Raw genomic sequence first — 69,371 nt, 5'->3', positions numbered from 1 at the left:
CAATCTCAAGTCAACCGTGCAAGAACATCGTTTTTAAGTATTTATTTACAAAATAAAAGAAAACTTTTTTACAAAATTTCTCTTGAAAATAAACAAAATAGCGTAGAGATAAAATAAGAGGTTAAAATGTTTTGCAAGGTAAGTGTGTGAATGATAGTGAAAAACACACCCTTTAAAAGGCTTGCTAGCTGTTGATTAAAAAAAATGCATATATGATGATAAAAATCATTAAAATATACATTAAATATTTAAACGAATATGTGTTAAGAATCACAAGGTCAATCAATTAAAGAAATATGCATATTAAATAACAACTAATAAAATGGAAAGCACTGATAAGTAAATATTTGAAATAAACAATATGATTAGAATCAAGTAAAAATGAAATACATAATTAATAATAAATAGAAATTGTTAGATACCAATCCATTTTATTATGCACCGTATAAGTCAACTAAATTAATTGCATTGTTAATTTAGTTAGTGAAAAATATAATTAATAAACAATATGATTAGAATCAAGTAAAGGCAAGAAAAGAGAGCGATTAAGAGCGAACTGTTCTTCAATGTTAAGCTTTCTGAGAGCGATTCAAAAGGAATCACTTTCTTATCTAGGACTTCTTAGAGCAGTTCTAAGATAACATCACTCCAAAGTCCACTTCCGAGAGTGGTCATTCATGAACCACTCTCTAAAGTATAGTTCTTATAGCGATTTTTGGAGAACCACTTTCTAAAGTCTAATTGTGAGAGCAATTTTTGTTGAACCGTTCTCTTAAATTTTAAAAAAATTTGTTTGGGCTTTAACAAAATTGACATTATCCCAATTTTTTGCATACCTAATAAACCATATTATTCAGAAACAGTGCAAACAGATTACAACATCTGGATATATCACAATGATAAACCACATCCACATACATTTTATCAATCAGAAATCAAATAAATTTTGGAACATACAAATATCTATCATTTCAAAGTATCATAACATTAATACATAAAAAATGATGAATCTGTATAAATACAATTACAGAGGCTCAACAATTTATACACTTTTGCCTAATGAATTTATAAATATGACTAGGTCTTGTAAAAAAAAAGCATTAAGAATCAATTATGCTTAATGTGTCCTTTAAATATCTATGGTATAGATATGCACATTACTCTTTTTGCGCTTGATGAATTCTGTTGTCAGGAAATGTTGGTAATTGGAACTCTGAAAAATATTGAAAAAAAAACAAGTTACAAATCTTAGTTATATTTAATATAATCCAAATGGCTAGACACTATCCTAGACTAAATTGAAATGATATATCAAGATTTTGGATATGCAGTCCTCTTACATTAACTGGGATTGTAGTTTGTCCATGGTGCAAAAAATCTCCAATGAAGAGACACATAATATGCACAATCATCATTATTTGATTACTTAGGACACTATGTAAGTGGAGGAAAACAACATAAAAGGCATGATTAATAATTGAACAATATTGAGTGTAAACTATGCAATGTTATAAGTTATAAGTAAAAAGAGTTTTTGTATCATATATACCTGTACAGTGACCCATCTTGTTTGATGCATCTTTGTCTTAGAGGGCTGCGCTTTTCTCTCTATTCGATATGTGACAAGAGCACTAAAAATGTTGGATGAAAGAACAAATTTACAATTAAATCACATTCATATATGATGGACTAGTTAGCAGGGAAAATCACATATATTTATTTATTAAATACATTTTGCATATGTGGTCTGGTCTTTAGCTGTTTGCGGAGGGGATCCATATAATTCATTGTCTCATCAGAGATGATGGCCACTAGGATCCAATGTTCCCTACCAAATAGTGAAAATAAATGTTTAAGATTACAATAATTAAATATGATAATAAAAGTTATAAAACAAATATGCATGGTCATAAGATTGACTTACCCAACATTGTAAGGTGCAAAAACTAAGTGATTTTCACCCATATGACGCTTTAATGGGTCAACTATATGTTGATGTGGGGTTTGATTGAGGTTTCCATCCATTTAATAGGGAGATATAAATGAAAACCTACTTACCTTATTTGTCCCTTCCAAGTAAGCTTCAAAAAAATATCTTGTAGTTCAAAAGAAGAATCAAACCACATTAAATAAGGAAATTAACATCAAGTTTCCTATGGCTTGCTATAATTATACAATTGGTATAAATTAAAGAATTACCTAATGTAAAGGTTGATGTTGGAGGCACTCAACCAATGGCAACATATGACCTCTTGTATGTTTTCTTTCCCACTATGTCATAAAACTCTTTTCCCCAACTCAGAAAGCTCAGATGAAATAGAAACAACACCTTTATTGCTTGGACCAATAATGGATTCCTTTGTGTGACCTGTCCCTTTCTCTAACCCTCTACTAGATGATAGGGCAACCTGAAATATTTCAAAGTTTGATTATGGAATGAAAAATTAAATGCATACATGAAAATCCTGCAAAGAAAATTATGGTTACCTACCTTGGGTCGTAAAGTGATTAAGAACAATGACCAAGCAACATAAGTTCCAATTGCATCTCGCAGGCAATTAAGGTTTGCTTTTTCATTAGGAACAGGCAATGTAGTCTCTTTCTCATGTCTTTGCACTATTTCTATTGAGACCTTACTATGGTTCGGAGGAAGAGCAATATTGTGTAAGGAGTCCCCAGCTACTATATGTAAAACTCTCTCTCTTGCATCCACGCGATATGGGGTGCTCAAATACAGCATGCAGTCATGATCACCCTACAAATACATGCATACTCATGTAATAACATTAAAATTTAATCATGTCATTAACAATGAATTAAAAGGTCAATTAATTTTGTAATCAAAAGTACCTCTAGAATGTCTACAGATGCAACTAGTGTACAACTGCCTCTTTGGTTATTACATGGCAGTTCTGGTTGCGGATGATGGCCTACCTCCATCATTTAATGCATTTGAATAGGAATACCCAATGGTGGTGACATAGAACTAGGCATGAATGGTGTTAGGGTGACAGTAGGGTTGAATGACATTTGACCAAACATGAAAGGGGGCAGTCCTTGACCCCTTATCAACTGTGCCATAACACTTGTCAAATGCACTACCCAATGCTTCATGTTTTGCCACTCAGTAAATGATGGTTGTGGATGTGATGCTGTTGGTCCAAATGCAGCCTTTTAGGTTACTCTAAAATCTGCAGCTCTTATACAACCAGGATGCTCTCTTACACTAAGAGCTTGACCCAATATGTCATTTCTGGCAGTTGATTTAGACTCAGCCTTTGCACCAACCTGTAAAAGGGTTTCCTATAACAAACAAAACATCAATAATGAGTATAATTTTGCAATGTTCAAATAGAAAGACAAGTACCCAAAGTACTATATGTTGTTATTTCTACTTACAAATTCAGCAACCATTTTTTGAACTCCTTCATCATCAATACCACCTTGTTTATTAAGCCTAACAGCCTTCCATAGCACATGTCGAGGTACGGAGGTTACATTAGACCCAAAGGAAACAAGCTACACAAAGACATATAATAATTACAACTCATGAACATGTGATTAAAGAAAACAAAAACCTTTGAATACTTCATGTCCTAAAATAGATTTGTATCAAATCTTGCTCCAACTGAGCATATCCCTTAGCTGATCGCCTATATCTATACGACATTCTTTTTGCCCTAGTAGCATTGGCCTCAATTTCTTTCTAAATTTTGTATTTAAAAAAAAAAAAACCAAATCAGGAGAGATTACTAAGTGGAACACAGATAATAATTAAACTTAATAAAAGTGTATTTATATTACTTTAAACTCTTCTGTGCAGCTTTGCTTTACAAACTCTACCCAATGATTAGTGACAGTAATGAATCTTTGATACTTCTCTAGAGGATGGGAGAGACAATTACTATCTTTATCAAAGATATGTTTCCTCATTCGTGTACAAAATGCAAGAAAATCCAGTCCTTCTAATGCAAGTACAAAGTCTTTGTGCATTTCTTGCACTTCAAAGGTTTGCTACAATGAAAAACAAATTCGCATATCATATAAATCCAACATATATTATATACAAAACTACACTTAGAGAAAGAATTGTAGTTTACCTCTACTTGCTCCCAAATATGATCCTTCAGATTAGTAGGCACATTTGTCCAATCATAAAAACTAATTGGCACTGTACTTTTAGTAAAAAGTCCAATAAAATGGGAGAATTTTGATCTGTTAGAGTCAATGAGTTGCCCTTTAGAATCCCATCCAACCTACAAAATGTAATTAAAGTGATGACACATTGAAATTAATAATATAAACTTAAAAGACACATAAAAGCATTGGTGAATTTCATTAAATACCTGTAACTTTTATCCTAACTTCTTTGATTTGCGTCCCCAAAGAGGTTTATGTTAGTATAAATAATGCATCAATAGTAAACTTATAAAATAAAAAGATATAAAATTAAGTTTAAATAGATTAACCTTTTTCTTTTCTCAGGAACCTTAATAAGTTTCCTATGACCTTTAATGGAATGAAATGATGGATTTAACCAAATACCCTCTTCATGATCATGTCTTGCATAAAAGTCTCCATCATTTATTATTATATCTCTCATTAACATTTGTTGTACACTTCTTAATGGTTCGTCCTCCACATTAACTTCTTCTTCCATTAATTTGCCATCGGTCAAAGCATTAAACTTATTAGACAACAATACAATATTCCATGACTTGTCAATAGGATCAGGGACATGGAACACTTGTTGTGCCTATGATGCAAGGATAAACGAGTCATTTTGATAACCCACTCTTTTAAAATTGACTCGTATAAAGCCTAAGTCTTCAATGCGAACTCCACTATTGTTGTCAACCTACCTGCATCCAAACAATGCTACTCGAAACTTTGTATAATCCAATTCCCATATGTATTCAATTACCCCAAAGTATGACATGTTGATATATATGGGATTTCTATCCTTTGCACTCGATATATGAAGCGATTCAGCAGCAAGAGTGACCTCATTATTTTGCATAATACTCTGTTCGTTATGCTCTTTTGTATAAAAGGTAAACTCGTTCACCAAGTAAGAAGTGTATGAAAAAGCATTAACACAAGGATCTTTTGATAACCATCAAATCTTCTCTGTAGTAGAATTGTTATTCTTAATCAATTGCTCATAAACATGCTCTTGTAGCTATAGAATGAATCTCTGGTTATGTTCTTTTGTAATCCAATTCTCACCTCCATTTGGATTTGCACGCTTCAATATTTCTTTGTACATTATTATAAAAAGTTCATTTTTAGGAGTGTTTTGTAAAACATATAAGTGTGCTTGATCCTGTTTTACTCTTGGAACCTCTATTTGTTAACAACTAGTGCTACCTTCTCCATCCATCCTTCTTGTGTAACGCAATTTTGGAAGACTAATTGATTCTATATTTGACAAGTATTCATTGCAAAATTCAACAATTTCTTCAACTAAATATCATTCAGTAATGCACCATTCTAGTCATTTTTATTCTTTATATATCCTTTTAAAATCTTCATATATCGTTCAACAAGATACATCCATCTCATATATGTTAAACTACACAATTTTGTCTTTTCAACCAGCTGAATGGTCAGATGAACCATGATATCAAAGAACGAAGATAGAAAATATATTTCAAGCTCAAATTAAGTTTCATGGATGTGGTTTTGCAACGTTAGTAATCTCGTAGGATCAATCACTTTAGTACATATTGCGTTGAAGAAAAAGCACAACTTGGTGATTGTAACGCAAACCTTTTTTGGTAGAATAGACTATATAGCAAGAGAAATCAAATTCTCCATTAAGATGTGATAATCATGAGACTTCAACATTTTTAACTTGAGGTCCTTCAATGAAACAAGAATTTTGATGTTTAATGAATACCCCTCAGGAACCTTAACTGATAAAGAGCCTCACAAAATGCACGTTTTTCATTTCTAGAAAGGATGCATGCTGTTGGTGGTAAAAATGTGCATTTTCCCTTTTTCACTGGTGTCAAATTGGATTGTATTCTCATCTTTATCAAGTCTAGCCTTGTATTGATACCATCCTTTTTTCTTCTTCGATGTTCAATAACATACCAACAACACTTTTACATACATTTTTTTTCAACATGTATAACATCAGCAAAGTATCTTACGTGTAATGATTTCCAATAAGATAACTCAAAGAAAATTGACCTCTTCTTCCAACCTCTACTTGAAATTTCTTTGGCAAATGATTTCTCAAAAATTGTTGTGATGACTTTAACCTTTTCAAAGATCTGTTCTCCATATTTTGAATATGGACATTGTCGTTCTTCATAACTTCCATTAAAGTCTATTTTCATTTTTCTAAAAGGATGACTTCTTGGAAACCACCTACAATGCCCCATGAAAACATTCTTGTGACAATGTTCAAGTCTGATATAATTTGTAATCTGTATTTTCAAAACATATTGGACATGCACATTGACCCTTTATGCTATAATCAGAAAGATTTCCATAAGTAGAAAAATCATTAATTGTACAATACATTGCCTTAAGCATGAAAGATTCATCTCTAAACCCATCATATACTTCAATGCTGATTTCTCACAACCGCTTCAAATCTTCAATTAGAGGAGACAAGTAGACATCAATGTCATTTCCAGGTTGTTTAGGATGGAAAATTAACAAAGAAAGCATCATATATTTCTGCTTCATGCAATGCCATAGAGGTAAGTTATATATTAATAAAATCACAGGCCATGTATTATGGGTGTTACTTTGCATGCCATGAGAGTTCATTCTATCAGTTGCTAAAGCAAAACGTATATTTCTTGTTTCTGTTGCAAACTCTTCATATTTATCATCAATTTTTTTCCACTGACGAGAATATGCTAGATGCCTAAGCTTTCCATCTCTACTTCTGCCTTCAGCACGCTAAGTCATCTGCTTTGCTTTTTTTGCAGTGCGAAATAAGCACCTTAATTTAGGAATTATTGGGAAATATCACATGACTTTTGCAGGTGTAGATTCTTTTCTTTAAGTAACGTGACTCATTACACTTTAGACATTGACTTAGTGATGCATACTCTTTTCAAAACAAAATGTAATCATTAGGACAGACATGTATCTTTTCATGGGAATCCAATGGAAGCAATTACTTGTTTAGCATCATATGTTCTCGTATGTAGTACATTATCCTCTGGTCGCGACCAGAAGGGTATTTGAGGGGTTTAGGGTTTAGGAAGTTCATTTCTCATTCCTCTCTTTGAAATCTCTTAAATTCTCTCAACACTTAACCTTTCTTTACCGATTAAATTGCCTCCAAAGCCGTTTGTGAGCAAGATTGAAGGTTGATATTATGTTTGGAGCATTTGTAAGTAAGTTTTGATGGCTAGGGTTTTGGTTTTCGTCCCTCTTCTCTGTTTTCTTTGGTTTCTCATGGAATTCTTCCATGTATTTAGAATGAAATACCGCGTGGGAGACATTTTCTGCTATTATTTCATATTAAGTCTTCATTTTGAGGTAAGGGGGGACTCTACCCAATCTCTTTGGGTTAAATGTTGAAATATGGTTGTGATAGTAGTAGGAGAATGTGTGTTTTAATACAAATTTTGTATGAAGTATGGGTAGTTATTAGGTGAGGTGTGTGATGGAATGGTTTGATTATGTTTGGATCATAATGGGAACTTTGTGTGGAATGCAATGTGATTGATATTGATTATGATATGTGATGAAATGTTTGGTTGCAATGTGGTTGATATGTGTGAACATACCATTGATTGATGTTGAATAATATGAAATGGTTGGACGTGTGTGGAATCACATTTTGAATGCGAAAGTGGATGCGTTTGAATATGTTGAAAAACTATGAATGATTCAGCGATACACTTGGAGTGTGAAAGATGAGGGCGGTAGAAATACCTTGGGGAAGAGAGGGTGGTGATAACACCAACAGTGAGTGTGGGTGCACCCTAGGCTACACACTCTCCTTTTGATTCGGCCTCTGACTAACACCTTTACTTGGGGGCCTATGACTGCACACGTCGTATCCGTGGAGCGGGGGCTATCCGGTGACCATCCATGGTGTGAAACTGAGTAAGTCCTTGAGGTTGAAGGAGTCAGAAATTTGTGATCACAGTGCCACAGTGAGCGTGACCAATGTACAATAAACGCACGTGGATGTTTTATGTGAACTATTTGATGGTGCAATAAACGTACCTGTGTGTGAATGAGTTTGGAATGATGAGATTATTATCTTGTACTTGTTGATGCATGATTTAATTTATGTTAGAAAATATGTGGAATGAGCAAGGTGAGACTCTATGCTTGTTTATGTGTGTGTGACAGTGTAGAGTACTCACCCTTACATTTATTTTTTAGGTAACTAAAATGATCAACACCGGGTTCAGTGATGGGATGGATGAAACTGTTATAGAGCTTAGAAAGTTTTTTTTTCTTTGAAAAATTTGATGTAATTAAACTATTCCTATAGCAATGATTTGATATAAATTGTAATTCATCTTTATTTTGAATTACTTCATTGAACTATGTATTGGGAATCGTTTGAATGAAAATTTTATTATTCTCAATTTTATGAAATTTATTTATTTCAAAATTTGAATTAAGGTGTTACAGGCTGCATTACAAAAAATCAGTGTCATATCATGTTCAAAAATTCCTAAACCCTAAACTAAACCAACAATATCACAGGTTAACTAACCTAAAGTTCCACATGGCTTGAATTAGACTTTTACTAACTTAAAAACAAATTTCAAGCTATCTGTAAGGCAACAGTAGTATTCAAAAAACACAAATAAAAGATACAATCTCACTAACCTCAAAATAATGTTGTGGCACAAATTTGGTAACAGTTCACCTGAAACCAAGGATGGAGGAGGGGACGTTTTTGTAACTACTAACCTAAAAAAAAAAATGCGTGCCAGTCAACATAGAGAGAAAATTGCAGTGTAAAAGTACATACATTGCCTCATAAAACACAAAAACAATGAAGAAAATACCTTATGAGTGCCAATGTAATATCAACGGTGATTTTTCTATGATGCAAATACTTCAGCAAACATTGGGAACACAGTGAAATTTAGAAGTACAGAATGGGCGCGAGGACAGTGATGACGAGATTTAGGGGTTTAGGGTTACTTTTAAAAATCAACTTTCGAGAGCGGTTAAGATTTAACCGCTCTCTAATCTACACTTCTTATAGCAGTTTCATGTGTCAACCGCTTTATAATCTTTAAGAGAGCAGTTCCACATGTCAACCGCTCTCTGAAATATAAATCTTCTGAGAGCAGTTGTTTAACAACCACTCTCCATGCTAACTTAAGAGAGCGGTTACAAATGAACCGCTCTTATAAGTATATATAAGAGAGCGGTTCATTTAAAATCGCTCTCTAAAATTTAGATGTTCTGAGAGCAGTTACTTCTTAACCGCTCTCCAATTTAAGGTAAGAGAGCAGTTCCAACTGAATCGCTCTGATAAGTGTATATTAGAGAGCGGTTCTTTTGTATTTGCAACCGCTCTCAAAAGTGTACATTAGAGAGCAATTTATCTGGAACTGCTCTAAAAAAGTTAAATTGGGGAGTGGTTGAGCACTAACTGCTCTCTTAATCTCTTATACAAAGTAGTTTTTACTAATTGTTATTTAAGATTGTGCTACAAAAGCTTATTTTTTGGATATACTGTAGAGATTAAATTACTCCTTTTAAAAGTGATGAAGTAACATAAAAAGATTCGGTTAAAGCAAAATTAAAATTTTCCCTTAGTTTTATATAAAATGATCAATTAAATAGTAATTGAATTATAGAAAATTCCTACTATAAGTAACACATGATATTTATTGAATTTAAGTTAGTCAATAAAATATTTTTAAATCCTAATTCAATTATCACTAACAAACTCTATTCAAATTCATACAAGAAGTTATAACAACCTAAATATGATTCTTAATCCTAATTTTAATTTACGGAATTAAACATTATTGTGATTAGAAGTTCTTATTAATTATGTATTAAAGAATGAAATTTTAAGACTATAAAGTATACACATTAAAGAAATTATACAAAACCTATTAAAAGAAATTCAAATTCAATTAATAACAAAATCTCAAATTTCAATTATCAAAATTGAATTAGGGAATCGATATTCAAAGTGCTTTAGCTTTCCATATTCAGTTCCTTGAACACCGAAAAACAAAACATACAAGGAGAATATAAACAAAAAGAACACAAATGGAAACTAATTTTTAAATTCAAATTCCAATTCTAGAAATATAAGTCCTAAAGGAAATAAAAACTATACTATTTATAATAATCTTAATTACTTCTCTTTTAATTAATACAAATTTAAAATACAATGGACTTTTAATAAATTTAATTAGACCAAATAAAATTATAACCTGATGATTTTTGCGAGTAGCTATAATGGTTTAACTTGCATAGGTAATATCTCTCATCTCATAATCTGATTTCTACAAAATTATCATTAAATTGAAGAATTAAAAAAGAATTTCTAATGATACAAGAATCACCTTGAAAATTGACTTGTACCTCAAGAAATATATTGTCAAAAACAGTCAGCATAGGTCAAATTTGTTAAAAATACAAAATTAGAATATTTTGCATCATTTAAATTTAATTTAAATCTTCTTAATAAATGCAATCAATTTAAAGCAATTAAAATTAGTATAATGTAATTAGGTCACATTACAACTTAATAAATATGATTAAAATACAATTCATCAAATTTCACACTTAAGCTCATGACTTCCAAGAAAAAGATAAATATGGAAAGGAAACCTATATGCATGCAAAAGAAAATGCAGAAAAATTATATTTACAAACTTTCTAATAGATCCTAAAAATATACAAATATGAGCAAAAGAAGAAAATTATACATTCAAAGTGTTAAGAAATCAAGACAATCAAAAATTTATTCTAAAACACGTAAGTAAATAATAATCATAATTAAACAAAATTATGAAGAAAATGTGGTAGAAATTTCTCATAATATACATTATGATTCTCGAGTATTTAAGCTTGTGTTTACACTCAAAAACACGTTATGAAAATAGGAACTTACCATAAACTTGATAAGTCTTTAAATTTCTCCCCTTAGAACATGTAGATGTAAAGATTAAAAAGACTTTTATGTAATAGGGACTTAGGTAATGGATAAAGAAAAATAATTTTAGCTAAGAACTAAAGAGATTAAAGAAATAATGAGAAATAAGTGTAAACAAGTATGAAAATATATCCCATAGAAAAATATATACAACCAAAAAAATAGTAAAGTATAAAAAAAAATAGAAAAATAAGAATATATATATATATATATATATATATATATATATATATATAAAGTGACTTGAAAAAGGTTTAAGTCAAATTCTAAGTGTATATCGATCATGAGTGGACCACGTAAAAAAAGAAAAATGATAAAATGTAAAATCCATTCATATTTAGGCTCACTATAAAAAATGATCCATGACTTAGTTCTCATACAAAACATAATTCAAAAGGCATTATAAAAGAGAGAAACTAAGTTAATTATAATAATTTTAATTATATCTCTTCTAATTAATACAAATTTAAAATGTAATTGATTCTTAATGAATTTTATTAGATTTAATAAAATTGTAATCTAATAATTTTCTTGCTTAACTGAAGTGGTATAACTTGGGCAAAAAATATCTCTAAAACTATAGAATCCATTTTTTTATAAAATTACTCATCAAATTAAAGCTCTTGAAAAAAGCTTTCTAATGAAATAAAAATTATACAAAAGTAATTTATAACTCAAGATATCATTAAAACAGTACAAATAAGTAAAACATATTAAAAATTCAAAATTAAAATATTTAGATCATTCAAATTCAATTAAGATTTTTTTTCAATAGATACAACTAATTTAAAATAAATAAGTACTAGTATTATATAATTAGACCATGTTACAACTTAATAAATGAGATTAAAATATTCATAATCATGTTAAATTAAAAAATTATTATTAAGAATTATCTCCTTAAAAATACTAACTTAAAATATTTTTAAAGATAAAAGACATACATGAAAGGAAAAAATATATAAAAGATTAAAATTAAATTAAATTAAAAGTTAAATAACTAATAAATAAATTAACCTAATTTATAATTAAATAATAGTATAAAAATTTCTCAATATTACTCAAATTCTATTCTTTTTTATAAAATATTACGCAAATAGAATTCTGATTTCATTTTGGCATGATGGGTGAGTAGCGAATTAGTAACTCACTGTTACTTGAGACTCAGGTGGGTGAACAGAAGAAAAATGGTAGTTGGGAACTTTGGGAGTGGAAATTGAAACAGAGAAGGAAATTTTGGGAGTGACAACTTGTGGTGGAAAAAACAAGAATGGGGTCAGCCTACCAACCAACTCTTGCTAAATGAATTGACAGAGTTTTCTTCAACAAGTTTTTGGCCATGCAAATTTCTTTGGCTTCCAAGGTGGTTGCTTGCATGGAAGGCTCTATTGGACAACATAGCGACAAGATATAACCTTTGGTCAATAGTAGTTTCTCATATTGTGTGGATTGGATAGCATCCAAAGTGGTGTGTCCATGGATACATAGAATAGTTTAGTTTAGATGATTTTGGTAACGTTAATGAATAAGTTAACTGAAACTTGAAAAGTTAGAAGCTAAAAATTAATAAATTAACTGATTGAACTAATAATGTTTAGTAGAATTAATTATTAAATTAATTGATAAATAAATGATATAAAAAATGTAAAAGAAGGAATTATGATTAGATAACAAAGATTAAATGGAAAAAAAAAAAGAAACGCTTATAACCTCAAATCTTTCGGGAAGCAGCGTTCAAAAAATATTACCAAAACACTGTAAGTTACTAAAATAAGTTTCTAGTAAATGGGGTCTAATCTGGTCACACAAATTTGTGAGCTAGAAACTAGCTTAAAAGTCTTAACAAACAGTCTTTATCAACCCGTTATTTCATAAACTTAATAAAGAAAGAAACTACTTGATTAATTTAGATCAATTGATTATTTTATTACTATAACCTGTAAACATATGTGATGTCACGTTTGTAACAGCAACTACTGAAATCATGCATGACTGGTGCTGTACATTCCAGAAACTGCAGTATATAGCCACAAATTACATCGTTCTAACGAAACAAGAGATGCTATATGAGAATCAAGAAAAACAAAAATACACATACAAATAAGTTTTATCAGACCAAGCTATTTTCCATGGCTTCTGCATCAATTTTAAGATTATAAATGCAAGTTGTTACTATATTCTGCTTCTCTGGTGAAGGAAACAACCCAGAGGAATTCACATTCCAGTACTCTCCCTTTCTTGGCTTCTGCTCAAGCATGCCATCATCTTCACTTGAAACAGCTACCTTTATCCAGTTGCACCAGATTCTCAACATTATATAGAACATTACTAAGCATATCAGAGTAGAAGTAAGAACAATAGCAGCTATGATTGCTGCCACTTGTGTATTTGAAAGCTGCATTTTCTCTTTCCTCATAGCTTCTGAGCAAAATGCTAGTGGCAGGCCACATAAATGGTCATTATTAAGGAATGAGCTTAGTGGGAACCCTGAAAAGGTTGAAGGAATGAAGCCATGAAGATGGTTATTTGAGAGATTTAGCACATGCAGGCTTGTCAGTTGACCAAGTGAAGGAGGAACTTCTCCTTGAAGTTGATTAAAAGAAAGATCAAGTCTTTCTAGCTTCATGAGATTTCCAAGAGATGATGGAATCTCACCAGATAAGAGGTTTCTACTCAAGTCCAATATCACTTGCAACTCAGTGACCACCCCTAGCTCAATTGGTATAGTTCCTGTGAGGAAGTTCTCTGAGAGCCTTAACTCATAAAGCTTAGTGCATTGCTGAATTGTTGATGGAATGAGGCCAGATAGACTATTCCTTTGCAAGTTGAAGACATTGAGAGATGTGAGATTTCCTATCTCTTGTGGGATTTCACCTGAGAGATTGTTGTGATGGAGAGAAAGCTTAAGCAATTTTGAGCAGCCACCAAGCTCAGAAGGAACCTTTCCATGGAAGTTGTTGAATGAGAGATCTAGCTCTCCAAGTTCTTGCAAGCTTCCCAACCATGAAGACATTTCTCCACTCAATCTGTTATTATTCAGCAGAAGGTGTTCAATTTTCTTGCACTGAGAGAGTTGAGGTGGCACATTTCCTGTCAAGTTGTTGAATGATAAATCAAGGAAGTTTAGCTCAGCGAGATGGCCAAGCCCAGAAGGAATGGTTCCTGTGAGATAGTTGTGTGCAAGTCTGAGACGAATGAGATCTCTGGAGCTGGCTAGAATAGAAGGGATAGGACCTGAGAAGGTGTTGTTTGTTAAGTCCAAAACAGTAAGAGAATTTGAACCAGTTAGAGGGAAGATACTTCCACTGAACTTGTTATTGGAAAAGTTTATGATTTTAAGGTTTCTGAGAAGAGAAAGAGAATCAGGTAAAGGTCCTTCAAAAGAGTTGTTGTAAAGGGTAATGGTACTAATTTCTGAAAGGTAACTAAATGTGGGTGGTATTGAACCTGACAACTTGTTATCTGCTAATGCCAATAACTGAAGCCTTTTACAGTAGCCCATGCTTGGTGGGATTGGACCTGACAAGTCATTCTGCCTTAAATGGAGAACAGTTAAGTCCTTTAACTTACCTATAGTCTCTGGAATGGGGCCAGAAAAATGGTTTCCAAAGAAGTCAATTTCAGTTAATCTTGTGCAGTTTGTTAACTCTCTTGGTATAGGTCCACACATCTGGTTATCATAGAGGTAAATGGTATTCAACCTCTTAAGCCTTCCAATCTCCACTGGGATTTTTCCTGTGAAGAAGTTACCAAACAAGAAAAGGCTTTTTAAGCTACTTATATTTCCAATTTCTGGAGGTATAGATCCAACGAAGCTGTTGTTGTTGAGCACAAGATCTGTTAGGTTCTGAAGTTTGTCAAGGTTGGATGGAAGTTCACCTTCAAAGATGTTGTCAGAAAGGTCCACCTGTTGGATTGAGGAGCAGTTGAGTAGCTCCAAGGGGAATTTTCCAGAAAGCTTATTCCTAGCCAAGAACAGTTGCTGAAGCTTTGAACCCGTGAGGCAGAAGTTACATGGAATACCACCAGTTAAAGCATTATCAGACAGAACTAGAGTTTCAAGATTGAGTAATTTGGTATTAAGGAGGGTCAGTGACCCAGAAAGGTTGTTTTTGGACATGTCAAGCTTCTGTAACTGGCTCAAATTGTTAATATCTGAAGGAATTTCACCATTTAATTTATTTCCAAGCAAATTCAGGTATGTCAAGTTGGATAGATCACTCAAAGAAGTAGGAATTGATCCAGAAAGACTATTATTGGCCAGGTTTAGAATTCTTAATGATCTGAGAGATCCAATAGAGAAGGGTATCTCTCCTTCAAGCATGTTGTTTGATGCGGCAAAATTTTGGAGCTCTTCACAACCTTGAATCTCTTCAGGTATGAGGCCACTGATACTGTTCACTTGTAAATCAAGAGATGTTAGATGCTTCAAGTTACCCATCTCCACAGGTATGCTTCCATTCAAGTTGCAATTTGCAAGACCTAACACTGTCAACTCACCCAAGTTGCCAATACTAGGTGTGATTTCACCTGTCAACATGTTGTCTCCTAATCTAAGAACTTGCAACTTGTTCAAATTACCTATCTCTGCAGGAATGTTACCAGAGAGATAATTTGAGTACAGTAGCAATATTCTTAGATTTTGAAGCTGTCCAATTTCAGAAGGGATGGAACCTGTGATGGAATTTGAAGACAAATCAAGTGTTTGAAGAGAAATGAGGTAACTAAACTCAACTGAAATGGAACCTGATATTCCTGAACCAGACAAATTAAGGCCTATAATATGTGTCTGATCATTTGCACATGTCAGTCCATTCCAGCTACAAATATGAGTTGTTGGAGACCAGTTGCTCATGGCTCCAAATGGATTGACCAATTCTGATTTAATTCTTAGAAGCCAGTAGGAATCTGTTGTATTGTCTCCTAGAGTTGCAACAACAAAAGTACACACTATGGTCAATAACAGAATAAAATGGCACATGCAAATGGAATCCATTGCAGAATGTGTGACCAGTATGAGCTTCATTATAAAGAACCACACACCAGATAAAATGGCCCAAAGGGTATGCTTTGGGAGCCTAATTCCATACAAAGGAATGGAGAAGAAAAATTAAGAAAGGCTCAAGTTTTGCAGGGTATAAGTATAGGAATTGGGAAATGAAGGAAGAAATAAATGAACAACAAATACACACAGGTTTAAGTGGTAAGTAAATGGGACTATAAATAGTTCCAGAGAAGTATGGCAAATAAAGACAATCGTGAAATTATGGTAAATGAAGAATTTTCACCTACATGTAATCTTCATAAGGGTATTTAGAAAAAAAAAGACTTGCATAATTTTTACATCATTTACTTTGTAGGTAATAAAATAAAAACATAGATTCTTATATATATTTCTTCACACAAGTGTGAAGATCATTAAATATTGTAGGGTTTAAAATATCATTTTTATATATAAAAAAAGGTAAGGATGTCTTTCTGCAGTTTAACCATGGGATTTGGTAATTGGTGCTTCTTCACCTACTCTAGGCATCAAGTAGAGTATTTTAATATTCTTTTCTACTAGCTTGTGTAATTGGGGAACTTAATTATGTATAGATAAGCCTTAAGATGTTTTTTTTTCCCTGTTTTTCCCAAAGAGTTATAGGAAAAGAAGCTAATAAAGTGATCCACTCGTGCCTAAGATAAAAGGTGACATAATTAGTGGTCACTTTCTATATAGCCTTTTGTTGTTCCTGAATTTTTTTTTTCACACTACCATAACACAAATTCATTGTATAGTCACCGGGATAAAGCAAAAAAAAAAAGTAAAAAAGAAAAATATACATGCTATGATTTGACTTTACAAGAGTTCTGGTTAGTTCAACTTCAAAAATTGTCAACTAAATAGGTATAAACCCAATATGCCACTGGAATACTTGATTTTCTCCAAGATCTTCAAGCATGACATACGTGGCCTGGTTGGCCATTACTGTCTATTAGGCGTGACAAAATGCTTCAAGTTTTCTAAGGAAAAGACAAGTGCCTTAAGGTTTCAAGCTTGTATAATGATATATGAGAAAGTGAGTGAGTACTCATGATGATACATGAGAAAATTGAATAACAATGATCTTTATAATTGGGAGTTAATATACAGCTAGATGTCAATCTCCACACAGAGAAACTTAATAATTGTAAATTTTATTTGGCTAGAAAGTGAAATTCTTTTATCTATTTGGTATAATTTTGTGCATCCTTTTCTATTAAAATAATTATGTGCATATTTGATAAAATTTTATTTGGCTCGTAATAAAAATCATGATGGATAAAGATAGGCCAAAACCAAAGACATCATTCGTTCTTGGTGTTTGTTCTATCATTCTTGGAGGTGGAAAAAGGTTGATGTAAAACAATTCAAATAATTAAAGGTAGTTTAAAAGAAATAAAAACGATGTTAAGCATTAATTAAACAATTAAGAAAACCTAAACAAAAGGTTACTGATGTTGGGATAAGAAATTTGAGGAAGAGAAAGAATTTAAAGAAAAATTAATAAATTAGTGCAATATATGATGATGTGGCAAATAGATAGAGTTTTGTATTATTGACAAACAAAATCATTATCCAACACTTTAAACTTTATACATTATAAACAAATTTGATTTTAAAATTACAAATTTATGTTGTTTTAATAATTAAAAGTATAAACAAGATATAATTATAATAACCTTTTCTCAAAATTGAATAGTTTAATTTTCTTTATTCTTTATCCATTTGGATAATGGCATCAAGTTGACGAGAGGGTGGTGTTTGTGTTTCTTTTTTCAACCCAACAACACTCCCTAATTTACAGTTAAAAATGACATGACGAAAATGAAAGAGGAAAACGACCACCAAGCTTTGGTCAATTCCAGAGTAGAGAACTGCTTCATTATTGAAGTTACAAGTTCAAAATAGAAATGTGTTACAATCAAAACTGAGGGGTGTGTTACAATCTTGAAGGTTGGGTGTCTTTTTTACAATCAAAATATTCAACATATACAATTTCATTGTTTCACAGCAACATTACAATGTAGCTTTTAAGTCATTAAATCACCTTTTAAAGTGATTGTGATTATGTTTGTGTTAATCGTTCATGCACTGTTTTTATTAATCCTTTTTTTTTTCCATCATACCTGTGTCTCTGGTTTAGTGTTTCATTGAATTTTTAGTAACTTTAAAATTTAAGTTTTAAAATTGTAAATTTTTTCTTTAAAAATTTAAATTATGAAAGTTTGTAAATTATATTTGGTTTTTGAAAAAAAAGAAAGAAGCTTGTCAATTATAATTATAATTTACAATTTTCTGAAATTTATTTTTTACAATTTTTGAAATTTTATTTTCCAAAAAGGAAACTAGACTTTCAAAAACATAATTTTGAAATTGTAGTTTACAAATTAAGTTTTTGAAAATAAATTTTTTATAATTTTGAAATTATAAGTTATAAGCTTCTAAAATTAAGTTTCTAAAAACCAATTTTTTGCATTCTAGAATTTAATTTTCAAAAGTAAAACAGACTTCTAAAAATATAATTCTAGAATTATAATATACAACTTTTTGAAATCAAAATTTTAGAAATCAACTTTTAAACTTTCAGAATTTAGTTTTCAAAAGCATAATTAAAAACATTTTAAAAAAAATAAGAGTGTAAAAAATAAAAAAGAAGGGCCAAAAAACAATGCTATTTACTGAAATTCCAAATACATGTAAGCCCAAACATTGAAGACAAGGTAACATGTATCGTTCGTTATTTTTCATTTTTCAACCCATTAACTTTGCTTTCAGTGCTATCTTAATAATTCTCCACCTTTGCTCAGTTTTCAGGAATTCATGCACAAACATGCCGTGTTTATCAATTATATTTTAAATAAAATATTAATTTTATTTTTTAACTGGTGTCACCAATATCTTAATAGTAGTAGTTAACATTTGTCCTTAAATAATATTTGTTAAAAAAAATTTAACAATTGTCTTTTTAAAAAGACATATAATTTTACGTAATTTAATCAAATTCCTCACCATCATCTCAATTTTGCTGGTTTTAAATCTAGTCTTTTTTAGCATGCAGTTTACTTGCGTTTTAATTTTTTTTTCTCGTGTGTCTTCAACGAATAAGGTGATCTAACCATCTTGTAAATGTCATATAATTGCCAATTTATTCTTGCACTTGAGTAATGTAGACTCCTAGTGGCCGAGTGCTTTCTCTTTTTTCGGGTGAGTGCTCCATCACCTCCATCGTTACCCACATGTTAGCATCAAAATGCTCCATTGTGGTCGATACAAAAGTTTTGGACTGTATCAGAACTATAAGAAATTAAAATTAAAAATATAAAAAAATAGAAATGAAAAATATATTTAAGTTGTTTTTAGTATTTTAATGAGTCATGAAGTATAACTTTGTCCACATGCCTATGGTAGTTGTACTTATATTTTCTTCTTTGATTGTTAATCAATGTGAAACTTTATTTTCAAACAAAAATTGGAAACTCATTTCCCTAACATAATCATGGCTTCAATAATGTGAATTTACAGTAGCAAGCTAATCAGTGTTGCTTTCATTTAGTCAATTTTTCATTCAAGCATCGCTTTGTTTGGATTCGAAATTCATATTAGTAGCTAAATTGTAATGCCACTACCTCGCCAGAGTGGTTTCTTCTGCTCATAAATAGTTCATCCTCACCCTAAAACTTCGTAACTATTTAAAACAAAAAGGCCTAAGTTAAATGAAACTGATATTTGTGTGTGGCAAACAAATCTTGCTTACTTTACTCCATTTATTATAAATATGTTACTACCCCAACTATTGTAATGAGTATTTTCGTTAGTTTATAAATTTTTTTAATTTTAATAATTATTTTATATTTCATTATTCGATTATATTTTTAGCATATACTATACTTTTCAAAATATAAGTATTTGCTAACAATTTATCTAAAATTTAATATACATAGCCATTAAAATGATATCACAGTTGAATTTATCAATTTCATATTCCAGTAAAAGTTGTCAAATGGGATAAATTTGCAAGATTTATTCATAGAATAAGTAGATTAAGGAATTCACATGCTCTAGAAATAAGTCTTGGACACATGCATACGTAAGTACGCACATAGACATTTTAGAATGTTAAAATTTTTCGTAAATTTGCTCCAGAACAAACTTGAATTTCCTTGTACAATTGATTCTTCAATAATTTGTTGACTCTGGTTTAGTTTCGGGAGGTTTTTTTTTTTTTTTTGGGGGGGGAGTTTTAGAAACAAACCATTTTTGAATCTATCCATTAAGCATGAGTTTTATGAAATAAGCTTAAAGAAAGACCGGATTATGATAAGACAAACAAATGCACACAAGTCCTAGTGAATGATTTTTATTTTTATATATTTTGAGACAATTTTATATATAAAAAAAATATCTTTCATAATTTAAGTTAAGCTTAACGTCTGCATAATACTGGGGTCTATACTTTTTGGTATAAGAATTAATCAACTAAATCATTGAGACATTCAATTAATACTCTTATTTCATAGATCTTAGAGAGTCGTACTTATCAAACTTAGAGTGGCAAAAGATATATATTGCCTGAGTTTTCATTCAATATATAAATCTAGGTACAAAGAATATTATGCTGAAATCTAAGCTAAATTACAGGAATTTCTAGACTATTATTAGGTGATTCTAATCTATACTATTAATGGCTGATTCTATCCTATTTATGGTAATCCAATAGAATAATAACAGCAGTACACATTAATACAAAAGAATAGTAACGACTGTACATAAATGTAAACTATGTAAGGCAACAGTACTCATGAGCAAACATCTTTACACAGCATAGCCTTATTGACAAGCACGATATAAATTTTGTGAAGGGCTCTTTTCTTCCACTGCTTTAGTTAGCTATTAATTCGACACATTTCTGTATATATTAATATATGATTTAGTGGTCTGATTCCCACTTTTTTCTTTATTTTTTGTGCAAATGACATATTTTTACTCGAGAACACAAGTACTTCATTCAAAACACATGCCTTTAAAAGAAGTAGAAACATAAATGTTCCTACATTTGTTTCATCAGTATCCAAAGCCCTCAATTACAAATTCTTGTAACCACCATTTATTCTAGATGAGTCAGAGGATTAGTGCCCAAATTTTCAATTAGACTTAACAGTTTTTACACCACAAAAAAATAAACCCAATTAGATCTACATATTCTGCACGGAGATGAACTTGGGGGGAGGGGGGTGATTTGATGTGTGAGATGATATTGCTAACAAACTTTACATGAAATTTTTTACTTTACTGCATAGTTGTGGAAGCATAAGGGATAAATCTCATAAGGAAGCTAGACAAGGACCAAATGCAAATCACACCAAGGAATTGTAGGACATTTAGAAGAGTACCCAAAGAGCTGTTTATAGCCATGTTATGTGAGGTCACCTCAGCTCCTCTAACTGTAAATGATAAAGCTGTCACCAGTTGCGCTGCTCTATTTAGTTGGTGCAACCTATATACCTGTTAATAACACTTTGTATTAGTTTATTATATGAATAACAAAATCAAGAAAGGTGATCATAAGAATATTTGAAATATTTTAGTTGATTCAATCCAGAAAGACAGAGAACAAACTAAATTAAAATGTAACAGCAATTTTCTATAACCCAGATAATCAACATGTAAACTTGGACTATAAATTAGGCAAAACTAAATAAATTGCTTTACTCCTTTTACCATTAAGACAACAAACAGAAAGTTAATCAAACGGGTAATGGATTGCCCTTACTTGAAAGATTAATGGAATAGCTGACCATGAAGGTGACTTGCGATATTTGGCATACTGCTCAAATGCAAATTGGACAACTATACCCACAAGGTATGGAGCAAGAGTTGCAGAGGCTGCAGGGCCCGTCCATGGCCAGACAAAACCCATAGTGACCATTGGAATTACTAGACTAAGCACCAGGGTAGCAACGGATGATACTTTCTGCCCCAATTGAGGGGGCAAATTTTCACTATTGTTTGCAGCAGGATCCAGTTGAACGGGTCTTCTTAAATGGTCTAGTATAAAAAGGAATACCGCAACACCACAATAGAAAATTGCTTCTGTGAAAAATAATATGAGGAAATCTGCAGACAACGAGAAAAATAGTTCAGAGTTTAAGAGTTCAGAGATGAAAGCACAATTCAAAGCTAAGAAAGAAAGAAATGATGATAATAATAAAAAAGAGCTAAAGCAAGCAATTGAACATTATAATGTTTGAGGATGGATCATCTCACAACTACCAATGTTGCGGCTCGTGATTAACAAGAATTATGTTAGCTACAAACACTCTTTTTCCCTGCCACTCAACAAACATCTTGAATTTCGATACCAATTTCAAATTTTTGTAAACGCTTGTTGATTATTGATATAGAAGTTGAAAAATTTATCATCCATCACATGTCTGTATAGTTTAGTGGCCATTTCTGTCCAATCATCTAATGATTATTTCCATTTGTTTTATCAAGATACAAATAATTCCAAATCAAGCAATGAGCATCATATCCCATATCCGAACATCTAAAATGTTTTCCCTAGCATCATTAATTATCATCAAAACCAAATACCATTAATTCCCCTTTTCTCTTCTGTTTTCATCAGTAGATGCTTATCCATATTGACTCAAGAAGATATCACTAACTTACTATGAACTACAGCAAAGTGATGAAAAACACTTCACATACACACAGTAAGTTATGCAAATTGCTGCAGAGCAATATAGTATCAAATACTATAACAATCAAACACATTGGAGAGTCTTTCTTCAAAGGAATTACCAGTTAACAAAGAGTCCTCAAAAATGATGGAAAGCACTTTACGTAAATAAAGTGAAGGAAAGATGAAGGAAGCAACAAGGACTGCAGGGCCCATAAACCACAATATGCTGTTTTGTCTTCTTTCTGAATTTGATAAAAGGATCTTACTATCTCCTCTGTATGGACGGTTATAAAACGATATTAAACCTGGTTTTCCATCACTCCCTGATAAATGAAAATATAAGTTGCTTGCAGGAGGGATGTCTTCCGCAATAGTATCATTATTTTCTGACACCAAAGCAGTTGTTTCAAGATCACTGTATTGTGACTGATCCTCAGAGACAACAAAAAGTGCATTATGCTGTTTCTGTAACTTTCCCTTTAACTTCGGCGTTCCATGTATAAAATTAAACTGGCATGATTTGTCTGATCACGATACCAATGCAAAAGAATGTTAACAGAGACATATCCAGAGGAGTTCATATAAAATATATAGCAAAATTCAGTTCACACCCTTCAACTTTGATCCATCTGCAGATTAGACCAGAAGGTCTGCAGTGTGCAAAACAAATGGCCTCTTTGAACACTACACTTTGAGGTCTGCAGTGTGCAAAACAAATGGCCTCTTTGAACACTACACTTTGTACAAAAAACACCCTCCCCGAAGCAGACTGTTAACCATATAATGGAATTGTCACATGACAACAAACAAATGTGAGGAAATGGCAAATGTGGTTCTAATCTAGAATGCAGTATCCTTTCAGCTTTTCAATCTTCAATAGTACCATAATTAATGGTTTTCTTAATAGAGCTTTTTTCACAGAGTGTGAAGTTCAGCAATCATTTGCACCTTTCCAGATCCCTAAGGTCTAATCCATACATGGGCCAAAATTAAAGGGAGGGCTGCAATTTACATCTACAACAAATTTATTCAAGAAATATGCTTGGAAGAACCATTCATATCAAAATTGTTATGACTTTATAGCATGAAGAAAAGGCAATTCAGTAGAATGCTTAATGCAGAATGCAGAAATTCCAGGAATCAACCAATAAATAAGCAAGCTACCTTTAGTGTATATTTGCAGCTGAGCACCTGTTAGTTGGTTGACAAACAACCCTTGTGATAAGCTCAACTGAATATTAAAAGAAAAGAAAACATGTAACAGTAATTAAAGCAATACTCAAGATACAGCAGTTAACAATTTTGAATAACAGTATAATGAAATGGATTTCATCCAAGTGATGGTATTACTCAAATAGAAAATAATATCTAGCAAAAATGTGCAAAGCTGAAAAAGCATAGATTAAGACATGTCATGTTCCACGACCTCATCATCGTCAATTTTCATAAAAAAATATATCCAGTCATTAATCAATAGCGCAAATTATTTATAGTGAAAATTAACTGAGATAAAAATTAAACAGTGTCAACCATACTCTAATTTTAATAGAATTAAATCAAAAACAACTAATCACCACAGGAAACTTGAAACAAGTTAGCCATGATTTAACTAACTACTAAACTCGCAGCCCAGCTCCTATAACCACCTTATAACTAATGCAATACATATCCTTTTTAGCAGAGCATACCATTGGTAGTTACAAATACTTCACACGCTCACTGCACCATTAATTACTGATAAATACATAGCTAATACTGGAGTAAATAACGAAAAACCAAGCTCCTTCTTTCATACATCCTTCATACGAAGATCATGATATCAGTTTATCTCCCTGATTTTTAAGAAAAGATCCAATTATCAAATTTATATTGATCAGTTTCTCATCAAAACATAGAATTGGTGTAATAGTTTGAATAAAATTGACAAGGGTGTTACACTTACAAGGCAATAAAAGAATGAAGGTTTTAGTATCAATATTCACAATGCCAAAGGGTGAACGAAACAAGAAGAATTTTTTTTCACTTGACCAGAGTTCTGTTGAACTAAACAGACGAATAATTCATCAACCTGATTTTTCCTAACAATGCATTGAAAGGAGAGAACTTTCTTCTGATGAAGCAAAATTCAGCAACAACCCTATCCTACGATTCTTATCTAAAAAAAAACTCAATTTATTTATTCATTCATTGATTTGGGGGTCATAAAGAAAGAGTGAGTAGTACCTGAGCAACTCTTGTGCGTTGGAAAGGAGAAGAAGAAAGAGAAGGCACTAAACAAGAAATTGAGGAACCGAATTTAGTATTTGCCATAACAATAATAAGAGAAAGTGAATGAAGCAACGAGGTGGTGACGTAGAAGGGTCAAGCTGAGCCTTAATCACACTCACTCCACCCAAACCCAACCATTCATACCCAAACTCGAACACATAGTGTGAGTCTTACAACGTATGCCACTGCCACACCCGTAGGTTTCAGGTTTCTGGGTACAAGATTGAATTCGTTTATGTTACCGAGGTCGAGGTGCTAGGCCAACATTTTATTTTTACTCCCATTGTTTTTTATCTAATAATATTAATAAATTTTTTGACAAATTACATTTTATCTGACTCTTTTACTCTTTTATTTTTCGGTGAGATTCTTGGTATAATCTACATCTAATTTTATTTTTTATTTTGAAAATTATAACATTTAATATTATTAATATATTGCATTTTATAATAATTTATTATTTTTAATAAAAAAATTACCGTGTATAAAATTTTATTGCATGTCTTTAATCATATATTAAAATTTTAAAAAATTTAAACAATAAAATAAGTATTTTCAGCAAATAATAGTAGCCGTTTTCAAAATTTTATTAATAAATATTTAAATAAGCTTCCAAATTAAAAATTATAGATAAATAAAATATATTCTTAAAAAAGTTATTTATAATTGTTTATCACTCTGAAGAGTTCAATAACAATAAAATAGACAAAAATACAATAAATTTTGTCTGTTAAAAAAGGAGAGTGGAACTTTAAGTTCTTAATTAGGTTATTCTTTTAAAGGTACCCTTAATCTCATGTGCTTACGATTCAAGAAGAAACTAACAATACTTATTTTTTTAAAGTGAGCGAAGCATATATCCATCTTTAATTTAAGGGTATATTATTATTTTTCTTTTATTTTACTACATTTTAGTCTAGGTTTAGTATATCAATTTATTAATAGTGTGGTAAACTAGACAAAAAGATATTTGAAAGTTTACTCAAAATTTTAATTTTATCTTAGTAAAAAAAATTAAAACTAGTTATTAATAGTGCTAAAAATCTTAAAAGAGGAAAAATAAGAACAAAAATTATGTGCAAGTTCCATATTGTTGGTACTTTTATTTAATCAAAAATTAAAATTTTACGTAGTAATTTGTAATAATATTAAATATAAATTTTTAAAAAAAATCTAATTTTCATTGATAACCAGCCCTTAAACAACAACACATAAATTTTGTATTTAAAAAAAAAACTCGACATTAAATTGAATAAATTATAAGATATATTAATTTCTTCTGAAATAAAATACATTTAAATATTTTTATGAGAAAAAAATTCTTTTATTTTTAAATTTCTAACTTCAAACAATTCCAAAGGTTCCAAAATCATGGACATTTTTAGTATTTTTAAATATTATATATATATATATATATATATATATAACCAAAATAAGCATACCCTTAAATAAAAGAAATAAAATTTAAAAACAAATTATAAAATATTCAAAATTTACATTAAAATAAAAAATTTTAAAAAATATTGAAGTCACGTAATACAATAAATAAATAAATAATAGTTGTTGAAAACATTTGAATTGAAGATAAGTTGGAACGCTTTTTATTAGAAATCAGGATTCGTAAAGTGTTGGTGTTAGCGGATGAGAGATGTAACTAAAGATCGCTATTTTACTCCATTGGGCATTCCCTTTGTTGGAGGGTGGAATCAAGATTACCTCAAAAACGTCGCATTTGTTCTTTTATCGAATCGATTCCAAAAGGGAAAATCCAAAGCTGAATTTGGTGCGGAGAACAAAATGGCAAGCGTGTCTTCACCTAAGAACCAGGTCAACCATCTTACCCTTCTTCTTCTTCAAATTCACTCATGCGAGCCTCTTTGCTAATTAATTCGAGGGTTTTGTTCTGTTTTAGGTGGATGATCACGGAAAACCTGAGTGTAGCAATGGTCTTGAGTAAGTTCCTTTTTGTTTTTCTCTTTTACCGTTATTACACTGTTCATTTGGTGTACCAATAAAAATACTTTTCTTAAGAAAAATTAGTTTTGAGTTTTCTAGAGATCTTGAACAGAAAACAACGTCCTCTGGCTGAATTTCTTAGAGTGTGTAGAATGGATGCTTACAGCAGCATAAATCACAACCACCTCGGATAATGAAATTGAACAACATGGAAGCTCCAGACTATGTATCCATATTTGTGATAAAATAGAGATAAATCTTGGGGAGGGTGAGAACATGCAAATGAGAATAGTCATGGAAATTTTAGAAGGAATTTGGGAGAATATTTCATATTGCTCCAAGTTTGATTATGCGTTGTTCTTGTTGGTTGAGTACTCAAGTTTAGGAGCCTTGAATTTTCACCCTCTCTTCCTCCTCATAGAAGATCATCAACATTTCCCAGTGTGGTTACCCATGAGGTGTTTCCACATCCTTTAGATGTGAACCTAATCCCCACTCGAGTGAGCCTAATTCCCATAGTATGGCCATGCTATAGGTGCTTCCTATGAGATATAAACACTTATATTGTGAGTAAAATTCACTCACTTGGAGCTTCAGTTCCTCAGGTTCAAGCCTTAGTGGAGCATGATAGTAGAAATTATTTGGCAACAGATGTCATCAATGGTAGAAGTATTTAAAGCCATTTTTGATATAGTGATTAAGCTCCAAAATATTGTTCTTTGTGTTCGAACTGTTGCTGTTATCTGCATATTAAAACATCCCATGTATATACTTCATTTCTTTCTTATTTTCTGAATGAAAACTCTTGTAACCTATTATCATTATCTGAGCAATCTGTAATTTTAATTGGAAACATAAAACTTCTTGATATTTGTTTGGGTAACCATACTGCTATTCAACCATCTATTTTGGTTGTAACTTGTAACTTAGTCACATTCTTTGATGCATGTGGGGTTAAGACGTAATGAAATTTAGTTACTTTTCTTGGTTGGTTTTTCATCATATAATTGCTAAATCTGTTTTCTCTCCATTGAGTATGGTTTTGAAACTAAAATAAGCTAGTTATTACTTGTCCTTTGTTTTCTACTTGTCCTGCATATATAGTCAATTCAAATTCCTCCTTACCATGGTGGTTTAGGAAGACTAGTGCCATTTCAGTATCTCATAGTGCACAGAGTGGAATCTCCCTTGGATATTTGTAAATAAATTCAATGCTCATTTGAGCTCTTTAGTCATATGTCTTCATTGTCAGTAACAGATCCAGTAGTTTCCCCAATATGCATATCATAATCACTGCCTTCCCTTGGAAGCTATTCCAAAAGTGTTAAATTTTCCTGATTTACCTCTGTTATCTGATTTAATCCTTCTTGTTTATTTTATTTTTGTGGTAATGTGCCTAATATTTTAAAGGACACAAATCTAAATTATTTTGATGGAAAGTGCTATTAACTGCAAGTTCTCTGTCCAGATTAAGGTAATTCACTAAATTTTACAATTTACAGTCATCTGGACAGCACGCAGTGCATTGAGAGGTTCAGAAAATATGATGCTGAATACACTCAACGTTTGTTGGCAAAATATTTCACTACAAAAAGCTCTTATGGAGGTATGCAACATTAGCCATTTGAAAATGGATATGTAGATAACTCTACACCTGTTTTCCCGGATACTGATATTATAGATTCTTTTATTTACACATGACCCCATTGTCCATAACTTGGTGAATATTTTGCAGCAGTTCCCACACTCGTATAGCATTAAGTTGTGCTGTATGATTTCAGCGTTACTATGCTATTAACTATGGTATTAACATATATATTACAATTCTGGAGCACATTTTCCACAGCAATTGCTTTTGTGCTTATTTCCTAATTATCTTTATTTAAGTTAAGTATTCATGTTTTCTAAATATCTTAATGAATATAAACTAGTGAAGGATAAAAATACAAGTGTAGTTGATGTAATTTTAAACTAATGAGATGAAATACTGTAGCGTTGTATGACAATTGTACACTGTTGTGATGTTGTAAAATGAAATCTAAGGGAATTGGATTGGAATATTTATCTTTTCTTTATTCATAATGTAGGACTATTTTGTTTAGCATTTCTCTCCCTAACTTGTTTGATGAGAAGCATTTGTTGTGTTGGCGCTGGAAATGTTTACCATTAGTCTCCGTTGTTATGATCATTTGCATGTGAAATGCTAAACAAAATAGTCCTACATTATGAATAAAGAAAAGATAAATATTCCAATCCAATCTCCCTAACTTGTTTGATGAGAAGCATTTGTGGTGTTGGCGCTGGAAATGTTTACCATAAGTCTCCGCTGTTATGATCATTTGCATGTGAAAGCTGGGTGAAAACAAAAATTGAGAACTTCGTGCATTATTTCATACCAACTTTTTATAATGAGTTTAAATCTTTATTTATATGTTGAAATATAAATTTTAACCTCCACCCAAATCCATTGTTAATTGACTGTAAATATCATTTTTTGCAGGCAACATGTTTGATGAGCAAATAACAATAGATGATGAAATTATAAAGGCAAGCAGGTAAGCAAGAGCTATGAACTAAAATATCTTGCATGTTCCGTGTTAGAGAAAATTACAAATAAGAATGACTAACTCAATGTTGTTAGTCTCTATACTTATTCCTAAAAAAAGATCAGTACAAGAAAAATAACCTAATAGGCATAAACTTATTCACTAACATTCCAGTTATCAATCTGTGCTTCGAAATTTTTGTCTAGGTTGACTTGTTTGAGGACATATGTTGATCCGGTAGTAGGTTTTGAAGACCAAGGCAGCAATGGATCAACTCCACCAGCAGACACACAGGCCAACATTCCCAATGGGAAACACGTGGTAAAGAAGAACAACTGAAGTAATGTGCGGCCTTGCGAAAGCATCAATGCATATGCTGTTGTAGAGAAATTAACGCAAATCATGCCGTTAGTACCAGGAATTCTGGAATTTATGAGTGGAGATGCTCATGGCCTCAACCGTAAATTTTTCCAATGGATTTCCTGGTCATAGTTTTTCTGAGGTTCTAGTGATGTGTAAAATGACCTGAAAACCATCAATTATTAATTTAATGTACGAGTAAAACTTTCAAAATTTCCGTTTAATAGAACTGATTTCAGATTGTGGGATTTATCAAACTTTCAAATACTTCCACACTCTCATTTTACTTTATCCTGCAATGAAGTTATTTTTATCTATTCACTTTATCCTGGAGGATTCGCTGGAGAGGGAGCTTATAACACCTCCCAGAAGCAATATCATAGAGTAGCAAGGAGCAGATTCACCATCTTAGTTCACAATGGGGTGTCCGCTGTTTTAACAATCCATCAATATCTCCAAAAAATTCTTAAACGAGGGAGGTTAAAGTACTTTATCTGGGCTTTCTTCCCTCAATATGCCGGGTCATTCTACAAGCAATATATTTTCTCCGGATACTAACTGAAAAATGTTACAATCAATAGGACAAATAAGTCCCACATCATAAAATGTGTCCATGTTGAAAACATCTTTTGGCTATTCTGGTGGTTAATGTACGAACACTCGGCGTAGCCTAATCAATCGCTTGCTCAACCACATGGTTTACACATCAGTAGTTTCCCCTGTTACAAATTTTGTAAACAAACAAGCACAGGCAGTTACACTTTTTATATTATCTACCATTAGTAGAAGCTGCCAAATGACCGGTTGTAGAATGGAATCAAATTAGTATAGAACATCGAAACATAAGCAGCGATTCAATGATAAGAAAATTACAGCCTAATCTAAGAATAAAGTAACGTTTTTAATATAACATGAATTAGTAACTTCCTCAATACCATTAACAAGCTCTAAACACCAAAACCCCAACAGAAAATGGGATTGGCCAGATTCGCATTCGAAAATCTCAACACTACAGAATATCATCTCCATCATTCCTATTTAACCTATATGGAGATTACCCTCAAGAATATTTTCAATTTTCAAACCTAAATAAGATTAGCCCTCTTCAAAAATCTGACTGTCCGACAATAATAGGGCCATATTGATTCCACAAAATCAAGATACATCTCCACTATCCATTGTTGCAATTCTTTCAACTTTCTTCTTGTTAGCTGTTTATAATCTCTATTTTTTACACTCAATATAGGCTGCAAAGCAAGAGTTGCAATATCTTCTTTCAGCTTGCCACGGAAAATGTAGTTGAAGGCCAATATGCAATAAGAGGGTGAATTCTTAAGTAATTTGACAGTCTGTTTGAAGCTGAAGGCATAGAGTGCACACACTCCACGGATTATCATGATGTAGATAGCCACAATTAGTGGCCCCAAAACCCATAAAGGAGTTAACTCCTTGGAAACTTCAGCACCATATTTCACATTAACAGCCAGATAGAAAGGAACACTGCAGAGAAAAGATAGAATTAGAACACACGCAAAAGCATTGCTGTCAATCAATGCTGTTTTAAATGAGAAGAAAGTTGAAGAATGATCCAGAACCTAGTTACATACAATATTGACTAAGAAGCAAGCATGTTACACATCCTTGTTCATTCATTTTCTCCATAAATTCCAACCTAAAGTTTGCTTCAATCAAGACATCGAAGTTGTGCATGATGAAATTAAATGTGACAATCAGATAACAAATTAACTTGAAGACAATAATAACATAACATGAATGTGGTACAATAAAAAATCCACACACATCCTCCTTTCACAGAGATTGCATAACATTAAGAGAGGGAAAAAACCATCATACTTACAATATTAACAAAGGAATCTTTATTGTTGCATCTAGGGCCAGAAAATGGGACCATGCCACTTTCAAAACTTTGGCTCTTTCCTTAATTTGAGTCCCTTGTACAGTTCCTGGTAAAATCTCTGAGGTGGGTTCTCCAAAAATTTCCTCCACCTCTTGGCTTGATGGTTGTGTTCGTAACAATGTCAACCATTTTTTGAAAAGTCTATGAATCGCAGATGATGGTGCAAGGCTATCATTTGTTTCAGATGCATAAGAGACTGGTACATTATGAGCTTCCTCACTCTCTCCTATTCTAACAGAGGTCTTAGGTGCCTTCAATCGATTAGCCCTAACTCCAGAATCATCATTTTGGGTGCTGCCTTTGAAGCCTGAAATCCTCAGAGGTCTGAGCTTCGATACACAAAAGCATGGAGGCCCTACACTGGAAACAATAAACTCTTTGAGAGAGCAGAAATAAAAGGTCATTTGCATTTAATTCATGTATGTTTCTGGCTGTGGAACAATCACAAAGGTGGCCAACTAACAAAAAGATAAAATATTGAATAAAAAATATGAATTTATATTGAAATCAATAAATACGAAATTTAATATTGGTATCAGAAACAAAAAGAGAATATACAAAGGCAACGCATCAAACATTCGGGGTAAATAATGTTTACAAGCACAGATTTGTTTTTTATCTCTTCAAAAATCATTTTCTTTGCACAATATGAACCCCCAATTCTACAAGCCGAAGAAAACTATCTGAGGATGACAAACATTATTTCAAGAGTAATGTAAACATATTTAGGTGTAAATTTGATTATGCTAACTCTTATCATAGGGCCACCTCTTATTGGCAGCCACCTCTATCAGTATATTATCTAGTTGTAAATTTCTTAAAGTGACCCATACAACAAAGATTTAATTTCCATCACCAGGACTCAAACATGTCTCCACCTTAAACAAATATTCCTCTTTAATAGGCACTGCCAGTCAGTCCTTCCAATCATGTGATGTTTTGTTAAACACTGCTTCAACTTCATCCTTTTGTTCCATGGCAAACGCCTTGAGGAAGATGTCACATATAAGCCCTGGAGAAAAGAAAACAAATCATCTATGAAATCCATAATTCATACACCCAAGCACCACAAATATGAACAAGGAAATTTATGATAGCAAAACAATATCTTATAACACAAAAACCCCCGTAAAAAACACAATAAGACAATAAGTCAAAATCTAACAACACTTAGTGAACCAGAGAGACAGAGAGATGTATATAGTTTCAGCTGTCAATAAAATCTTGATCTTCTGATTCAGGATATTTCAAAACTAATGGGTGAAACTTCGATGCTCCAATTATTAAATTTGATACAACAGTTGAATCCTCACCACCACGAAACATCTTTTACTACACTAACAATCTACTTAGATATAAAAACTGCAACAGAACTAAACTTTGAGGGCATCATTCTGCAATGAAAAGCTAGAGCGTACATATAAAACACGGACACTAAACTTTAACGATAATAAATCACATCATTTGACATTTTACCATTACTATAGCTAGTAATTTGATTAACAACAAGAATAAAACATAATAGCAGTGGAAAGATAAAATCCAAAGTAAATTGTAAACACATTACGTCGGGAGACATTGTGAACAAATAAATAAAATTACAATCCAAGTACCTGCGGTTGATGGGCTACGAAGGCCATTTTGTGTATTTATTCTTTATCCAATCCACCAATTAATTGGACCTATTCAACAATGGAGTTAAATATATAAAAATAAAGTATTAACAACAAACTATAATAAAAGCCAAATTACATAAAATTATAAGAGTTTAATAGACATTTCGAATTTGATAATCAAATATTAAAGAAATCTATGTCATAGGGTTTCAAAGAAGAAGAAAAAAGACCAGAATGTGTGGATAAGAAGCGTTGAGAATGGGGGGCAAAATTTGGAGATAAGCGAAGAGGGTGGAACCGTATCAAACAAGAGTGCAGTGTCGGTGAGGAATAGAATTGAGGTGTGGGTGAATGAAATTGCAGGCGAGAAAGAACCCTAACCTAAGAGGCTAAGAAGATGAAAGAATATATGAATATGATGATGTTGATAACATAGCTAAACTACCTCTTCTATCTCCTCTTCTTCCCTTAAATCTGTTCTCGTTTCGTTACTTTTGTGCGATAAATGAAAGCAATGTACTTTTTAGGAAAATAAAAAATAATTGTCTTTTTTAGAAAAACAATTACCTTTTTTTATCGAAAGTTTTTTCAAAAGGTTGAAAAAGAATAAGTAATTATGTCTTTGAAATAAACTGAATTAAATATATATTTAACTTTTTATTTGATAAAATTTATATAAGAGACAATATGTGATAAATAAGGAATGGGGTTTAAACTTTATCTAGTACTAAAATTACAGTTTAAATAAATTTTTTATTCACATAAATATTTAAAGTTAGTTTTAGCTTTTAAATTTTTTCATTCAGTTTAGAAATTTGGTCTTTATTGTTATATAACTTTCATTATATAACATAGTTAATAATGACTGAGTCAATATTGTTAATGTTACTTTGTAACTAAGTTTTTATCTAATAAAAAAATGATTTTAATCTTTAAAAACATTTTTATTTTAAGAAGGTTGTTAATATTAATTATAAATTATATCTTTATTAAAAATATATTTTTTATATTATGAATACAATATTTTTTAATAAAATTTAACACTTTTATATATTTAAAACATATTTTATATGCTATCGTTAATAAAATCATTCTTTAAAAAATATTTTTTTTATTTTTCATTAATCATAATAATGGAAAAAAATAGTAAACTTTGTTATGATTAAGCATTATAGAAAATTTTTAATAAAGAAATAAAAGAAATAGGTTTTATTCTAATTAAGAAAAGATCTTATAAATAAAATATATGTATAAGGTATCAATTTTGTTACAAAAGATAAAATATATATATATATATATATATATATATATATATATATTCGAATTAGAAATCATATAATGGAACTTGGAAGGATAAAGAGTTTTTGTAAGAATGTCTACAAACTAGGTGAAAAAGAGAATTGCAAAAGATGAATGACATCAAATTGAAATTTTTTTTTATATGACATAATTAATTTCAATGTTTTTAGTCTTTCATAGAAAGTTGAGTTTTAATAGTATAGATGGTAGAACGGTTGTCAAAGATAGAGTTAACATGAGAATTGTCAAGTAATGTAGTAAGTAATGTATCCATTGGATTTCACATGTCAAACGGATAGTAGCATAATTTCAATTTTACTTTTAATTTTAGACTTCTAAGACAATAAGGATAAATCAATGAAGACATAATATCTAATAACTAATCTTCTTGTATGAAGGTAGCATGTCTAATTAGGGTTAGGAAAGCTTCTAAGTTTCACATCAAAGTTAGTAGAAAATAACAAACTCTATGTTAGAGCCAATTTAATAAATCATTAAAATCTAATTGACACATGTAAATGAGACTCTAAAGGATTGGATGTAAATTGTATTGTTGAACCATAGAGGATATTTGTGGATGAGTGGTGGCTAAGAAAAAAGATTTTCTATAAACTTTCTATTAGTTATAATGTTTATGAGCAACTATCTTATTGTAGCCTACAACTTTATGTTTGGATCCATAAAAGTTAAAGTTGATTTTATAGCTAATAAACTAGCTTATTCAAATAATCCTATAGCATATTTCCTTTTATTTACAACAACTCTTCTTTTGGATAGACTCACCTCTAGCCTAAGAAAGTTGTTTAGTGTTCTAAGGTTCTTAATTTTGACTTGGCATCTAAAAATTTGTTAACAAAAGAAATATCATACATGTTGTAATTGCTAGTTAACAATATGCCATGACATAAACAAGCAAACAAATAAAATCGGAATTAATTTTCTTGACAATCAAAAAGTAATCAATCATTGATTGAGTAAATCCAAGGAACAACAAAGCTTCAATAAGCTTAAAATACCGTTGCCAACTTGCTTGTCTTAATTCATATAAATATTTGTTTAGTTTGCAAACTTTGTTTGGATATAAGGGTTATAGGCCTAAAAGAAGTGTCATGTAAACCTTTTCATGAAGATGCTTATAAAGAAAAGTATTCTTTGTAATGAGTTGTTTTAGATATCGAAGAAATCTACACTTTTCATTTAGGTATATCTCTTTGCCACCAACATGCCTGCCTTATATATTTCTATAATACCATTTGCATGATATTTGATCATGTAGACCTATTTGCAACCTATGAGTTGCTTTCGTTATTGAAAGGTCTAATTTCATAATTAATGTCTCATGTGCTTTTTATGTGCACAATTTTTTAGATAAAAATATCCATATTTTAAATTGATTTTTTATATCCTTAATCCCCCTTCTCTCCACACTCGAAGTACATCTTTTGTCATCATAATCATATGCCATCGTTGAAAAGTCATCAATTAAGCCAAATTTCTCCTCCACACTAATTAAGGAACCATATTTTGTATTGCAAACTTCAAAGCTTGACATTTTACATTAGAACTAACAAATGGTAGAAGGAGAGAGATGAAACAATACATTTAATTTGTTTCTTTTTTAGAAGGAATTAGAAATTAGAACCACAAGTCTTTTTTGACTTTTATGACAACTATGTCGATGACATGAAATTTAGTGAATCAATTGGTAATGTCTTGAACTGCTTATCACTAGTTTCAGTTTCAATGTGATTATTTTGTGGAAGATTTGTGGCTATTTCAGGAATTACTATAGGGTCATATTTAGAGTCTTTGTTAAAGATGGAAGAACCCATAAAGGTTATTGATTTAGAGATTTTGTAAGAATGAAGATGGATTAAGGATGGATGATGATAGATTAGGGTTTAGTTCATTGAGCATGCTTTAGACCTTTGAAGATAGATTTGTTAGGTCATAGTGAACAATGTCAAAAATCAAGTGCAAAATTCTCTCGTCTTAAGTATTATCCATAATTATATCTAACAATTTAAGCTTTTTACAATGTCAATCATGAATTAATGAGATCTTTTCTAGAGTTTCTTCAATTAGGTAAGCAAATTTACATTATGGAAAGAACATATCTTATTTTACAAAATTCTTTTTTTTTTTCATTTCAAAATTGATACGAAGAATAAATTTTTAAGAATATATTAGGATCAAGAAACATTGAAAAAGATTTTGTGAAAACACGAGTTATGAACAGGAGATAATCTAAATGAAAAGAAAATTTCAAACAAAACAAAAACAAAAAAATCTCAAAAAAGATAAAAAAAAGAGGTGTTACAAACTTAATTAAATGAAGAATAGATAATGATAAGAATAATGTATAATTGTCACAAGAATGTGAGGAATCTTTAATAAGATTCAAGCAGTGATTCTTTCCAAAAATCCTAAGAGGCACACAAACTCTCTAAAGAAATAATCCTTAATTCTTATTCAAAATCAAAGTTTCCTTTTAAAAGATATTTAAATGAATATTTATAATAAAAAATAAAAATTTAAAAGGCTTAATAACTAATATGATCAAGCCTACTAGCATAATGTAAGTAAAATCCTACTAAATATAATAAAGTATATAAATCTTAAAAAAAAAATTAATAACTAATGTGGTCTAACCCACTAATCTAAGATATAACATCCTGATTGTTACTCTCTCTATGTTTGTGTGTGAAAAACAATATTCTCCTTTTTGTTAAAAGTACTTTAAATTGTTTTACAAATTTTATGATTTTTAGTTAAGAGGTTTTGAAATAAAAATATTTGTTTTTATATTATTAAAATAATTTATTTTTAAATGCATGTTTATTTTTTAAGAAAAAAGGAATTTCTAATACTTAGAATTATTTACAACTCTTTTTAACAAATTGTCTCAAAATTTTTAACCCTTAAGTATGACAACAAGAAAAGTTTTTTAATTGGATTTAAATTGCAAATCTAGCACACACCAATGAATGTGATGTAGTGGTTGAAAAGTTGGCCCCTTAGTTTGGAGTTGGAGCTCTCATGATTAAACTTGGGTAATTTTTGTACCCTTGTAATACCTAGCCTTTTTCCTGAGCTAATGGTAGTTTTAACTTTTTAAATTAGGAAAACTTCATATTACCTATGCATGAGCAAAAATAATAAGAAGGAGGGAAACTAAAGGCCATATGCATAAAACCCTTTTCTTCCACATGTTCTCCATTTCTCTGCCTCTCCTCCTCTGTCAAGCCTCGTCTTTAGAAATCCCTTCTCTCCTCCTTTGTATTTTACTTATGATGTCAAACACCACCGTGTTGGTCTCCTCATTAGTCACCATCTACACCAACATTTCAATGTTAGACACATGCAATATAAACAAAAATAACATTTAAATTGAAATTATTTAAATTATTATTATTTGTTTACCTTTCACAAAAACGATTTCACAACCAAAACTGGATACCAAATTGAGCAAACCACTTCCAAATTTATGCTGTTTTTTTTCTGGCATTGAAAGGGAAAAAGAAATTGGAGGGAAGACTAATGGAGAAGAAAGGGAAAGGGAAAGAAGTTGCTCTGCATAATTGTTCAATCTATTGCCACGTGGACCAATCAAAGGAGTGTCATCCCTAACTACACCAACACGACAATTGGCTCTGATCTAGCCAACTCTCTCATATTTTACCACGTGTCTTCTTTCTTTCCTGACCATTGATGAATTTTGAATCTTTTTAATTTTTTTATTTATTTTCGTGACAGATAAATGACACGTGTCACATAAATATAATTGTCAACATCATTTTAGTGTAGATAACTTTCTAGATGACACTTATGTAACTTGTCATTCGTCACCCTAGATAGGAAAATTTTTTTTGGAAAATCCTGTTTAATTATTTTTTTATAAAACATTAACCCTAATCAGGCAAAAAAGCATAGAATCACTTTCTAAGAACATTATTGTCCCCAACCCAAATACCAATGTTTCCTACATCTCTTTAATTTTTATTGTTCTTGAACCTAGAACAATCTACCAAAAAAAAATCACTCATTATTTACCTTGATTTTTCTAATGACATACTTTCATATGTCTCCTAACCTAGAGATTCTCCATCTAACAATTTAGTTACTTAATGACCTCATTAACCTTATTTTAGGATAACCGCTAGGAAATATGTACTCATCTCTCAGCATTGTAAAATAGCTAAAGACTAGCCTAACCTTTCAAACCTAGGAGTTCAAATTAAGGAGGAGGACCCCTCAAATCCGAAGAGATGGAAGATGACCTCTTCGAGTAGTCTTAACTTATTGTTTATTTGTAATTTTTTTGTTGTTCTGCTGCTAGTAGACTCTACTGACAATGTGATGGAGGGTTGGATACTTTATCTTTTGCTTTTAGTGACTATGTGTAATGTTTTTTTTATAACTCTTAATGGTTGTGATTGTGTCTTTAAGATCCATTGATAATTTTCATGTACTCTTAACAAATTTTCTTGTTATTTCTTGTAACACCTTCTTCTCATTTTTGGTAATTTATGTTTTATTTAATGTTAAGTAGTAGTAGAATGCATTTAGATGTAAGTTTTGGGGATTTTAGAGGGGTTTTGGTGCTAGAGATCTTGCTCAGGCGAGGTAAATCTTGCCTAGGCGAGATTGAGTGTGCAGGAATACCTTGTTGTAGGGCTATCACGCTCAAGCAAGATGAATCTCGCTCAAGTAAGATAAGATAAATGTTGTCTAACTGTCACCTTACCCAGACGAGAGTGATCTCGCTAAGGCGAGCTGGGGATCTCACTCAGGCAAGATTGAGTCGCTCAAGCAAGGACCTATAGGAAAAATAGCATGCTTTGGCTCGGTCAAGCGAGCATATCAGAAAATAGTGGGCAAGACCACTATCTGCATATCTCGCTCAGGGGACAGAGCCATTGCTCAAGCAAGATGTCAACGCTCAAGCGAGCTGTCCCTCATTCAAGCGAGAATGCGCAGGACTGAGGGGTATTTAAGAGGTTTTCCGCATGAAAAATTCATTCTATTTCAAAATCACGTTTTTCTCTCAAGCTTTCTCTGAACTCTCTCATCTTTTTACCTAGATAAAGGCTTTAGAAACTCTGTTTTCTCTTCAAAGTCAAACTTGGATATTGAAGCTAATCGACTCTAAGTAGGTTTCTTTAGATTAAACTTGAGTTTCTCCAATCGTTTTTCTTGTTTTTGTTTCTTATGGATATCTTTTGGTATTCAAGAGAACCTTTATAGTTGATTATCGATCCTTTTCAATATCTTTCTGTGATCTCATCTTCGAGGTAAGAAGAGCTCTATTTTATCAGTATAGTACACTATTTATTTTGTGCTCATAGAGCACGGTTACATGAATATTGTATGAAAATATGTTATTGAGATATCTTTTGTATGAATAATAGGTGAAAAGATTTTTGTTTTGTTGTTTGGATTAAGTGGTTGATATATATGTGGATATGTATTATATGATGAGTACTTAATGTGGACGGTGATTGAATTTGCTGAATGATTATTATGTGATTGTATGGAGTATGTATGAATGAGATGAAATGATTAAGTTTGAAATTATACCTATATTCACGAGGATATGAGTGGAATGGAATTAGTCTGAAAGTGTTTTACTAAGCACGATCTTAAAAATGAGAAAGAGAATAATTCTGAGAATGACTCTAAGAATCGAATATGGATTGAATCTAGTGTAAATAGTTACAGAGATACCCTGGGGGGTATAGAGTTCAAAGACGATAAAAATCTAAGGAAAACATAGGGTAATGAGCGACATTCGCATATGTGTACACACTCTTTCTGAGAGTGAATGCATCACATGGCCTCACACTCGTTTCCTGACTAGACTCTTGACTATGCCTTTGCTAAAAGGCCTGATTATTGTACATGTTATATTTGTGTGCATGAGCTAACTGACGACTATTTACCTAGTTGAGTAAGACCTCAAGAAATGTTGGAGGCATCGGTATCTGTGATCACAATGTACTGACAGTGACTGACGACTATTTACCTAGTTGAGTAAGACCTCAAGAAATGTTGGAGGCATCAATATCTGTGATCACAGTGCATTGAGAGTGCGTATTTGAATGAGAAAATGAATAATAGATAATAAATTGTGAATGATATATGTTTGAATATGTTTTTTTTTATGTGAAGTTAGTGTAAATATGGATATGTTGCAATTATACTATAAATTATGATTTTGTGATATAATGTTTGAAAAAAAGATAAAATAAATGCTCATCCTTACTAATAATTTCAGGAAATTAGGATGATAGAGCCTCAGGGAAGAATTAGACTAATAGATAGTTTTGTACATTTTAGATTAAATTATATATTTAATTAATATCAGAGAGTAAATTATTTTAAATTTGTTGTACTTGTAGAAAATGAACCTAGGGTTTTTGTTATGATAGAAATGGATTTCTCTTATAGTATCCCTTTTGACTTTCTTAGGAATAGAATACATCATACCTTGTGCATATATGTGCAGAGGTACCGTTAGGACTCCAACAGCTTTCACGTATTTATTTACCTACTACTGTGACACCCTTACTACTTACTAAGCAATAAATATAAATATAATCATAAAATAACCAAGCAGTAAGAACATCACATGCATGGGTCTATATCTATTCAGATATAGTGAAATTAAATACACTACTATTACTAGAAGTATTCATTTCATATATACACATCATCTGTTAATTTATACAATCATCCAGTTATCTAAATATATACATAACTGAATTACATACAAATTAAAGTGGGGTCACGATATCAGAGACGACAACCCAAAACGAAGACCTCACGAGCTTTCCCCTGTATCCCTGATCACCAAAGTGCCCATTTCCTTCCAAAATTCAACAACGGTAAGGTTAAGCTTCCTATATACCCCTTTTTCTTTTCAGTCAAAAGTACTTACATCTACGTATATATATAGATTATCCCTTACTCGACTCTAACCTACTCTCCTTTTTCACTAGATTCCTACTCAGAGGGGGCAAAATTAGGAAGGAGTCCTACTTGAGAAGCAGTCCTCTTCCTTCCGATAACAGAAGAGGTGTTTGAGCAGTGAGAAGAATCAGGAGAGTCTGAAGAACTAGAGAAAGACGAAGAGGAAGTGGATGAGATAGAGATAGGTCTTGCTAAAAGTGTGTCAACTAAATTAGTCCGTTCCACAGGTGGTAAATATGGTATAGAAGGACGTAAAGGTCTAAGAAAACCTGGGGGTAATACCGGGGGTGATAATACAGGAACAGGAGGTGGGGTAGGGGGTCTCACAAATTGTACATCTGGAGGAAATGGAAAAGTAAGTCTCATGGGTACTCAGATGGGGATAGGGTAAGCTCGTGGGCCTGGGCCATTTCTATCTAACAAAAAGGTAATAGAGACAGTGTGGGTGAATCGTTGTTGCTCCCAGTCGTGCACCCATGTTCCCTCAGGATCATATCTGATCGAGACGCTGAATTGGTACGGTGGTCGAGCCATCAATGTTCTCACCTAATAAACATATTCACACACAACACACATAGCAATAAAAGGGTGAGACAATTTAGTTCAATCTCCAGCAGCAAAAGACATATAAGGGTTTCAATCACACAATTAATTATCAACCCCCATAATCTACCAAGCAAATGCATATGCCATGAATGAGAAGTGATGCAAGTCCATTATTATAACTTAGTACATTTTGACACATGCATGTGGGCCCAAAACCATCAATATGTTTCTTTTACTCAGGGAAGGATTAGGAGTTTCACTGTTACTTAACTGCCAACTTTGTTTATCTCATAATACAGTAACAGCTCTACTAATACAAGAATCTCTCGGGACCAGTCAGGATAGTAAAGTTTTGCAGTGAGAGTCTACAGCACAAGATGGCGAGCCTTGGCCACTGTCAGATTCAATCACACGTCACTATCCCCAAGACTACCTTGGAGCCGCCCCTAGATTTTTTATACTTCCCTGTCCACTCATCACACTATCACATGTTCATGATGCATGTCTTCACTCCTAATTAATGTAATTAGAGAAAAACTTTAATTTTTCTTTTCTGTTAAGTACAATCCTTAACTTTTTCTTTTCTCAATAAAATTCGACAGAGTCTCCTCTGTAAATCAGATATTCCAAAATTTTCTTCTTCCTGTAAAACAACCAGAAAAATCCAGAATACTTCTAATTCATTAAATTCCACCTCCATCACCTCAAAATCCATGAAAATCGTATCTTCCCCTCTTTCTTTAAATATGTTTTTATGCTTAAAAATTTAAAACTTAATCATTTTTAAAAATGATTCAAGCCTTCCAAATATCCAATACTACTTTCTCAGTAATATAATTTATTTATTTATTTTTATTAAATCTATTTTCAAAAGAAGTCCAAAGATACTTGTACTATATATAAAATACATAATTTTATATATATATATATATATATATATATATATATACCTTAAAAACATATTTTCTTCTTTCCAACAAGTCTTAATGGACATTTAGATTATATCAATCTATATGCTCACACCACATGAAACTATATTACTTCTAATCTTTACTATTATATGGCATTCCTACCAACAAGAATATCTACACAAGCACATAATGAGAATTCAACCAATTATAAAGAAATATTTCAATACAGCACTTCAACCATAAATCATTCCAATACATTAATTTAAATACACAAAAGACCTTACATATAAGGGAGAGTCCTTATTCAATCAATTTCCTGGTCTAAGGCAACCTTTCACACATGTCAAGTGCTATAACAAAATCTTCTAAAAATTATGGGATAGCTCTAAAACAACCCAAATTCATTTTATTTGATTAGAACAATAGAGAATCATTCCCTTATGGTTCTTAATGCCACCTATTGAAATAAAATTATCCCACCCCTTACCTTACGGATATTCTTTGATGAAGATATGGATGAATTTTTTCTGATTCTTTAGAAAACTCGAACAATCCAATCTTCGAAACGATCAACCTAATCAATTAATCATGCCTAAACATAATTAATACTAAGGAGATGCTAATTTTATACTCTTATATGTATATGTAAAAATTGAAATTTTCTAACTTTTGCTATAAAAGTCCGATTAACACAAAATTAGTTTCTATGATCTAACTAATATAAAAGAATAAAATGGAATTGAAAAACACTCACTTCACCTTCTCTAAAACTACATGGCAGCCAACCCTTGTGAGGGTTTAGTGCTTTTTAATCACATTTTTGAAAAACTAATTATGTAAACAATATAAGCCATGCATAGTCTACATATAGTACAAAAGAAAGTAAGTTTAAAAACCAATAATTTTGAAGTAAAGTAAGACCCATTTTTACTGTTCATGACAGCCAAAAATAGAAAAAATTTAAAATTTTAATCGGATGAAATGATAATTAACAACTAATTAAGCTTAATTAAGGATATATATTAAAAACATACCTTAAAACAAGCTTAAATGAGTGGAAGAAAATGAAAATGGTGAAAGGGAGAAGAAGGGGTTATGGACTTGGAGAAGAAGAAGATTTACGTAAGAAAATGGTCAATTTAGTCAAATAGATAAAGAAATAATAATATAATAATCAATTATTTTACTATTTTAATGTAATTAAATAAAATAATTATGAATAAAACTCAAAAATAAAAATAATTTATGCCAAACAATTAAAATAATTATAACATAATTTTTGACATCAATATCTCTTTGGTTATCACTTAAAAAGAAAAAGAAAAGGAAAAAAAAATAATCACACAGTTCTTGTGAACACATAAAACAGTATTAACCAAAAATTTAAAAATAAGCAATAATTACCAAAATAATTATTTTTACACTCCAAATATTATTTCTAATTAAAATATAATTTTTTATTATTTAAAATAATTCTTCTAGATTAAAAATGCTATTTTTATCCTCATAGAGCAATTTTAACCGGTATAAACGAGCATTTTTTTTTATTTTCCAAAAATTGAAGAATTATAATCTAAATTATAACTATATTAACAAATTAACTGTTTAGGAAAAACGATGATGTTACAACTACAACCATGACTCTCTTGAAAGACCGTTCAGATGGACCTTTAAGCACATCACTGGCACAAAGGTTAGAGCTGATTCAGGCGATCACTACTTGGAATCAAATGAGGATCTAGATTCAGAAGAATTGTCGAAGATAGAGAATTGAGATGCTGGAGATGAGTAAGACCGATCTTCAGTAGTTGGTTTCAAGGAAGACTGCTTTGGGACTTGTATATTTGTATGGATTGTAAATATTATGATTATGTATATATTGTTGTAAGTCTCATCCATTTTGACAAATAGTTTGTAAAATTTAATGTTAATGTATGTAATTTATATTCAGGTTTCCCAAAATGAAGAATACTTAGTATAATTATAATATTTAATTATTTTTCACAGTATTTATTATTATTGTTATATTAGTATTACAAGTTTTAAATTTTCATTTACATACATTAGTAAAAGAAAATTTCAGTAATTTACTATAATCAATTCATTGAATTCATCAAAAGATGTTTTATTTTAAACACTTAAGAATAATTTATGCATTATATGGATTTTGAGATAAGGATGTTACATTTCTCATCACTAATAAAGGTTAGTTCAATTTTTATACAAAAAATAAGTAATGAAAGATCATAGTTTATGTAATTTATGGCTTTAGAGTCAAGGAAACATTGTAGTTTAAAATTACTTTTAGGTTGAGAAAAGGAAAAGATATTGAGAGTTAAAGCATTACTAGAGGCTTGCACTATATTTGAAACATGCATAATAGAAGATATATTTGTGCTAGTATATTGGATGAGATCAAGGATACTTTGATATTCTATAGAAATGAAGGACATAACTATCAAATTATTTATATATTGTGTTGGCTTCATTCTTAGCTAACTTTGAACAATATCTTAGAGAAAAATTGTGTTTAAAGTAATACTCCTTGATTATCTTATTTATGTGACCATAGTAAGTGCACAATTTGCTTCTACCTTGTCTTTGTCCAAGATTTTGTTTACTTCTCTTTCTCTATTTCCAAAACCACATATCTTTCTAAAAGTTATTAAAAGACTAATTTACTAAGAAATTTAGTGCCAATTTAACATTAGGAGTAAGACAAAAAAAATATTTATTGTAAGTTGTCTTTTGTGTTAAATCACCAAAGAAAAAACCTTTGTGATGGAAGACATGGGATCGATTATGAAGATTTACAATCTAGCATGCACAAAAGGTTCATTTAACCTTTTAAAATAAGTATTATATAATATTGATTTTTATTGGTGCTTATTGACTTAATAGCTCAATAGATACAAGGATTATTATAAGTGTACTTATGAAAAGCTCTAAATGTTTCCAAACTATCTCGTCTCTTTAGTTTTGTGAAATATTCTAAAATAAAAATTCGACTAAGTAGATCTTATAGAAGTCCTTGTGGAAATTAAAAAAAAAAATTTGTTAGTAATTCAACCTGAGAAAATCTTTCTCACACTTTTGCATATTTGTTTATCCAAAACACTAATTATAAGATGGAATTATTGTAATTTTAAAAAAATTCTAAAAAAACATAAATTAAACATGATCTTGTGATACAAAAAAGTTACTTATAAAATAAAGATAAATAGAAAAATGGGAGAAAGGGTATAAATCTATTAAATGGAATAAAATGTGATGGATTAAAATGGAATGGAGTAAAAAATAATGAAACAAATATTTTGTTTCATTATTTGGTATTGTTATGACTTTCATTTCATAACAATGAAGTAGAATGAATTATAATATTTTTATTTCTATATTATCTTATACTATAAATGATAAGTCTATATTTTTTCATACTTTTATAACCTATATATTTATGTATGATCGTTATTTTATTTGAATTTTGCACTAATTTACATATTAATATTGTAGTTAAACATAAAAGGACATAATTGAATTTTTTGGTGCACTTTAGGCCCAAATTGGATGAAAAATAAGGTTTTGCAACAACTAGCATGCCAATATCTTAGCAACCAACACAGGAGTGCTTCAAGTCACATGCACGACCATGCTTACCTGTGAGAAGTCCAATATGAAGAAATATTAGGGTTTTGAAACCCTATTAAAAGAACCCCAAGGGCAGTGACTTAGGCATCATTTTCATATCTCTTTTCACATGTTTTCACACTCCATCACTTTTTTACATTTTTAATCTTGGTATTGGCCCTTCGTTGACGACTATTAGAATTTTAGAAATGCGTCTTGTAACCAAGAACTTTCTTTATCTCTTCTCTATTGGAAACTCATTTACTTTTCAAATAACTATGGATTTGTTTAGTATTATTTTGATTCTCTTTTATATTGTGTCTAGCTAAATCCATAGTTAGAGCTATGGTGGATTCTATGCATAACTCCGAGATTTTTCTAATTTATGATAATTTTGTATGTTCTTGATTAATGTTTATCCTATTGCGCTATATTTGTATGTCGAAATTGACAATTCTTAAACATACTATAATTAATTATACTGTAAGTGATCATACCACATATAGGTAATGAATCTATAGGATAAAACGAGATAAGGATTAGGTAGACCTAACTTAGTTCTTCTCTTAATAGTTATTAGATTAACAGCTCATAGACTTTTTATGTTTTTTCTTTGTTTTTACCTAGCATAACCATTGAGGGTAATAGTTGTAACATCCTTTAAAAATTTAGATTAATTCTGAAGCCTTAATTGATGTCTATTGGTGCATTTGGAGGGGAAATTTTTCTTCTTCTTTTTTTCTCTCTCTTTTTTTTCCTCCCTACTTGCTTCTTAATCCTTAATTTTATTTTGGTATGCTTGATTTAGAATTATTTCTGATATCCATTGTAACGCCTAGATTTAATTTTTCAAATAAATGAATTTTGAAAAATTGTGAATAATAAGAATAATCATTTAAAATAGTTCTCAAATCATGGTTCAATAAAATATTTCAAAATAGAGATAGATCACAATTTGTATCAATCATTGCTATAGGACTTAATGAATACATTACATTTTCAAAATAAATCCCTAACTCCTATAGCAATTCCATCCATTCTTCATTGAGTCTGGTGTCGATCGTCTTGATCACCTGAAAAGTAAATGTAAGGGTGAATACTTGATCGCGAGTGTCGCGCTCGGACAAATTATTAAAAACTGAATTGCATAAAAATTATGTAGTATGAGGTGCAATCCGAGTCGTCTCCCAATGATGATAACGTTATACGATTATAAAATTTTTAGAGGGAGTTTGATTTATAGAATAACTAATTAGAATCAAAAGTTAAAAATAATTAAAAACTCTAATCCAAGAATTTAGAAGAACTACGACCACTCTATCACCGAATTCCAAGAAGATGCATCAAACAACAAATTAGTGATTAACATTAAATTTGAATGAAACCTCAATTCAAATTAATCATTCACACGAGAACCTTCATGCATTCGATTAACATGCAATTCGCTCAAAGTTCAGAAACCTCTAGAACCTAATCGATTTGTGTTAATTTAATTCAGCAATCTCATTAATCTTAGATCTCAAACCTGAAAATCTAATTCACGTTCCTTAAAACGGAATTACATACATCAATCGAATAATATGTAATCAACCAGATGCATAATCATCAATCCAAACGAATAACTTCAATTCGAAAATATAATTAGCAAAAGGAGAAAATAAGGAAGAGATGAAACCAAATTTGTTATTGAATTTATGCCAATGTGAGACCAATCCTCAAGAGTGTCACTTCCCTTTTAATCCTTGAATTAGATGGAAATCTAAGCCTCCATGGATGTTGGGAACAATTCGTAAAGGGGAGAGAGAGTGAGAGAGAGAAGAGAAGAGAGAAGAAGACGAGCCAAAAAAAATTAAAATTCAAAATTTAAAAATTCTGTTCGTCACTTTGTTCCATTTTTTTGGCTATGCAAACGGCCTCATTTTGTTTCGTGGCCTGAAGTACAATTGTAGCCTTGGATGTTAGCTTCAAAACGCCATTGGAATGGGCTTAATCGGATATCTGTGGACTGAGATATGGCCCAAATACTGCACCTTGCTCAGAATCCACGACCGCAACATTTCAACTTTTTCCAGGCTCAGTTTCAGCTTCTTATCATCAGAATTGGTTTCTAAGCTCTTCATAAGAATTGTGTGCCTTTCTCTAAGCTTTCATACAAATCAAGAATCACAATGAAATGAGTTCTACAACTTGAGATATGTTTCAGAAACCAAAACAGTACCAGAATTTACCAAATACTGAAAAAATTAAATAAAGCCCAAATAAAATTCAAACATCATAAAATGATCCAATTCAAACCAATTAGGCACAAAAGAGGATTAATGAGCTAGGAATGAAAAGAAATAAGGTTATAAAAATCCAATTGATCAAATTTCCCCACACTTAGCTCTTGCATGTCCTCATGTAAGACACAATCAAGCAAATAAAAACATGTAACCTAAAAAATCATAGAATAATCAAAACAAATAAACAAATTCGCCAATGAATCCTTAGAAGTGCTGAACTAGGGACACAAGATCAAATAAAGCATCAAGAGTTCTACAACAATCAAACATCCAACTCCTAACCTCTAAAAAATGCAAGCCAAGCAATATCATTCAAAGTGTATAGATCAAGCATGAAAGATCTCACAAGATGGTGTATATAACTCAACTCTCAAGTGTATGGTTCAAAGTGTTTCACTCAAGTCACCTCAAAAGATAATGCATTACCATAAGCTTGTTAATCTTTTACTTCTCCACTACCTAAAATCATATGCAAACACAAATCAAAAGGGCTTTATTCAATGGTTGTAATGGGGCTAATGTAAAATGATAAGATACAACCGAAGAAAATAGGAATAACATTGGTCCTTAGACAAATCAAGCCATAACACACATTTATTCTCTTTGGACTTCCTTTTCCCTGCATCAAAATTTTCCCATTTTCTTTGTAATAATAATTTATTTATATTTTTTTTGTATTTTTTTTATTTCTTTTTCTTCATTTTTTTTTCTTTTTCTTCTTGCATTCTTTCCGAATCCCCACACTTGAAATGCAATAACATTAATGAAACCAATGCCCTCCCTATTCCCTAAGGTTAGGTATAACATAGTTTTCCACTTAAAGCTTATAATATGCTAGAAGTCAAAGAATGGTCCATGAGGCTCAAAGGGGCTAAACAAAGGGCAAAATGCAAGGTAAGCTATATGGCCAAGTGGGTAAAAATTTGAAAGAAATACCTCTATCATGTTCATAATTGCATATGAAACTTATAGACTCAAAGAAGAATTAAAACAAGTTCTAGAATGACAAAATCTAAGAGGGAAAGCACACAAGAAAGAAAAGAATGGCATGAACTTCAACTATCCAAAAATAAGGCTCAAAAGCTCACAAAGGTAAGTCTAACATACTCAATCATACAAATCAAAATCAATCACACAATTCACATATATCAAGAGGACGAAGCAAAAATGAAATCATGTAGAAACTCTATCCTCCTTAATGACTAATCCTTAACTCAACAACTTCCAATTCAACAAAGGAAAACAAAACAAAACAAAAACAATGCTAAAGAATAAAGTTACTCTCCCCCCACACTTTAACTTTACATTGTCCTCAATGTAATATATAATGGAGATGTAAGTAAAATGTAATAGGGAATGGGAAAGTGGAACCCTCTAATCAAGCATAAGTGGCCGCTAGCAAGTGGACCTCCCCAATGGTCTCCAAGGGTATGTCCTCATGAAAAGGCTTCAAGCGGTAGCCATTCACTGTGAGCACTTTATCCGTTCCAGGCTCCAAAATCTACACAGCACCATAAGGAAAAATCTTAGTCACGATATAAGGACTAAGCCACTTAGAACGTAGCTTACTAGAAAAGAACTTGAGGCGAGAAACTCAAATGCAAGACCATTATTGAATGCAGAAAATAAATTGAAAACTTCTAAAAGAAAAAATAATAATTGTGAGTTGTATCCCTAGATATTCCTCCTTTTTCTCATAAATTTGCAGCACTTCATTTTATTGGGAATATGGAAGAAATAGCCGCAGAGGGATTTCCAGCTACTTCATGAACTTAATAAGCTTCTCTTCATACTCTTCATTTCCTTGATGTGCAGAACATCGTGTCTTACTGCTATACCTAGGCTACTCCCTTGAATATACAATGATATAACATTTATATTTCAACTGCTCAGGAAATGGCTTTAACTCAGATGCAGGGGACAGCTTTAGAAAAGAAGGCAGTGTAAAAATTGGAGCTGAATCTGCCGTGGATACATCATGATTTACTTTTTCAGAATCTGCAATAGCTGCATCAAAATCACCATAAACATATGTATCAATCTCAACACAGATGCTACATTTTGCAGAATCATTACATGCATCACAAGTAAAAGAATTAGGATAATTGGCTAGGTTAGGATAATTAATACAATCTAAAAATTCAGAAAACTCAGCCAAATTATCATCAACTAAATCATTCAACAAATTATCATGAAAAACCGAATGAAATGGAAGAGGAATAGGTTGCTCAAAATTTTTTTCTGCCTTAGTAGAAGTGGTATGAGCAGTAGGAGCAAATTCTACACTTGTTGGGCTGCAATCACTTGTTGGAGCAGTAGCATTAAGATCTTTATCTATTGGTTGCTGCTCTTGCGAGTGTTTAATGATCTTTCTTGAACTCAAAGTAACATTCATTGGTTCAACAACTGGTTGTGCAAAAAGATTACTAGGACCTTGAGACTTCAGCTTGTTTACTGTTGTTGCCAACTGAACAATATGATTTTTCAAGTTTTGAATGGATGCTTCTATTCTTAGTTAGAAATTCAGATCGTTAATTGTCATCTCCCTTATTAACTCTTCCAAGGAAGGCTCATTCTTGGAAGGTGCAACATTTTGTGGTGGGGGTTGATATTGTTGCTGCGTAAAATTCTCCTATCCCAAGTTTGGATGACTCATCCAACCTGCAGGCTTATACAATGTAGGACAAAAACCAATATGATATTCAGGTGAATTACAAATTTCACACTACATTGTAGCCATTTGTGACAATGTCAACTGCTCGATCAAAGAAGTTAAATCATCTAGCTTGTTCTCTAATCTTCTATGATCAGCCATATAAAAAATTCTCTGAGCCATAATATCTAAATAAGAATGAAAAGAAATAAATTTTTTTTCCAAAAATCACCAACCAGCCTCCGACCTATTGCCATTGCGTAGATCTCATTGATCTATATGAAATGCATATATTACATTAAGAAATAGGAGTTGTATGCAAAAAGTTATGTCACTTTTAAGTTTGGACAGAGATCTACACGTTCAGATATACGGCCGTGTACTTTTTTGATGAATGCAGAATGCAAAAATGCAGAAACACAACATAAAATGTAGAGAATTGAATGATGTAATACTAAGCAAGGATAGATGACTACCTACTATGATATTCAAATGCTACTAAAATAGAATGCATAGACACAATTATGCTAAATGAAAAATACTAATTATGCATAATCCTAATTCGATGAAAAACACTAATTATGCAAAATCCTAATTCGATGAAAAATGCAAATTATGCATAATCCTAATTAGATGTAAAATGCAACATAGAATATGCAATGCAATCACACTAACACAAAATTACATAATCAAATAACATCATCATCCCCGGCAACGGCGCCAAAATTTGATCGCGAGTGTCGCGCTCAGACAAATTATTAAAAACCGAATTGCATAAAAATTATGTAGTATGAGGTGCAATCTGAGTCGTCTCCCAATGATGATAACGTTATACGATTATAAAATTTTTAGAGGGGGTTTGATTTATAGAATAACTAATTAGAATCAAAAGTTAAAAATAATTAAAAACTCTAATCCAAGAATTTAGGAGAACTACGACCACTCTATCACCGAATTTCAAGAAGATGCATCAAACAACAAATTAGTGATTAATATTAAATTCGAATGAAACCTCAATTCAAATTAATCATTCACACGAGAACCCTCATGCATTCGATTAACATACAATTCGCCCAAAGTTTAGAAACCGCTAGAACTTAATCGATTTGTGTTAATTTAATTCACCAATGCCATTAATCTTAGATCTCAAACCTGAAAATCTAATTCACGTTCCTTAAAACTGAATTACATACATCAATCAAATAATACGTAATCAACTAGATGCATAATCATCAATCCAAACAAATAACTTCAATTCGAAAATATAATTAGCAAAAGGAGAAAATAGGGAAGAGATGAAACCGAATTTGTTATTGAATTTATGCCAATGTGAGACCAATCCTCAAGAGTGTCACGTCCCTTTTAATCCTTGAATTAGATGGAAATCTAAGCCTCCATGGATGTTGGGAACAATTCGTAAAGGGGAGAGAGAGCGAGAGAGAGAAGAGAAGAGAGAAGAAGACGAGCCAAAAAAAATTAAAATTCAAAATTTAAAAATTCTGTTCGTCACTTTGTTCCATTTTTTTGGCTATTAAAACGGCCTCCTTTTGGTTCATGGCCTGAAGGACAATTGTAGCCTTGGATGTTAGCTTCAAAACACCACTAGAATGGGCTTAATCAGATATCTGTGGATTGAGATATGGCCTAAATACTGTACCTTGCTCAGAATCCGCGACTGCAGCATTTCAACTTTTTCCAGGCCCAGTTTAAGCTTCTTATCATCAGAATTGGTTCTTGAGCTCTCATAAGAATTGTGCGCCTTTCTCTAAGCTTTCCTAAAAATCAAGAATCACAATGAAATGAGTTCTACTACTCGCGATATGTTCCAGAAACCAAAACAGTACCAAAATTTACCAAATACTGAAAAAATTAAACAAAGCTCAAATAAAATTCAAACATCATAAAATGATCCAATTCAAACCAATTAGGCACAAAAGAGGATTAATGAGCTAGGAATGAAAAGGTTATAAAAATTCAATTGATCAATACTCTATACTACCTAACACACAATCAAACATAAAGTCTCACCTTACACATGGTTCACATCATTTCTAATACATGTCACACAAGTATAATCACAAGCAACAATGTCAAACAACTCATTTCATTTCACAACCGATATGCTCACTGCACCATCTACAACTTTTCACCCACAAGTGCGCTCATTACACTTAGTCACGCTCACTATGACACTGTGATCACATATTCACACTATAGATGGTCGTCATTTACCTCCGCATCACGGATACCATGTGTGCAGTCACGAGTAACTCGGCAAAGGTAGTGGTCAGAGGTCTAGTCAAGAGGAGAGTGTGTGGCCCGTGGTGCACCCACACTCACTGTTGATGTTACCACTACTCTCTCTTTCCTAAGGTATTTCTACTGTCCCCATCTTCCACACCTCCAGTGTATTACTGAACCATTCATAGCATCATTACAACAACATTTAACATACTCATTCACACACATTTCAGCCACATACAATACTCATTTACAGCACACGGCACAATGCTTATAGTCATTCATATTACATGACACATAGGCCCATATTCGTTTACAACACATGGCACAAGTGCCCATATTCGTTCGTGCTACATTCAACGCACAACATTTCTAACTCACACAACAATTTCAACATAACACACATTCATCAATTTATCTCATTATACACCCTATGTCCCACCCAATGCTTTCAACTATTCACATTATTCAACATCATCAAAATCACGCCCCACACATTATCTATTCAAATACACAAGTTCACACATCCATTCTTAATCACATTACTAAAACATAGCAAGTAAATAGATTTCCAAACAAAATGAGATAGGGTAGAGTCTCCCTTTACCTCAAATTAAAGACCCACACACAAACTCAATCAAGGAGACGCTTTCCACCCAAATTTCGTCCTAAATACATGGAAGAAACCCATGAGAACTAAGGAAAACTGAGAAAATAACAAGTGGGGACGAGAAACCATAAACCCTAACCATGGAAACTCACCTCCAAAGCTCCAAACGTGTTTCCAATCTTCAATCTTGTACCCCAAAAGGCTTTAGAGACAGTTTAATAGGTAAAAATGGCTTAGGGATCAAAGGAAATAAGAGAGTGTTCGAAGGAAAAAGTGAGAAAATGATTTTCCCCAAACCCTAACCCCTCAAATACCTTTCTAGTCATGACACTCTCGCTATAACGACATATTCTCGTTGCAGCGAGATCCCCTCGTTGCAGTGACACTCTCTCTTGCTACAGCAAGAAGGCGATAATTTCACACCTTCCTCCTAGGGTCCTCTCGCTACAGCGAGAACACTCTACATCAGACACTTAGCCAATTTTTCATCAGTTTAACCAGCTACAGCCCAACATTCATAACACACACACAGATATATATATATATATATATATATATATTCTTATAATCGGATATTTATTCATACGCATTTATACACATCATCATTCAATATTCATCATACACTCAAGTGTACATCTCAAACATCCATTCAAATTTACATACATATATAATAATCAATATTACAAAAATCGGGGTGTTACATCCATGTTTCTTTCGATTACTACATATTGCTATGAGAATACCTTAGCGTAAACTCTTAATGTCATTTTTGCATTCTAAATGCAAAAATTAAATTTCATCTTTTCCTATCTGTGACCTTTTTTTTTTCACCATCATTATCTCATTATTATCACCATGATAAACATCTTAAATATGTTTCTTTTTAAATTCTAATGCAAGTGGATGGAAGACTCTTCATTTTCTATCTCTCTCCAACACCACACGAGTCAACCTCCTTCAATGGTATTAATGAGAGCGTGAGTATTGTCCATTCATCATTGGATTAAAATTATGTAAGTTGCTCCCTTTTAATGCATTAAAACCACCTGAAAATTTTTAGAGACATGAACGTAACCCTCTTTTCTTGTCTTAATTACCCGTGTTGATACCTTTTAAATGCTTCCACAAAAATGGCACCCTCATAAAGTAGTCATTTTACTTCTGCATGAACTTTGGTTTCTCAAACTACATTGGGTATAACCCCCTTATCTTCTCATGCATTATTTTCCTTGATTAATCTCCCTTGCATGCCTAATTTATTACCCCATTAAAACCTCCACCTGCAATTATTCTCATTCCCTACATTAAATTTTCAGAGGAAATTCAAAGGGTGGAGACGTGATTTATTCCCCACTAATTGAATCCCATTATGACCAACAACCTGCATTTAAAATGCCCCAGTGAATACACAACTCACGCTGATAATTCAGATTCCATATACCCTTTTACTAAAACCACATTTAATTATTGTCTCTCACTCTCCCTTTCTTCTTAAATTGCCTCTACATTAAGTGTCCTAAAACCATCCTAATGATTGTATTCTTGCACAACGTGAGTGGCCTTGGTAAAACGCAAAAGACATTAGGACTTAGTGGAGGAATGTGAAGTGTCAAATAAAAACAATCTTATAGTGAAAAGAGAGAGATTATAGGTGAGCTTAATGGTGGGTTAGGTGGCTATCTCTCGTGGTGACTCATGATTAAGGAGGGGAGGCGAACACTTAATGAGGGGAGATGAAACAATGAAAGTTAGCTTAGTGGCCTCTTTACATGCTAATGCACATACAAAAAGAAACTCGATTCTCCTTGCCTCATTTATTTTCTTAAAAAAGAAACATTATTTAGGAGAGACATCGAGAAGACAAAGGGACTTAAGCACCATTCCTACTAAACTACATTTCATCACCTTTTCTTTTCCAGACTCGTCATTTTCAATCCTCCATGCTAACAACCACAAGTTGTTCGCTCAGAGTCCTACTCCAAAAGGGAAACCTCCATACTTTTTTTTCTCCTTTCTTATGACCAAGTTAAGGTAAGGGGGAGTCCTAGTGTTTTTAAGTTATTTGTGTGTAAAACAGTGTTTTATATGCATTTTCAACTTCACATAATTATAAATGAATCAAATTAGTTGCATGTGTGACATTCCTTCAACCCCTTTGTATTTCCTTGTAAATAGACTGAGTGAAAAGGTACTTTAAATTGTTGCATGATGAGCTATCATGATATTGCATGTCATTGTTGTGAACACTGATTTTTGTCCATGTCACATATTTTATTAAATAATAAATCATGAATTTAAAAAAAAGGATAATTAAAAAGACATATAATCAATAAAACCATAAAGATATTATGTATATAATAATCATTGTTTCCATTTTTAATTTTAGTTAATTTAGGAATATATAAAATAAAATAAAAATAATCAAGGTGTAAAAAATATACTTAATTTCATTTTATTAGGTACTAATCCTATTATAAATAGTGACTAAGCTGCACACACAAGGACACAGATTTCTGGCATGGAGGAAATTTTCAAGGGACTTCTTTCACAAATAAGTTTTTCACATAGAATTTTTTAGAGGAAATTTTTCACACAACATTTTTTCACAAAAACACGAAAAGAGACAAATATTGCAAGAAAAATGTACGATTTTGATTATTTTTCTAATTTGTCTATCTTCCATTGTAAATAGGAATTATTTATACAGTTTCTTTGCTTTTATTCTTTAGTTATTTTACTTTTTTTATTTTTTTGTTTTCAAGTGCTTTTTTTGTGTGTGGTTCCTTCTTCCTTTTCTTTTCTTTTATCCCTATATTCCTTTTCTCTTTTCTCTTTGTGTTTCTTCTTCCACGAGTGTTATCCATTGTACTAAAAAATATAAAAAAAAGAATTATTTTTCAATTAAAACATTCTAATTTAAATTTTTTTCCTTTCAAAAATTAAAGATTGATTTTTTTAAATCCGTCAGAAATTAGGAAAAAAATTTAGTAAAAGTTAAAAAAGAAATAAATTAATTTTTTTTAGTTTGTTAAATCTTTTAAAATGAAAATATAAAAAAAATTTAGAATGTTAAATCATTTTCAAAATACTATTTTTTTATGTTTTTTTATATGTTAAGTTCTTTTTTTAAAAAATAAAATAAAATATGAACAAATAATAAATAAATAAATAATATTAAGAAATTAACTCTTTTTAAATAAAATATAATTTTTTAAATATAAAAATATGTTTTCAAGTTATTAAGTTTTTTATCAACCTTAAAAAAATGAATAAAAATACAAAGGTCTTCTTTTCTCAAAATTGTTTTGCTTTAAAAATAAAATATGATTTGAGATCAAGTAAAATAAAAAATATAATCTTGAGGTATTGTTCATTTGGACGGGCATTTAAGTGTGCTAATATTTTTCCTATTCGTAACCAACTCCTGAACTCAGGACTCTTAAGGGTTTTTTCAAATATTTTTCCCTTGTAAAAATAAATAAAATTTTGGTGGCAGTTTCACATTTTTTCAAATAAAAAACCTATTTTTCAAAGTCGCTATTCTTTTGCCCACAAAGCGACATCGTCCTCTTATTATATACTCTTCTTTACTCTTTGAATGATTTCCTTGACTAAGTTTAGTGGCTAGCATTATATAAATATGAAAATATATGATTTTCACTTAACAATAATAACTCCTCAAAAATTTCTTCTTCGAGTAAGGTCCCTTAAGCCATTAACGTCATTTCTATGATATTCGGATTATACAGTATTAAGTGAATGGTGAAAATATATCCCTGCAATTGAATGTCCTTGCTATCACCTTGCATGACTAGAGAACTTGACTGGTTGCATGTAAATAAGTTATGGGAAATATATAGAATAATGTTTGAATGGAATCCTTAAAGAATATTTGTGAATCCTTCATATGAATTTATTGATTGAACTGTAATTGTGAAGATTGTACCTCTTTGGTAAAGAGTTTAAACTTTTAATTCCTATCCATTCATTATTTAAATGAAATTGAAACGTAAATTCACATTTGTTTGTGTTTAATCCACAATAATTAGTAAGTATCTTTAATTCCTTCTATGCTCACCCAAATAAGAACTATTTGCATGTGTTTAAAATAAAAGTTGATCTTTTTAAGCTCGAATTATATTATAAATGCGTGAGTTATTTGCATTCTGAGTTAGAGTACAATGGACTGCTTCCTTAAAATGCCAAATTACATTGAGATTAAAATGCAAATTATATGCAGAAGAAAACCCTCTTAGTTTAATAATTCGAATATATAATTGTCTCCTTAGATATATTTAAATTCCAGCATGATTCATGACAACGTCTCTTATTATTCAAATTGAGCAAATGCCTAATTTTGTAAATTCTAAAATATACCTTATGTGATTAGTTTTATCCAATTGATCCTCATGTTCTCTAACATTTCAAAAATTGAATTGCATTATTAGGTTTTGTGACAACATATATATATATATATAAGTTATTTGACCCCTTAAATTTCAAAACGAGTATGCTTGATAACATTACATAATTCTAAACTCTTCATCTCTTTTCAGATTGTGTCATATATTTGTTATGAATGGACTATTGAATGCTAGCAATAACAAAGATCTTTCTGTAATTGTGGACTTAGATTGTATTGATGGATTGTTGTGGTTGTTGTTTCCAATTTTAGACCTTGGTTACGTAAATTGCAAACTCTCGCTTCATTTAGTAAAGGCCATTAGGGATGTTAGAAGCAAATAGATGCGTATAACATTATGTGACTTTGGTTAAAAGAGATTTCAGAGAAACTGTAGCCAAACTAGAAGGACTAAGGCAAGAAACCGATAAAGGGAGATTAATTAAGTGTCACTCTTGTCTTCACCTAAGTTTAATTTCTTCACCCTCTTTGAAGGTGATGTAGCTTAAAGTAACCATTCGTAGAACTCAAACTGCACTAAATGATATTAAACCATGAACTAAATCATGTAAGAAAGATACACTCATTCTTTCAATATGCCTTAAGATAGATATTAATTATGTATTATTATGCTGAAAGTGTAAAGGTTATTGTATAAAGGATTATATGCATGTATCTGTTTTGTTTGGGGTCTAATTACTATTGTAAATGAAGTATATTGTATGAAGCATATATGATAGATATGTGTGTATTATTTTATTATGGTTTGATTACTATTAAAAATAACATATACTATTTAGAGTAGATAGAATGGACATGTATATATTCCTTTGTTTGGAGTTGATTGTTAACATTAAGTAAAGTGTATGATTGGAAAACAATGATGCATTTATATGTTTATCCATCTCCTTTGTTTCGGTTTGATTGTTATTATTAAGGGATTTGTGTATTTTGGAATGACAATATTACGTTTATAAGATCATTCATCTACACTGTTTACATAGACAAAAAGGGAAAGTCAAGGCAACCATCTGGCACAACTGCAGAATGCTTGTATCTAGGTTTATGAAAGAAGCTTAAGGGTAATAAAAAGGGGATGGCCCAATGGTGTGGAGTAGCTCATCGCAGTCGGGTCACGTTGCCAAAGAGTCCTTATTAATCCTAACGTGGGCACCCATTGCTAGGGTCATGGCAGGTCCATTCCTAAAGACTACCTCAATGGTATGGGTCGAATGACAAGTCGAGAATGAAATGTGCTAATTAGTAAGGAATGGAGTCCTTCGATCGCTTTGACTGGAGAGACGATGAAACCTTGAGAAAATGTAGACTATGAGTAACATGCATTGCATCCTTTGAAATTGTCTAAACTTGTATGAATATGAGGTATAATTCAATAAATTCTTAAATGATAGCATTATGAGAATGGTTGAAGGTTTTGTTTGACTTACTTCAGTTCAATTATTGTATTTATAGTATGGATTATTATTATTATTTAGGACTCACCCTCTGGTTTGTTTCTTTCCTTTTGACTCTTTTTGTCTTGTTTTATATGTCTGCATTTCAGATGTGCACTGATTGAGTGAAGATCTGAGTGTTGGACAACGAGGAGGAAATGTGGTTGTACAAGCCTCAGGCTAACCGACACATCTTATGGGGGCCTAGTCACCATAAACGTTGGACCTGTAACTGACAAGGGTTGGAAGTCCTACTAGAACGATAGTCTTTTAGCTGAGATCTTTATTCCAATGAGAAAGACAGAATGACACCTACCTGTTTCCTCTTCTACCTCTCCCGTGAAGCCTATAAACTAAACACTGCCTTTTGACTCTCCTAGAGACCTTGATAAAGGAAAAGCCTCTATGGACCTTGAACCTTCACCTATTCTCGAACCAGAACCTATTCCCGAACTAGAGTGGAAGAAGATAGTTGTTGTTGAATAGTCTATCCAACTTGTTCCTCATCACTCCATAAGAGTTCCTTCTTCGCCTTTAGATGAAGCGGGACCCTTTGTAAGACGCCCATCACCATCTCAATATTAAGTGGCTATCTCTCATTCACCACCTCCTATAGTTGGATGGATAGATAGCGATGACGACCTGCTACCTTCACCCCGACCCTAAGCAAGAAACGATCTGCCTTCCTCCAATGGGATGGAGTTTGACCCTAGTGAAGACTCCCTCTTATTGGAGTACTTCATGTAATTATGTTGAGTCATGGATTAAATATTGCTCATAGGATGAGTTCATTTTGCTTGTTTTGATATACTATACGTTAGGGGTTTACTTTTGATATAAACTTGTTGAAGAATTTTGTTTGGATGAATATGTTTAAACTATTACTCTTTTATAATTATATGCATGCACTTCTGTATTACATTTATACCCTTGTATAGTTGTACTTTCTATATACTCCATCCCTTTTGATGTGGTTAATTATTAGTGTCGATCCATGCTATTGTATATTATGCTGAAACTTGGTCAAGAAGTGAGAAATAAATTCCACAGGGACTTCTATTGAGAGTGATGATGTTCATAGGTGCCATGAATAATGGATGAATAAGAACAATGTATGTTGAAATCCCTGTTTTCCTAATATTGAGATGGTTAGTTATTCATATTTACCATAATTTGGGTCCATTACAGGATTAACACAATTGATTTTTGTCTAGATGAAAGGATGCTACCTAAATGTAACATTTTCCTGTAATTACTACGACTACAAGAAGTTGAAATTGAGGAATAATCCTCTGATAATAGAACTTGAAATTTGTGAGATTTACTTCATATATTACCTAATTACTTGATTATAAATCTATGTTACGTGCATTTATAGATACGTCATATGGTTGTTCTTTGATGTGACGTATTGCTCTACCCGAGTAATGTCTTGGAGTAGTAGTTTAGTCATAACAGTTTAGTGGTATCAAAGCAATTCAGTCCATTTGGCCTTGGGTATGATTCTGATTGTTTGAAATCTTATGATTGATGTGTTGAAACCAATTGTCTTATAGCTATAAAATTTTTTGATAAATTCGACTGTCTTACGTGCCTGTGACTTATTTTTCAAAGTTTCATGGCTAGGAAATAGAGGGATGAGACCATTGATGCTCTACTCGAAAGGGTAGTAGGCATTTTAGAGAGACAGCACAAGCCAACTCCTAATTGCGGGCTATTCGAGTTCTGTAAGAACAAACCTTCCTACTTTCGTGGCGGGTTTGATCTAAATGCACCCCAACTTTGGCTAAAAGAACTAGAAAAGATCTTTGAAGCCATGGCATGTTCAAATGAAGAGAAGGTTACTTATGCCACCTTTATGCTCATAGAAGAGGCAAAGCATTGGTGAAGGATTACTCGCCACCAACTAGGAATAGAAGGAATTATTTCTGATTGATAGACCTTCCGTTGCAGATTCCTAGGGAAGTACTTTCTTGAAGATCTTAAAAGGAAAAAGGAGTTGGAATTCCTGAACTTGAAACAAAGGAATATAAGCGTAGGCAAGTATGTGACTAAGTTTGATGAATTATTGAGGTATTGTTCCTACTTCATTAATGCAGGTGATCAGGCCCGATGTTCCAAATTTGAGAGCGAACTTCGACCTGATATCAAACAGACAATTAACTACCAACAAATCATACATTTTCAAGAATTGGTGGATAAGTGCTGAATTTACGAGGATGATACTAAGGCGCGACAAGTAGCGTGGAAGAATGTTGGGCCATCAGAGGCGTATAAAGAACTCAAATTTCAAAAGAAAGGAAATCCATGACCAGAAGAAGCCATATACCCACCCTAATCGCTAACAAGGAAATAATCCTTTTGGTGTTAGGTGACTAAATCACGAAGATTTGAGGCAATTGAGTATGGTGTTTCAACTGCAAAGGCCCTCATCTCAAGAGAGTGTCGCCATGATCCTATGACTTGTTTTAGAGCTGGACAGGGGGTCATCTTAGTCACTTTTGTGTATGCTCACTTGTTCAAAGTCTTTTATAGCTTACTTATTTGATTCAGAGATTGAAAGAACTATATGAAGATGTTCGAAGGGCAAGTGTACCCATTAAGAAGTAATAAAGGGTTCTAAAATAAGTTCCTGAAATATTGTCCCACAAAGATTGATTTTCAATTACTAAGAATTTTTTACTTTAGCTGTTTGAGCCTAAAAGATGTGAAATTAAGTAAGAACCAGAATTTAATTATAAAATTAATTATTAATAAAAGCAAATAACACAACACAAGTCTTCGTTGAACTTATAAGAGAGAAACTTAGGACATATGAGTTTTCTCATTCAATCTTTTATGTTATTTTTCTGTTTAACTCTAAATTTGATTTCTTTGTGATTACCAACCATTCATACAAATACTATTAATACCCAATGATTATGCAATACTAATATTCTTTTCTCTAAATTAATATCTCCAGTGATCATGCAAGACATCAATTAAAAAAAGCATAAAGTACCTATGAATTTGTTAATTCAATAACGATTGGAAGAAAAAGATTAGTTTGTTCTACCTAATCCTTTGTCTCGTTTTATCATATAGATCTATTAACTAATCGAGGTACGGTTGCCTGATGATATAATTAATTAAGATTATAATTATGCGCAATAGGATAAAAGCTAATCACGAACGGAAACCAAATATAGATTCAAACTTTAAAATCCTATAAATTCATGAACAATAGGTCTCATAGCCCTAGCTATGGACTTAGTACTCATGCTAAAGAGAAGAACTAAAACAATCATAAACAAAGCCATAAAGAAAAGCAAACTAGAAGGAGATAATTTTTTGGTCTTCAAGTATGGTCGCTCGAAACTCCAAGTCTCACCAAGAGTATGTCAACAATCTCGTGCAAGAGAGACAAGATCAAAGATGTATCGATGAGTGAAAGGAAAGATGTCAAACTTGGTGCATAATGTCTCTCTTTGATAAGGTTTAAAAACCTTAAAAGTTCTTCATTAATTGGGCTTAAAGCACTCTCGTGCTTGCTGAAAGAGTTTAGGCCTGCTGACTATTGCGAAGCCCTAATTTTATATCAGTTTGGGCCCAAAACGCATCCAAAATTCACTTGTGGCCTCTTTATACTAAACTGCACAATTAATATATAAATTAGTGTAAAATTCAAATAAAATAAAGGTCAAACATAAATATATGAATCGTAAAAGAGGGTCTAATTAAAAACTTATCATTGAGAAAGCAAAAGATGGCAGAGGGAAGTAGATCAATTCAATATTGCATCACACTCTTTGTTGGAAACATCATAGCCCTTGGTGTGGAGGTCAACAATTTTGAGCTAAAGTTAACTTTGATTACTATGGTTCAAAACTCTAAACAATTTGGAGGAATATTTAATGAAGACCTTAACTTCCATCTAACAAAATTTCTCCAGCTTACAAACACCATAAAATATAATGTGGTCACTAATGATGCTATTAGGCATCACTTTTTCTTATTCTCTGTCAAGGAAAAGGTGAATACATGGTTTTCCACGCTCCCAACAGGCTCCATCACAAAATAGGAGGATCTAACTAAATAATTTTTGGAAAATATTTTTCCCCATTTAGATTTGCTAAGCTTATGATAAAAATTTTATGTTTTCAGTAGTATGAGTCAGAATCCCAATTTTAAGCGTGTGAATGATTTGAAGAACTTGTGAGGATGTGCCCTCACCATGGTTTTCCTATGTGGAGATAGATGCAAATCTTTTATAGTGACCTATCAGTCTCCAATAGAGTCACAATTGATTTGGTAGCTCGAGCAACCCTCATGAGAAAAAAATCAAATGAAGCATATAAATTGGTAGACAAGATGACCTTTGTTAGTTTTCAGTGGCACATAACTGACCCTTTCATATGCAAAACGAAGGAAACCATTTTGGTCTATCTAGTGGAGAGTAAAAACCCATTAACAACTCAATTAGAAGCTCTGACTACGTAAATGGTGTCTTTAATGAGAGTACAAGGATAATCAATAAAACCACCTGCAGCTTCTTTATGTGAGCATTGTGGCTCCTTAGGCCACGATAACAACAACTATCCAGTTACTAAAATAAAATAGCAAGCTAATTTTATGGAGAACAATTACAACTTAGGATGGCAAAACAACCCTTCTAACTCTTGGGCAAATGACTTTGGAAACCAAAATTCAAATGTTTATCACCCTCTACATATACAAAATTGAGGAGAAAGACTAGAGGAGAAGGAGGCCCTTAGATCTCAGTCTAACTTTCAAGAGATAATAATGCAATATGTGTATTATTTCTGATAAGAGGATAACAAAGCTTGCATCTAAGTTGGAGCGACATATTGAAAGGGATGATAAAAGGTTTGCAAAGATAAAATCAGAGATGAGAACATAATCTTCAAAGATTGAATCACAATTGGAGGAAATCATTAATCTTTTGAGTCAAAGAATGCTAAGAACATTATCAACCCAACCCGAACATAATCCAAGGAAGTAATGCAACATCATCAACATCATCACCCTTAAGAGTGGAAAGAACCTTGAAGAAACGCATGACAGGAAGGTGAACACGCTCATTTTTACTGATACACATGTTTATGCATCACCAAGCACACCACTACTCCTAAAGAAGCATAATCGTACTACGACCAACACGCTTATGATGATGTAATAAGGACTAACATGCACCCAGACATACAAGGTCGTGCTTCAAGTGCAGAGCCTAAAGAAGAGAAGAAAGAAGAACCTTTTGCGCAACAAAGGCCCTATGAGCCTAGAATATATTTTTCACAAAGACTATAGGGCCAACCCCCTTATGACCCAGAGTTCGACAAGTTCTTGGATATTTTGGGCAGAGTACACATCAACCTTCGTTTTGTCAATGCAATATCTAAAATGCCAAAGTATGCCAAATTCCTGAAAAAAATCTTAAGCAATAAAAGGAGGTTGAACAAGTGTGAGATTGTAACTTTAACCAAAGAGTGTTCAACTATAGTCCTTAAAAAGCTTCTGCCCAAGTTTAAGGACCCAGAGAGTTTTACTATCCCTTGCACTAATGGAAAAACTCATATTGATAAAGTCTTATGTGATTTAGGAGACAGTATCAACCTTATGCCTTATTTTGTTTTTAGGAAGCTTGGGATGCACAAACTTAAACTGATATATGTGTCACTTCAACTGGCAGATAGGTCAATCACATTCCCTAAAGGCATAGTGAAAAATGTGTTTGTGAAGGTTAGAGAGTTCATATTTCCTGTTCATTTTGTGGTTCTTGACGTCCCTATCATCCTAGGCAGACTCTTCTTGGCTACTGTAAGGGCCATCATAGATGTCTAAGAAGGAAAACTCACCTTAAGGTTAGATGATAAGGAAGTTATTTTTCAAGTTTTCAATTCTCTAAAGTACCCTACTAGCTAAGAGTCTTGTAACTTTGTGAGCACTGTAAATATTGTTTCTCTTCCTTTAAATTTTGTGCAGCATAAAACTCCAAAAAGAAGACCAAGGAACAAGCAATTAAGGATGAGGAGAAACAAAAGCTCAAATTACCCGTTGATAAACCCCTAGATTTAGATCTTAAATTTTTTTTCTCTTTATTTTAATTCTTCTCCTTTTTCCTTTCCTATAATTAACCCTTTTGATGTGACGTGTTATGGAGGAGAAACTGCCGGGAAGAGAACAACATATCAAGGGAGTTACCTCTAAGATTCATGTATTCTTCCCATCGTAATCTTACAAGATTGTGAGGCTCATGACTTTAAACAAGCGCTCCCAAGTGACAACTTGCATCTTTCATTTCAATTTTGTTCTCTTTCGTTTATTTTAATTTTATTTTTGTTTTTTTAGGATGAAGAATAAGGATAGTAAAAGATCAAAAGAGTTAAGTTGATCACTACTGCACACACATTTTGAGCTCTGATTCATAAACATGTCCGTACTTATTAGCATGCATGGCCGTGCATATAGTCGTAGTTAGAGAAGAAGGGTGATATAGCTTTATCGAACACTTATCAAATGCACAAGGTTTTTGCAATTATTTGTAGAATAATGTCAACCAAGGTTGAATTCTCGAGGACATGTTTGTATCTAATTCTTCTTTGCCGAATTGTTAAAATGAAACAAAAGATTGGGGAATTTTGAAAGTTTAAGAATAATCTGATCAAACGCATAAAATTCTGGAATAAAAGAGAAATCAAATGAGAATTAATTGATCCACAGGTCATAGGTTCATGCAAACAACATCCTTCATTATTTCCCTAGTTTGAACATCTAATCCATTAACTAATTCAATCGAATTTGCTAACAAACTAGATTACGAATTTGACTAATAGATCTATCAATCTAATTCAATTTCATGAATCAAACTACAATCGCAATTCAATTCAATTCCTATCCCCAAACATTATCAATATCTTGAAAACAAAAGAGAAGAGAAGAGAAGAGAATTCAAACTTAGAGTCACTCTGAATCTTCCTTGCAATTCCCTATTCCTTGTGTATCAATCCAAAAAGCCTAGCCTTTCATTGAATCCAATGCTCAGCCAAGTCAAGAAGAAAGAAGAAGAAAGAAGAAAACGAAAAGTCACACCAAGAGAAGAGAGAGAATTCGAGACAGAATTTTAGGAGCCAAAACTGAATTTAAAAAAAATGTGTAAAAAAAACAAAAACAAAACGTTTGCAAAGTGGAGCCTCTAACATATTAATAGGCACCACTTATGATCAAATCCAACACTAAAAGGAAGGTCCCAAAAGTGTGATTAAACAGCCCAAATTACAAGCTAATGAAATGTTAATACAAATAAAATGAAATTACAAGAACAAAATTCGAATACAAAAATTCCTGCACAATTTTCCTAACTTCAAAAATTTATAGAAAATAGAAAACAGCTCCAATTTGGACGATCTGCATATGAATTTTATAGCCCAGAAAATGAGGAATCCAATGAAACTGGAATCAGACCGAACGGACATCTGTGGAAAAAGTTACTATCAAAACAGTGAGTGTAGGTCTAAAAACAGAATTTAGACATTAATTGAAATTGAGTTTCTATCATCCAATTAATTAGGAAATGCCATAATTTGTGAAATAAGGGAACATAAAAGGTAATTTACACACTCTAAAGGATTGAAAATGTGCACAAATAATGCATGCTATCAAAGGGTTCTATTTTATAAGCATAGGCGCGCGTGTGGTTTAGCTTGTCATGTGCATGGTCAAATTTTAATACTAAATGTTAAAATGGAATCATATAAATCATTTTTACTTCTCAATTCATACATAGCAATGATAATGGTAGACATAACAACAAATGTGTTAGTGATAACAATTATATTTATGGTAATATCAAGGTGACAATGGGGATAATGATTATAGTGGTGACAATATAAATAATAATTAAGATAGTGTGACAATAATAGTTGTAGGGATAATAATAATAATAATAAAAATAATAATTATTATTATTATAATAGTAATTATGATCACAATAAACTACTGGTAGTGATAACGACAATCATAGAAGTGATACTTGTAGTAATGATAACGAAGATTGTTGTGATAAAGTTAGTAATAAGCAAATAATAATCTTGTCAAGCACACTAAGTAGTGTAATAATAATAATAAGCACACTAAGTAGTGTAATAATAATAATAATAATGAGAAGAGTGATGATAATAATAATTATTATATACTTTTAAAAGAGATGAGAGTTGTATAATTTTTTTTTTTAGTTAAAAAATGGTTTATATTTTTATTGTGTGTATTATTTATTTATTTTTAATTTTTAAGTGTTATATTTTAAACGAGTGACCATAAATTTTTTAAAAGAAATACATTATTTTCATAATTAAATTTTTTTAATATCAAATTATTAGATAAAAATAAATTTTATTGCTATTTTACTTTAATTTTTAACATCATAATGTTTATTAAATACTAAATTAATAAAAAAAACTATTCAAAACTTATAAGAAAAATAAATTATAAATATATTAATAAACTAAGCTCAAACTTTTAAACTATAAATATAAAAATTCAAAATTTAAATTTAACTCATTTAAATATTTCGATTTTTTATAATCCAAACTTAAACATGAAAATTTAGGCTCATCTTATCCCAGTTTCACCTGTGATTGCAGGCATCTCAATATTGCGGATAAAGCTACTTTTGGAAGTATAAAAATGCGTTTGTGATGCTTCACATATTGGTTTGGGGTTGATGATTCATTAAATGTAATGCATCAATATTGCATTAAATGTAAATCAATATCTTTGGGTCAGTTTGAGAAAAACAAGAACTGAAAGGTGAAGAATCAAAGCAAAGTCACCACTTTTAAGAGTGCAGTGCCCATTGTCATCAATATCAACCCCACATAT

The 69,371-nt window shown here is 31.7% G+C and overlaps 4 protein-coding genes and 1 non-coding gene across 8 annotated transcripts; 1 reads left to right on the top strand and 4 right to left on the bottom strand.

The window, feature by feature from the left end:
- Window positions 1-13,235: 13,235 nt before the first annotated feature.
- LOC113851191 (LRR receptor-like serine/threonine-protein kinase GSO1) lies at window positions 13,236-16,121 on the bottom strand. The gene has a single exon (XM_027481669.1). The coding sequence runs from the start codon at window positions 16,119-16,121 to the stop codon at window positions 13,236-13,238; it is 2,886 nt and encodes a 961-aa protein (XP_027337470.1).
- A 5,015-nt stretch (window positions 16,122-21,136) lies between these two features.
- LOC113846051 lies at window positions 21,137-25,344 on the bottom strand. 3 transcript variants are annotated; one of them, XM_027473897.1, is made up of 6 exons: window positions 25,249-25,326; window positions 25,060-25,106; window positions 24,001-24,067; window positions 22,956-23,360; window positions 21,922-22,265; window positions 21,158-21,653 (listed from the first exon to the last, which is right to left on the bottom strand). In XM_027473897.1, the coding sequence occupies exons 1-6, from the start codon at window positions 25,262-25,264 to the stop codon at window positions 21,438-21,440; spliced, it is 1,095 nt and encodes a 364-aa protein (XP_027329698.1). In that variant the 5' UTR covers window positions 25,265-25,326; the 3' UTR covers window positions 21,158-21,437. The 3 variants fall into 3 exon arrangements, with proteins under 3 accessions (XP_027329679.1, XP_027329698.1, XP_027329689.1); XM_027473888.1 differs by having other exon boundaries at window positions 25,224-25,286; XM_027473878.1 differs by having other exon boundaries at window positions 21,137-21,653; window positions 25,060-25,344.
- Window positions 25,345-26,733: 1,389 nt separating this feature from the next.
- On the top strand, window positions 26,734-30,207 carry LOC113852986. The gene is made up of 5 exons (XM_027483416.1): window positions 26,734-26,931; window positions 27,017-27,057; window positions 28,563-28,666; window positions 29,561-29,615; window positions 29,813-30,207. Exons 1-5 carry the CDS (start codon window positions 26,746-26,748, stop codon window positions 29,943-29,945), a joined length of 519 nt encoding a protein of 172 aa, XP_027339217.1. The 5' UTR covers window positions 26,734-26,745; the 3' UTR covers window positions 29,946-30,207.
- Window positions 30,208-30,692: 485 nt separating this feature from the next.
- LOC113848144 lies at window positions 30,693-33,973 on the bottom strand. Of its 2 annotated transcripts, none has more exons than XM_027477541.1 (5): window positions 33,731-33,973; window positions 33,498-33,566; window positions 32,759-32,896; window positions 31,825-32,246; window positions 30,693-31,466 (listed from the first exon to the last, which is right to left on the bottom strand). In XM_027477541.1, the coding sequence occupies exons 2-5, from the start codon at window positions 33,522-33,524 to the stop codon at window positions 31,052-31,054; spliced, it is 1,002 nt and encodes a 333-aa protein (XP_027333342.1). In that variant the 5' UTR covers window positions 33,525-33,566; window positions 33,731-33,973; the 3' UTR covers window positions 30,693-31,051. The 2 variants fall into 2 exon arrangements, with proteins under 2 accessions (XP_027333342.1, XP_027333348.1); XM_027477547.1 differs by having other exon boundaries at window positions 30,696-31,466; window positions 31,825-32,244; window positions 32,763-32,896.
- A 30,634-nt stretch (window positions 33,974-64,607) lies between these two features.
- LOC113853372 lies at window positions 64,608-64,714 on the bottom strand. Its single transcript, XR_003502545.1, has one exon. It is a non-coding gene; the product is annotated as a small nucleolar RNA R71 (small nucleolar RNA).
- Between the last annotated feature and the right edge of the window lie 4,657 nt (window positions 64,715-69,371).

The sequence above is a fragment of the Abrus precatorius genome, unplaced genomic scaffold (assembly GCF_003935025.1).
Source record: "Abrus precatorius isolate BTA unplaced genomic scaffold, Abrus_2018 Scaffold10, whole genome shotgun sequence".
Classification (NCBI taxonomy): Eukaryota; Viridiplantae; Streptophyta; class Magnoliopsida; order Fabales; family Fabaceae; genus Abrus; species Abrus precatorius.
The sequence above is the reverse complement of the archived record's forward strand: the minus strand, read 5'-3'. Positions and strand labels throughout refer to the sequence as shown.

Excerpts from the sequence above, each read along its gene's own strand:
- LOC113851191 (XM_027481669.1), bottom strand. The coding sequence starts at position 16,121 with ATGGATTCCATTTGCATGTGCCATTTTATTCTGTTATTGACCATAGTG.
- LOC113846051 (XM_027473878.1), bottom strand. The coding sequence starts at position 25,146 with ATGGCAAATACTAAATTCGGTTCCTCAATTTCTTGTTTAGTGCCTTCT. Across the intron at positions 24,068-25,059 it reads AACGCACAAGAGTTGCTCAG|TTGAGCTTATCACAAGGGTT; the intron begins GTACTACTCACT and ends TTTAATATTCAG. Across the intron at positions 21,654-21,921 it reads CTATTCCATTAATCTTTCAA|GTATATAGGTTGCACCAACT; the intron begins GTAAGGGCAATC and ends TGTTATTAACAG.
- LOC113852986 (XM_027483416.1), top strand. The coding sequence starts at position 26,746 with ATGAGAGATGTAACTAAAGATCGCTATTTTACTCCATTGGGCATTCCC. Across the intron at positions 26,932-27,016 it reads TGTCTTCACCTAAGAACCAG|GTGGATGATCACGGAAAACC; the intron begins GTCAACCATCTT and ends GTTCTGTTTTAG. Across the intron at positions 29,616-29,812 it reads GAAATTATAAAGGCAAGCAG|GTTGACTTGTTTGAGGACAT; the intron begins GTAAGCAAGAGC and ends ATTTTTGTCTAG.
- LOC113848144 (XM_027477541.1), bottom strand. The coding sequence starts at position 33,524 with ATGGCCTTCGTAGCCCATCAACCGCAG. Across the intron at positions 32,897-33,497 it reads TCGTAGCCCATCAACCGCAG|GGCTTATATGTGACATCTTC; the intron begins GTACTTGGATTG and ends TCTTTTCTCCAG. Across the intron at positions 32,247-32,758 it reads GGAATATTTGTTTAAGGTGG|AGTGTAGGGCCTCCATGCTT; the intron begins AGACATGTTTGA and ends TTTATTGTTTCC.